Below are 61,217 nucleotides of genomic sequence, written 5' to 3'. Positions count from 1 at the left end.
TGTGGGCAGAGTTCGGGGCTGGCATCCAGGCTATAAAAGCGTAAGAAAGTGTGAGGTTCCTTTGCATAAAGACAGAAAAGCATAGGTATAGCTGGGTAATAAGAGGTCTGTAATGTCTGCATAAACAGAGTTTATTCAGTTGAACTTGTTTTGAGGACAGTCCTCTTGGCATAGAGTGGTGAAGGAAAAATAAGTGCATAGGCTAACCCGGCAGTTCGCATCGCACTGGTTGCCTCGACAAAAACCCAATAGGATTTTGGATAATCACTAAAAACACGAAGGGCCGGCCGCTTGAAGAGGATGGGGGCTTGGAACATGGACAAGATTTGGAGCAGAAGCACGCCTGGACCCTTGGATGAAGGGCAAACCATGGAGGATCAGGTGGTCATACTGGGGCCAGTGGAAATGGAAACCATACAGTTGGATCAAAGACCAGGGCCGTTCATTGGCCGTGACATGGGGCCAGCAAGGAAAACTCATCACAAACAGGAACCATGACTGGAAGGGTTGTCCAAAATAAAAGACCAGAAAGTTAAATCAAAACCTAAAACCAAACTTGACCAAAGCACAGAAATGAGAACTAATAAAAGATCAACCAAACTGAAGAGTCAAAATAGAGGAAGGAAGGAGCTGAATAAACATGAGCGTTTAGTGGTCGGCTAACCACACGTATGGGGCAAGAACACTGGAGGCTCTGGATCATCCAAATGGTCATTGGCAAACTTAAAACGAGCCTCGACCTGTGCTGGTTTAAGCAGGGGAACCTTCCGTGCCAAACCATGACTTAGTCTTAGTGTCTTACCCACAGTAACCTTGGAAACGGTGGTCCCAGCTCTTTGGTCTTGGCCATGTTATTGGATTCTTACTGATTGTATGGGCTGGACAGGTGTCTTTATGCAGCTAACGACCTCGAACAGGTGCATCTAATTTAGGATAATAAATGGAGTGGAGGTGGACATTTTAAAGGCAGACTAACGGGTCTTTGAGGGCCAGAATTCTAGCTGATAGACAGGTGTTCAAATACTTATTTGCAGCATGTATCATACCAATAAATAGTCAAAAAATCATACATTGTGATTTCTGAATGGATTTCTAACTCTTTTAGTTTTCCGATTATGTCTCTCAGAGTGTACATGCACCTACGATGACAATTTCAGACCCCTGAAGGGGGAGAATACTTATTTTCCTTACTGTACACGTGACCCATGCTGGAGAAATGAGTCAGGATGCCCACGGGACTGGAAAAACAAGTGAATATCTTGTCATTAACATTTAAACAGTTTTATTATCTAAAAGTGCCTTCATTTGCGTGTCTTCTGTAATGTTGAGTCAGAGGCGTTTGGATCCATTTGCAGTACTTTATTCACACATGCAATAAAGCAGGGAGAAGCAGACATGAACAGAAACAGGCTCAGATAAAGGGACAATCCAGTTCTCGTAATGAAACGCAGGCAAAGGTCAAGGCAGACAGCAAAGGTTTACAGATTCCAGATCTAAGTCCCAGATAATAACAGGAGACAGGGAAAACGCTTGGTAATGTCTGCAGAGCAAAACAAGACTTCGCAAAGCAACAATGAAACAGGTGATGGTGATGATGGTCAGATAAACCAGGCGGGGATGAAGATTGATAATGACCAGAGGGAGAGATGGGAGCGTGGCTGAGCGCTCCGTGACATTTTCTGAGAATACGTTTCATGTACGTCCATGTTGACAGTAGGTCTTAATATAAAGATTACAATAATGTATCATAATGTATCATGGGGAGAAAAAGTTTCCTATCGATATTTGGTTTTGGCTTGGTGTGTGCCAAATTTGCTGTTATTATCAGGGATTTTAGGGGATGGTTGTTAGGCGATTTTGTTTTAGACCCTTCAAAAAACATTTTTTTCTCAAAATTTACTTTGACTCTAACTGGTGTAGCTCAATTTTTATCTTTAGAGAATGTGAATAACAAGAATTAATTTTTTAAAAATGTACTCATTACAACTCATTTTGCCAGAATGGGTCACACACACACACACACATATACATTTACATATAATAGATATCTGTAGGGGAACTGCAAATATTTCATCAGTTTCCTCATTTCCCCCAAAATGTACTAACACTGGCATTTGTTTAAGAACATCACGATTGCATCAGACAGAGCGCATGAAGTACACATGAACATGATAACAGCTTTACTTGTTGTGATCAAATCACCCGAGATTGAAATGTTAGTGTACTGTTTCTAAATCAAGCCTACTATATGGTAAAATACACAATGCATTATCTGTCTAACAGCTTTGTCTGTTTTGTATGTTTGGTTTCATACAATTTGTCATGTGTCACAACAATATGTGCCTGTTTACGCTTCCGAAGCAAGATTTAGTGTATCATCGCCAGCAAACCCATGGCATGTGTTTCTATGAGTTGGTCTTTGTCTTCATGGTCATCGTCTTCTGTGGAGAGGTGAGTTTGATCGCACTCCGATTTGGAAATGTGGAATTTCCTCTTATTGACGAGGAAGGATTAGGGTTTCCCCCATAACCTGTCCATAAAACAGCAACACAGACGACTGTCAGCTGCGTATCCCTCCTTTCTCTTCTTCTGTCAGCTCAGCTCTTCACATTTAATCATCATGATCATCCATAGGCAGGTGAGAGCCGAAATTCATTATTGAATCTTTTCATTCTAGCGTAGAAAATGTGAATGGATGGAAACTTGATTAGTGACAACATAAAAACATGCAGAGATCTGTTGAGTTCAAAGATTCACATTTTATTTAGTTTCTGTAGATCAATATGTATTCATGTTAATGGATGTGTTATGTTGGTATGTTTTTCATGTATGTCTTATGTTGTGTATTCTGATGTATGATCTTTCCTAATAGCTTCTCTTTGATTTTGAGATGTGCATTGTCATACTTTCCATGAGATTGATCCTTAACTCTGCACTGGCTCTGAAAGGTAAATATGGGTTTATGCAACACCATAGAAAATATGTTTGTATAAATATATCTAGGACATTTTCCAAGGATTTAGGATTTAGTTGGTTATGGTTGGATATGACTGGTTCGTGCGAAAAATCCTGCCTTTTCTTGCGTGAATCGGTCTGAATGAGCAAAATGATGCCGTTATTGCGAGGACTAATTAAAAAGTAAATAAACAACTCAGCCATTTAGATATCTCCGCTTAGTGAAATCACAATCAAACATGAAATGGACTGAAAACATGACGACTGTGAGGGGTGTAGTGAGCGATCTGCTTGGTGAAATTAAAGGTGCCTCTCCATGTCTGGGACAGTGTTTATCGAGCTTGATGACCGGTGAAAAGAAGTTTTACAACCCTATTAAAGGTGCCATCTGTAAAAATTGAGGTTAAAATATCCCAAAAATGAGCTACACGCCTCAAAAGAATGAGAAGAAATAAGGTTGATGATGTCATTAAAAAAATGACAAGTTATAGTGCTGCCGAGATATTAACCTGAATTAGCTAAATTACTAGCCCCGGCCCGGCAGGTGTCGTAATACCAGTTTCGGCCATGGGAGGCAGTATGCGGGCGGGCAACGTTACCACCAGCCAAACTGCAGTACACGAGTGAGTCGCGCTGCTTGTGTGTACTTGAACCTGATGTCATGTCGTGTGGAAAATACAGCCCACTACTACATTTCAGTTCAGGGAAGAGTTAAAAAAAAATGATTGGTCGATATTATGCATGAGGAATACATTTTGGTATGTTGTGTTGTAACATACTGTATCTTTCAACAGTGTTCGTGTTCTTTTACCATTAGCTAGTAGAGATGATCGGTTCACGTGTGTTAGGGATCTGTCGTGTAAAGCGCCGAAACTTAATTTATTGTTTGAATTGCGTAATAAAATGAACAGAATCTGAGAGCTGACATCGGTCTCCGTGTCCTTTTCTGTGCATGACAATATTGATGTGTGGCGTGAGAGTGTGTGAAAAGTGTTGTGAGAGTTGGCCGCTCTGAAAGACGCTAGCTTGGTCCACATCAGGGAATGCTGTCTGTCAAATTAATTCAAACTAATGATAAAAGTGTAATATGAACAAAACGAATATCATAAAACTAGAAATAATAGCCTGGGCTTTAATTTTCCCATATCGCCGAAATGCACCGGCTTGTCTATGAGGTCTTTATAATTTAGTATTGAGATGTTGTTCATTTAGTCTCTAATCTCTGAAAATCTCCAAATGATCCACGTGAAACTGCGGTCTTCCAACCTTTTACTATCGTGTCAATTGATTTGATTAATAAGCGCTCGCCCGTATTGTTTGATGACATGAGAGTGCGCGTGGCCGTGGAGGTATTTCTGGAGGTATACTGCCCCCATCTGGTGTGGAATATGGTGTATGATTTGATTTTAAATGCCAGAGGGCACCTTTAAACGGAACAAATATTTTGTTTAATAGTCAAATTGTGCCTTTAGTTATTATTTTGGAATAAATGTAAAAATGCATAAAAGCATTAGATGAAACTTGATGAGATTTATAATCAGTTTTAATGAACAGAACATTAATTACATATATATATATATATAGGCTACATTAGGGCTGTCGATATTAACGTGCTAACTCATGCAATTAATGTAAAATCCTTAAAGGAATAGTTCACCCAAAATGAAAATTCTGTCATCATTTACTCACCCTGAAGTTGTTCCAATCTTGCATGAGTTTCTTTCTTCTAATGAACACAAAAGAAGGATTTGGGTAATCGAACAGTTGATGGTAGCACTTGACTTCCACAGTATTTAAGTCAATGGCTGCTGTTAACTGTCTTCAAAATATTTTATTTTGTGTTAAATTTGGCCATTTGTGTAAATGAAGACAGAATCTCAGTTTTTGGGTGAACTATCCCTTTAAGGCATTAAAATAATTGAACGCAAATAAATCGCAGAAGCAAGTGAAATTACACCATGAAGGTAATACAACCAGGCTGATTACCTCAGCGATGGCAAAGGGGACAGTGACTCGTGGCCAGTTGTGTGTGATCACCGTAAAACAAGATCTCTGTCACATTCTGGGATTGTTTGACACATTGCTCTGTGTGAAATATAGACTGAACAGAACGCCGCTCTATGGCCAGATGATACGTCAACTGCGCTTCTCGGCTGAATAAAGCAAACCAGTGTCTTGCTAGTAGTAAAGTTTAGATGGCTAAGGATTGGAATCAAGGTAAAGACGATTACAGTGACGTACAGGAGTCGTACAGTTATGTCATATAAATGGTCAGCAGCCATATCACCCTGTAGCCCCAGTCCGGTCGCCCACTGAAGCTAAGCAGGGCTGAGGCTGGTCAGTGTCTGATGGGTAAACTGTATTCTGCTGGAAGAGGTGTTAGTGAGGCCAGCAGGGGGCGCTGTTCACCCTGTTGTCTGTGTGGGTCCTAATGCCCAAGTATAGTGATGGGGACAATATACTGTCAAAGTGCACTGTCCTTCGGATGAGATGTTAAACCGAGGCCCTGACTCTCTGTGGGCGCCCAGTCTTGGGCACTCTTGCTGAAACACTAATACAGTATATTACCGGAGATGACTCTTGTGTGCTGCTCTACTTCACTCCCCTTGGTATTTGTTGCATACCAACAAAGTCACTGCTCATTTGTATAAGTGTTCTCAACTGTTCTTCGCCGGAAGTCGCCAGCACCTAACTGACAATGAACATGTGCACTTTATTCCTGCAATTCGCTGCCAGTGTGAACTGCAAAATATTTACATTTTTAGGGCAGTGGTTTTCAATCCACTAGTGTACAGTTTGTATGTGTATCTAATCTGACACATCTGATTCAGTTTATCTCACATAATTAGCTAATGGTCTCAGTCAGTTGTGTTAAATAAGTGTGGTGTTCCATCCAAGGGTGGAATCCATCACGGGGTGGTGATGGCGCAGTGGATGAGACACATGCCTTTGGTGTGAGAGACCCGGGTTCGAATCCACTGTGAGACACCAATGTGACCCTGAGCAAGACACTTAACCCCTAGTTGCTTCAGAGGCGTGCGACCTCTGACATATACAGCAATTGTAAGTCGCTTTGAATGAAAGCGACTTCATGAATAAATGCAAATGTGAATAGATGTAAATTGTCCCCAGGACCAATATGTAGAAACACTGTGTTAGAGAACTTTCCAGATATAGGCAATCCTTGTGAATCCAGGACCATGGTAAACTGAGACATCTGAAAACACTAGTATTGAATATCCTAATTGTGTTGTTGATACTATGCTTGCACCATTACTATAACAGTACTATTGTATGTTATTTAATAACTTCTTGTGATTGGTTCAGGTAGTTGTGTGGTTGTGGGTCCAGAGATCCCGGATTATCAAGTACAAGGCGAGGCGGTTATCATCAGATTCCCATTTCTTGAAGATGCGATTGATTACAGGGAATTGCGACTGGACAACAGCTCAACATTCCAGGTTGATCACACAAACCCGAGGAACCAGAGCAGTCTGAAGAGCTGCCGTGATCGGGTGAAGCAGAGCGGCCGTGGAGTCCTGCTCCTTCCATCTCACCCGTCGGACTCGGGAACATACAGCTACATCCTCAGGTCAGAGCTTATAGCTGTGCACTGTCTCCCAATTCTTCAAAATATAGATGAGTTACAGTGCAACAAAATATTACCATAATGTTCACTTGCAATAGTACTTTACAAACATACTTTATCATTTAAATTATACATTAATATATAATATTTAATTTTACAGAAGGCTAAATATAAATGTGTTATGGTAAAAAAAAACAGCTTTTGATTTTGGGGTGAAATATGAGTCCAGCATTCCCTAACTTTGTCAGTCTGATGTAGTTCACAACACTCATGCGCTTTAAGCATGGCTTATATTTATAGGAGCGATTTATTTTCTTAAATGGGTTGATGTGATTTATGTAGATAAAAACATGCTAATAAATATTTCAAATATAGACTAATACCATTAGGATTAGTACTAATACCTTTAATACCATTATTGGAGGTCCATGGCCCGCAGAATTTAGTTCCAACCCTGATTAAGCACACGACCAGCTAATCGAGGTCTTCCTAAAAATAGGACTTGGTTACAGACAGGTGTGTTTGATGAGGATTGGAACTAAACCCTCCAGGAATGTATTTGAATAGAAACTTGAAAATTAAAATAAATAAATAAATAATAATAATTATTATTTTGTTGAAAAGAACTCAATCTAGTATGGATGGAAGTTACACTAGGAGGGATGGCTTTAATCATTAAAGGAGTATTTCACCCATTTCAACATTAATCTTTATTGAAAGTGGATCATATATGTAGTTGAAATGTAAAAGAATTTTTGAATTTGGTGCCCTCTTGACCGAGAAAAGATAGAAAATAACTGAAGGGTGCATTTGTATGTAAGACAACAACTCACATTGCACAGCTCCACAAGCCACACCCACTAATCCGGAACAGCGCAAACAGAGAAATCACTCTTCCGTCTACAAGACTAATGTTAGCTGCCACCAGAGTTTGAAATTCATTTCATACAAAATTTCTAGTTAGTTGGCTGTGGCGAACAGGACGAGGGGCGTGAGTGGACGGCGCGAGGCTGGTGGCGTGAGTGATAATGAAAAACACCGGTGAGGCGCGCACCTCACGGAGGAGCGAAAGCATAAAATGAGGACCGACGATGGCAGATCGAGAGAGAAACAGGCATGATTTTATATTGTGTTTTGTTTCTGTTGTGTGTGGACAGCAGTCGTCAATGAGAGGCCGCTGGCTTATACTTTCGTTTTGTATTTGTTCATTTTACTATTAAAATGTTTAAATATTCGATGGTTCCCACCTCCTTCTTCCCAAAACAACAAAGCCCGTTACAATTACTCCTCGTTTGTATTTATGTCTATATGGTGAATACTGCATGATACCTGGATGTTCAGTGAGGCGAAACTAGGATGGCTCACATCACAACACAAATGTCTGCTTGTCTGATTCAGAGATTTCGTTCAGGAGAAATTGCCATTGTTGAAATTCTAACCTACATATACGGACTGCCAGACGGACTCTATCTGTGTTCGTAGTTCACAGTCCAGCTCCTCGACCGAGAGCACATGCACCAGCAGTCCGCCCAGCTCGAGCCAGTCCGGGCTCCTCGACCGAGAGCACATGCACCAGCAGTCCGCCCAGCCCGAGCCAGTCCGGGTCCTCGACCGAGAGCAGGGCACCAGCAGTCTGCCCAGCCCGAGCCAGTCCGGGTCCTCGACCGAGAGCAGGGCACCAGCAGTCTGCCCAGCTCGAGCCAGTCCGGGCTCCTCGACCGAGAGCACATGCACCAGCAGTCCGCCCAGCCCGAGCCAGTCCGGGTCCTCGACCGAGAGCACGGGCACCAGCAGTCTGCCCAGCCCGAGCGAGTCCGGCTCCTCGACCGAGAGCACATGCACCAGCAGTCCGCCCAGCTCGAGCCAGTCCGGGTCCTCGACCGAGAGCACGGGCACCAGCAGTCTGCCCAGCCCGAGCCAGTCCGGGCTCCTCGACCGAGAGCACGGGCACCAGCAGTCTGCCCAGCTCGAGCCAGTCCGGGCTCCTCGACCGAGAGCACGGGCACCAGCAGTCTGCCCAGCTCGAGCCAGTCCGGGCTCCTCGACCGAGAGCACGGGCACCAGCAGTCCGCCCAGCCCGAGCCAGTCCGGGCTCCTCGACCGAGAGCACGGGCACCAGCAGTCTGCCCAGCTCGAGCCAGTCCGGGTCCTCGACCGAGAGCACGGGCACCAGCAGTCTGCCCAGCTCGAGCCAGTCCGGGCTCCTCGACCGAGAGCACGGGCACCAGCAGTCCGCCCAGCCCGAGTCAGTCCGGCTCCTCGACCGAGAGCACAGGCACCAGCAGTCCGCCCAGCTCGAGTCAGTCCGGCTCCTCGACCGAGAGCACGGGCACCAGCAGTCCGCCCAGCTCGAGTCAGTCCGGGCTCCTCGACCGAGAGCACGGGCACCAGCAGTCCGCCCAGCTCGAGTCAGTCCGGCTCCTCGACCAAGAGCACGGGCACCAGCAGTCCGCCCAGCCCGAGCCAGTCCGGGTCCTCGACCGAGAGCACGGGCACCAGCAGTCTGCCCAGCCCGAGCCAGTCCGGGCTCCTCGACCGAGAGCACGGGCACCAGCAGTCCGCCCAGCTCGAGTCAGTCCGGCTCCTCGACCGAGAGCACGGGCACCAGCAGTCCGCCTCAGCTCGAGCCAGTCCGGGCTCCTCGACCGAGAGCACATGCACCAGCAGTCCGCCCAGCTCGAGTCAGTCCGGCTCCTCGACCAAGAGCACATGCACCAGCAGTCCGCCCAGCTCGAGTCAGTCCGGGCTCCTCGACCGAGAGCACGGGCACCAGCAGTCCGCCCAGCTCGAGTCAGTCCGGCTCCTCGACCAAGAGCACGGGCACCAGCAGTCCGCCCAGCCCGAGCCAGTCCGGGTCCTCGACCGAGAGCACGGGCACCAGCAGTCTGCCCAGCCCGAGCCAGTCCGGGCTCCTCGACCGAGAGCACGGGCACCAGCAGTCCGCCCAGCTCGAGTCAGTCCGGCTCCTCGACCGAGAGCACGGGCACCAGCAGTCCGCCCAGCTCGAGTCAGTCCGGCTCCTCGACCGAGAGCACGGGCACCAGCAGTCCGCCCAGCTCGAGCCAGTCCGGCTCCTCGACCGAGAGCACATGCACCAGCAGTCCGCCCAGCTCGAGTCAGTCCGGGCTCCTCGACCGAGAGCACATGCACCAGCAGTCCGCCCAGCTCGAGTCAGTCCGGCTCCTCGACCAAGAGCACATGCACCAGCAGTCCGCCTCAGCTCGAGCCAGTCCGGCTCCTCGACCGAGAGCACATGCACCAGCAGTCCGCCCAGCTCGAGCCAGTCCGGGTCCTCGACCGAGAGCACGGGCACCAGCAGTCTGCCCAGCCCGAGCCAGTCCGGGCTCCTCGACCGAGAGCACGGGCACCAGCAGTCCGCCCAGCTCGAGTCAGTCCGGCTCCTCGACCGAGAGCACGGGCACCAGCAGTCCGCCCAGCTCGAGCCAGTCCGGGCTCCTCGACCGAGAGCACGGGCACCAGCAGTCCGCCCAGCTCGAGTCAGTCCGGCTCCTCGACCAAGAGCACATGCACCAGCAGTCCGCCCAGCTCGAGTCAGTCCGGCTCCTCGACCGAGAGCACATGCACCAGCAGTCCGCCCAGCTCGAGCCAGTCCGGCTCCTCGACCAAGAGCACATGCACCAGCAGTCCGCCCAGCTCGAGTCAGTCCGGCTCCTCGACCGAGAGCACATGCACCAGCAGTCCGCCCAGCTCGAGTCAGTCCGGCTCCTCGACCAAGAGCACATGCACCAGCAGTCCGCCCAGCTCGAGTCAGTCCGGGCTCCTCGACCGAGAGCACGGGCACCAGCAGTCCGCCCAGCTCGAGTCAGTCCGGCTCCTCGACCAAGAGCACGGGCACCAGCAGTCCGCCCAGCCCGAGCCAGTCCGGGTCCTCGACCGAGAGCACGGGCACCAGCAGTCTGCCCAGCCCGAGCCAGTCCGGGCTCCTCGACCGAGAGCACGGGCACCAGCAGTCCGCCCAGCTCGAGTCAGTCCGGCTCCTCGACCGAGAGCACGGGCACCAGCAGTCCGCCCAGCTCGAGCCAGTCCGGGCTCCTCGACCGAGAGCACGGGCACCAGCAGTCCGCCCAGCTCGAGTCAGTCCGGCTCCTCGACCGAGAGCACGGGCACCAGCAGTCCGCCCAGCTCGAGCCAGTCCGGCTCCTCGACCGAGAGCACATGCACCAGCAGTCCGCCCAGCTCGAGTCAGTCCGGGCTCCTCGACCGAGAGCACATGCACCAGCAGTCCGCCCAGCTCGAGTCAGTCCGGCTCCTCGACCAAGAGCACATGCACCAGCAGTCCGCCTCAGCTCGAGCCAGTCCGGCTCCTCGACCGAGAGCACATGCACCAGCAGTCCGCCCAGCTCGAGCCAGTCCGGGTCCTCGACCGAGAGCACGGGCACCAGCAGTCTGCCCAGCCCGAGCCAGTCCGGGCTCCTCGACCGAGAGCACGGGCACCAGCAGTCCGCCCAGCTCGAGTCAGTCCGGCTCCTCGACCGAGAGCACGGGCACCAGCAGTCTGCCCAGCCCGAGCCAGTCCGGGCTCCTCGACCGAGAGCACGGGCACCAGCAGTCCGCCCAGCTCGAGCCAGTCCGGGCTCCTCGACCGAGAGCACGGGCACCAGCAGTCCGCCCAGCTCGAGTCAGTCCGGGCTCCTCGACCGAGAGCACGGGCACCAGCAGTCCGCCCAGCTCGAGTCAGTCCGGCTCCTCGACCGAGAGCACATGCACCAGCAGTCCGCCCAGCTCGAGTCAGTCCGGGCTCCTCGACCGAGAGCACGGGCACCAGCAGTCCGCCCAGCTCGAGTCAGTCCGGCTCCTCGACCTAGAGCACGGGCACCAGCAGTCCGCCCAGCCCGAGCCAGTCCGGGTCCTCGACCGAGAGCACGGGCACCAGCAGTCTGCCCAGCCCGAGCCAGTCCGGGCTCCTCGACCGAGAGCACGGGCACCAGCAGTCCGCCCAGCTCGAGTCAGTCCGGCTCCTCGACCGAGAGCACGGGCACCAGCAGTCCGCCCAGCTCGAGCCAGTCCGGGCTCCTCGACCGAGAGCACGGGCACCAGCAGTCCGCCCAGCTCGAGTCAGTCCGGCTCCTCGACCGAGAGCACGGGCACCAGCAGTCCGCCCAGCTCGAGCCAGTCCGGCTCCTCGACCGAGAGCACATGCACCAGCAGTCCGCCCAGCTCGAGTCAGTCCGGGCTCCTCGACCGAGAGCACATGCACCAGCAGTCCGCCCAGCTCGAGTCAGTCCGGCTCCTCGACCAAGAGCACATGCACCAGCAGTCCGCCTCAGCTCGAGCCAGTCCGGCTCCTCGACCGAGAGCACATGCACCAGCAGTCCGCCCAGCTCGAGCCAGTCCAGGTCCTCGACCGAGAGCACGGGCACCAGCAGTCTGCCCAGCCCGAGCCAGTCCGGGCTCCTCGACCGAGAGCACGGGCACCAGCAGTCCGCCCAGCTCGAGTCAGTCCGGCTCCTCGACCGAGAGCACGGGCACCAGCAGTCCGCCCAGCTCGAGCCAGTCCGGGCTCCTCGACCGAGAGCACGGGCACCAGCAGTCCGCCCAGCTCGAGTCAGTCCGGCTCCTCGACCGAGAGCACGGGCACCAGCAGTCCGCCCAGCTCGAGCCAGTCCGGCTCCTCGACCGAGAGCACATGCACCAGCAGTCCGCCCAGCTCGAGTCAGTCCGGGCTCCTCGACCGAGAGCACATGCACCAGCAGTCCGCCCAGCTCGAGTCAGTCCGGCTCCTCGACCAAGAGCACATGCACCAGCAGTCCGCCTCAGCTCGAGCCAGTCCGGCTCCTCGACCGAGAGCACATGCACCAGCAGTCCGCCCAGCTCGAGCCAGTCCAGGTCCTCGACCGAGAGCACGGGCACCAGCAGTCTGCCCAGCCCGAGCCAGTCCGGGCTCCTCGACCGAGAGCACGGGCACCAGCAGTCCGCCCAGCTCGAGTCAGTCCGGCTCCTCGACCGAGAGCACGGGCACCAGCAGTCCGCCCAGCTCGAGCCAGTCCGGGCTCCTCGACCGAGAGCACGGGCACCAGCAGTCCGCCCAGCTCGAGTCAGTCCGGCTCCTCGACCGAGAGCACGGGCACCAGCAGTCCGCCCAGCTCGAGCCAGTCCGGCTCCTCGACCGAGAGCACGGGCACCAGCAGTCCGCCCAGCTCGAGCCAGTCCGGCTCCTCGACCGAGAGCACGGGCACCAGCAGTCCGCCCAGCTCGAGCCAGTCCGGCTCCTCGACCGAGAGCACATGCACCAGCAGTCCGCCCAGCTCGAGCCAGTCCGGCTCCTCGACCTCGACAGGCAGCTGCCTCCTGTTCCTCCATCAGCCTCAGCTGCTCTAAACTATACTGCGGCTTGTAAAGATAGCCATGAACATCAGATTCGAGCAGCAGAATTTCAAAATCCTCTTCTTCCATATCATGTTTAGTTTCTTCCGTCATTGTCATAACTTCCTATCTCCACAGCACTTGTTATTTTAGCTTCCTAACAAGATGGCTGATATTGATTCAGTATCTGCAAGTGAAGCCACCCACTGATCTGTAATGATGCCTACACCTGACTGATCCCACACCCTTGAATAATAATGTTTGTAGTCTCTACACTTTTTAATGAAATGTGACTTCCTGCTTATTATGGTGCGAAATAAGGATTTTTTCGTCATAATAAGCAGGAAGTAAATCACTTAAATCATTATTTCTCCCATCTCAGGGGAAAATAAGGGAATAAACCATGACCATTCAAAAATATGGCTGGCTTTCTAATGATATAAAGCTTAATGCAAAATGGGTGAAGTGTCCCTTTAAATAAAAGGTTTGAGTTGACCTTTTTTTTTAGAAAGTGCCCAAACTTACATTTTTCCCCTCTTCAAAGGGGGTTCTGAACTTGACCCAAATTGTTACAGCACAATTTCCATTCTACCATGCCTTGCCAAAGTTCTGGAGAAGCTTGTACAAAAACAGTTAAATGATTTCCTGGATACAAATCATATATTATTTGACATGCAATCTGGTTTTCGGACGGGCCATGGGTGCATAACAGCCACCACAAAGGTCCTTGATGATGTAATCACAGCATTAGACAGCAAGCAGGTCTGTATTGCCACCTTTATAGACCTCGCCAAGGCCTTTGACTCTGTCGACCATAGGATCCTCTTACATAAGCTTTGGAGTATTGGTCTGTCCTCCTCTAGCTGTGACTGGTTTGCTAATTATCTCACCAACCGTGTCCAGCAATTGAAGGTTGACAACATAATGTCAGACCCACTTACTGTCTCTAAAGGTGTGCCTCAAGGCTCCATCCTGGGTCCAATCCTTTTTTCTATCTACATCAATGATATAGCCAGAGCTGTTGGTACCTCTCGGATTCATCTTTATGCAGATGATACCATTTTGTACTCAGTTGGTTCCTCTCCCAATTCTGCGGCTTCCAGTCTTAAACTTAGCTTCACCTATATAGAGCAGTTCTTTGACAGTCTCCATCTCCGTATTAACCGAAAACAGGTTGCAGAAACTCCACCTACAATCACCTGCATGAACGGTACGGTTCTGGAGTATGTCAAGGAATATAAATATCTTGGTATCTGGTTGGATTTATCCCTGTCATTCATTACACACATCAATAACCTTCAAACAAAAGTCAAAGCTAGACTAGCTTTTCTTTCCGTAATAAAGCCTCCTTTACCCATGCTTCCAAATGCACCCTCGTTAAGACGACAGTACTGCCAATCTTAGATTACGGCGACATTATCTACAAAATGGCACCAAACACAGCTCTTAAAAAACTTGACGCAATCTATCATTCAGCCATCCGTTTTGCCACTAATGCACCCTATCACACTCATCACTGCGACCTGTATAAACTGGTGGGTTGGCCCTCCCTTCATACCCGGCGGCTCCATCATTGGTTTCTCTTCATATATAAGACAATTCTGTGCAAGGCACCTCTCTATTTGTCATCCCTACTTCATGCCGCTCATAACACCTGTCACACAAGATCAAGTAATTTGATTAAATTTAGTATCCGCCCTACTTCTACTACCTTTGGACGTAATGCCTTCTGCTTTGCATCAGTACACGACTGGAACATACTACAAAATACAGGTCATGTTTGTAAATGAGAAGTGGTTCTCAAACATTTTATCTGGATAAATAAAGGTAAAAAAAAAAAAAAACTGGATTTGAAATAAAAATGAAATGTACTAATATGAAAACACTCTGATTTAAGCACTAAATCCAGCAGAAACTCCAGCACAATCGGCACATGTGCTGTATGTTATTGAATGGGTTTGCAATTAACTTTTTTAATACAGTTTTAAAACAGTTTGTATTATGAAATTTGTTTTTGTTAGTGTAAATATAGTTAGTAATGCATTTTTCACTTAGGAGTGACACATTCTGTCTCACCGGGAGTATTTCCATAACGATTTATGAGGTAGAGGAGCCAAACATGGTAATGACCTACAACGCACATGCAGGAGAAGATACAAAATTGATTTGTCCCCACTTGAAATATTTTAAATGGAAAGAAAATCCTATGTGGTACAAGGTAAGTAACTGTGGAAAACTAACTAACTGAAATGACAAAAATGTCTGTATTCCTCAAATGTCAATTGATTAAGTGACAGAGACTGATTTTCAGAGCACAGCTCTTCCTGTTGGCAGAGGACAGTATACGATGGAGAGAGGCATAATCCTGTCCATCATGAACATCTCTGTGAAAGATGAGGGCTTCTACACCTGTAGGCTAAATGTGATTTTCAACAATACCATATACAATGTGAGCAGGACCTGGAGAGTTCATGTGTCCGGTAAATACATTCCATTTGTCATAAGGATGGTTGTGTCACTACCACTGTTTTATGACCAGCACGTTACATTTCTTGCTTTCAAAAACCTGCCAGACAGTAAAGCAAATTATCTCTCTGTCTTACTTTTTTTTTTAGCTCCAGAATCTGAAAGTTTTGTACCAGAAACCGTCACCTCTAACAATCTCAATGCTTTCACATGCAAGTATTAGAGATTTTTTTAAATGATCAGTATTTCACCAACATACCGATGTAACTAGTTGATTCTACTTAATCTAATTAATTTATTATTTATTTAATTGTTATTAATTCAACAATGTTTTCACACAGCATCAAGTTATTCATTCCCTTATATCATCTTTCCTGTAAATGGATCCTTCATTGAAAGTCATTTGGGTGAGTCCACACTACTAACAATATTGATTTATGTGTTTATTGTTAGATATTTAGAAAATGTATATTCAGGTCACACATTGCATGACACTGTCCATAATATAGTATGACAGTACTGCATAATTCTAATGAAATGAACTGTACTTAATACGAAATGAAGCTTCGAAAGGACAGCAGACAATTTTATTTAAATGTACACACCGTTTAGAGACATTTTTACACTATAAGAACAGACAATGAAAAACGTATTCAAATAAATCCACTGCAGTTACTGATTATAGAAGTGTACTGTGAACTCAGAGATAAGCGTGAGCTGGATTCAAATGCAAATAAGGTTTAATAATCAAATAACAAAATTACAAACAACAGTCCACGAGAAACCTAACAGAATAGATCCACAAGGAACTGACCTGAGGAGTCCACCGGCAAACAGCTGTAGAGTGACGATACCTGACAATGAGCACAGGCAACACGGGATGATATACACACAAACTAATAGACTAACAAGACACACACTGGACAAAATCAGGGAACTTACCAAATAAGAAAAATCTATTTAAATATGACACAAGGGACAGAAAACACTTCACCATAAGATGTAATAAGATGACACTGAAGAAATTAGCAAAAAGTAATCATGTGTTAATATAAGGTCATGTGTTAATGTAATCCTTAAGTAAAATGAACATCACTGTGCACACCTGTGTTGGAGATATCTCTGGTTCTGACCATCACTGTGCACACCTGTGTTGGAGATATCGTTGGTTCTGACCATCACTGTGCACACCTGTGTTGGAGATATCGTTGGTTCTGACCATCACTGTGCACACCTGTGTTGGAGATATCGTTGGCCCTAAGTATCACTGTGCACACCTGTGTTGGAGATATCTCTGGTTCTGACCATCACTGTGCACACCTGTGTTGGAGATATCGTTGGCCCTGAACATCACTGTGCTCACCTGTGTTGGAGATATCGTTGGCCCTAAGCATTACTGTGCACACCTGTGTTGGAGATATCGTTGGCCCTAAGCATCACTGTGCACACCTGTGTTGGAGATATCGTTGGTCCTGAACATCACTGTGCACACCTGTGTTGGAGATATCGTTGGTTCTGACCATCACTGTGCACACCTGTGTTGGAGATATCGTTGGCCCTAAGCATCACTGTGCACACCTGTGTTGGAGATATCGTTGGCCCTAAGCATCACTGTGCACACCTGTGTTGGAGATATCGTTGGTCCTGAACATCACTGTGCACACCTGTGTTGGAGATATCGTTGGTTCTGACCATCACTGTGCACACCTGTGTTGGAGATATCGTTGGTTCTGACCATCACTGTGCACACCTGTGTTGGAGATATCGTTGGTTCTGAACATCACTGTGCTGACCTGTGTTGGAGATATCGTTGGCCCTAAGCATCACTGTGCTCACCTGTGTTGGAGATATCGTTGGCCCTAAGCATCACTGTGCACACCTGTGTTGGAGATATCGCTGGTTCTGACCATCACTGTGCTCACCTGTGTTGGAGATATCGCTGGTTCTGACCATCACTGTGCACACCTGTGTTGGAGATATCTCTGGTTCTGACCATCACTGTGCTCACCTGTGTTGGAGATATCTCTGGTTCTGACCATCACTGTGCACACCTGTGTTGGAGATATCGTTGGCCCTGAACATCACTGTGCTGACCTGTGTTGGAGATATCGTTGGCCCTGAACATCACTGTGCACACCTGTGTTGGAGATATCTCTGGTTCTGACCATCACTGTGCACACCTGTGTTGGAGATATCGTTGGCCCTAAGCATCACTGTGCACACCTGTGTTGGAGATATCGCTGGTTCTGACCATCACTGTGCTCACCTGTGTTGGAGATATCGCTGGTTCTGACCATCACTGTGCACACCTGTGTTGGAGATATCTCTGGTTCTGACCATCACTGTGCTCACCTGTGTTGGAGATATCTCTGGTTCTGACCATCACTGTGCACACCTGTGTTGGAGATATCGTTGGCCCTGAACATCACTGTGCTGACCTGTGTTGGAGATATCGTTGGCCCTGAACATCACTGTGCACACCTGTGTTGGAGATATCTCTGGTTCTGACCATCACTGTGCACACCTGTGTTGGAGATATCGTTGGCCCTAAGCATCACTGTGCACACCTGTGTTGGAGATATCTCTGGTTCTGACCATCACTGTGCACACCTGTGTTGGAGATATCGTTGGCCCTAAGCATCACTGTGCACACCTGTGTTGGAGATATCGCTGGTTCTGACCATCACTGTGCACACCTGTGTTGGAGATATCTCTGGTTCTGACCATCACTGTGCTCACCTGTGTTGGAGATATCTCTGGTTCTGACCATCACTGTGCTCACCTGTGTTGGAGATATCGCTGGTTCTGACCATCACTGTGCTCACCTGTGTTGGAGATATCTCTGGTTCTGACCATCACTGTGCTCACCTGTGTTGGAGATATCGCTGGTTCTGACCATCACTGTGCACACCTGTGTTGGAGATATCGTTGGTTCTGAACATCACTGTGCTGACCTGTGTTGGAGATATCGTTGGCCCTAAGCATCACTGTGCTCACCTGTGTTGGAGATATCGTTGGTTCTGACCATCACTGTGCACACCTGTGTTGGAGATATCGTTGGCCCTAAGCATCACTGTGCACACCTGTGTTGGAGATATTGTTGGCCCTAAGCATCACTGTGCTCACCTGTGTTGGAAATATCGTTGGTTCTGACCATCACTGTGCACACCTGTGTTGGAGATATTGTTGGCCCTAAGCATCACTGTGCTCACCTGTGTTGGAGATATCGTTGGTCCTGAACATCACTGTGCACACCTGTGTTGGAGATATCGTTGGTTCTGACCATCACTGTGCACACCTGTGTTGGAGATATCGTTGGCCCTAAGCATCACTGTGCTCACCTGTGTTGGAGATATCGTTGGTCCTGAACATCACTGTGCACACCTGTGTTGGAGATATCGTTGGTTCTGACCATCACTGTGCACACCTGTGTTGGAGATATCGTTGGTCCTGAACATCACTGTGCTGACCTGTGTTGGAGATATCGTTGGTCTTGAACATCACTGTGCACACCTGTGTTGGAGATATCGTTGGTTCTGACCATCACTGTGCACACCTGTGTTGGAGATATCGTTGGTCCTGAACATCACTGTGCACACCTGTGTTGGAGATATCGTTGGTCCTGAACATCACTGTGCTGACCTGTGTTGGAGATATCGTTGGTCCTGAACATCACTGTGCACACCTGTGTTGGAGATATCGTTGGTTCTGACCATCACTGTGCACACCTGTGTTGGAGATATCGTTGGTTCTGACCATCACTGTGCACACCTGTGTTGGAGATATCGTTGGTCCTGAACATCACTGTGCACACCTGTGTTGGAGATATCGTTGGTCCTGAACATCACTGTGCTGACCTGTGTTGGAGATATCGTTGGTTCTGACCATCACTGTGCACACCTGTGTTGGAGATATCGTTGGTTCTGACCATCACTGTGCACACCTGTGTTGGAGATATCGTTGGTCCTGAACATCACTGTGCTGACCTGTGTTGGAGATATCGTTGGTCCTGAACATCACTGTGCACACCTGTGTTGGAAATATCGTTGGTTCTGACCATCACTGTGCACACCTGTGTTGGAGATATCGTTGGTTCTGACCATCACTGTGCACACCTGTGTTGGAGATATCGTTGGTCCTGACCATCACTGTGCACACCTGTGTTGGAGATATCGTTGGTCCTGAACATCACTGTGCTGACCTGTGTTGGAGATATCGTTGGTTCTGACCATCACTGTGCACACCTGTGTTGGAGATATCGTTGGTTCTGACCATCACTGTGCACACCTGTGTTGGAGATATCGTTGGTTCTGACCATCACTGTGCACACCTGTGTTGGAGATATCGTTGGTCCTGACCATCACTGTGCACACCTGTGTTGGAGATATCGTTGGTCCTGAACATCACTGTGCACACCTGTGTTGGAGATATCGTTGGTTCTGACCATCACTGTGCACACCTGTGTTGGAGATATCGTTGGTCCTGAACATCACTGTGCTGACCTGTGTTGGAGATATCGTTGGTTCTGACCATCACTGTGCACACCTGTGTTGGAGATATCGTTGGTCCTGAACATCACTGTGCTGACCTGTGTTGGAGATATCGTTGGTTCTGACCATCACTGTGCACACCTGTGTTGGAGATATCGTTGGCCCTAAGCATCACTGTGCACACCTGTGTTGGAGATATCGTTGGTTCTGACCATCACTGTGCACACCTGTGTTGGAGATATCGTTGGTTCTGACCATCACTGTGCACACCTGTGTTGGAGATATCGTTGGTTCTGACCATCACTGTGCTCACCTGTGTTGGAGATATCGTTGGTTCTGACCATCACTGTGCTGACCTGTGTTGGAGATATCGTTGGCCCTAAGCATCACTGTGCACACCTGTGTTGGAGATATCGTTGGTTCTGACCATCACTGTGCACACCTGTGTTGGAAATATCGTTGGTTCTGACCATCACTGTGCACACCTGTGTTGGAGATATTGTTGGCCCTAAGCATCACTGTGCTCACCTGTGTTGGAGATATCGTTGGTCCTGAACATCACTGTGCTCACCTGTGTTGGAGATATCGTTGGTCCTGAACATCACTGTGCACACCTGTGTTGGAGATATCGTTGGTTCTGACCATCACTGTGCACACCTGTGTTGGAGATATCGTTGGCCCTAAGCATCACTGTGCTCACCTGTGTTGGAGATATCGTTGGTCCTGAACATCACTGTGCACACCAGTGTTGGAGATATCGTTGGTTCTGACCATCACTGTGCACACCTGTGTTGGAGATATCGTTGGTCCTGAACATCACTGTGCTGACCTGTGTTGGAGATATCGTTGGTTCTGACCATCACTGTGCACACCTGTGTTGGAGATATCGTTGGTTCTGACCATCACTGTGCTGACCTGTGTTGGAGATATCGTTGGTCCTGAACATCACTGTGCACACCTGTGTTGGAGATATCGTTGGTCCTGAACATCACTGTGCTGACCTGTGTTGGAGATATCGTTGGTCCTGAACATCACTGTGCACACCTGTGTTGGAGATATCGTTGGTTCTGACCATCACTGTGCACACCTGTGTTGGAGATATCGTTGGTCCTGAACATCACTGTGCACACCTGTGTTGGAGATATCGTTGGTCCTGAACATCACTGTGCTGATCTGTGTTGGAGATATCGTTGGTTCTGACCATCACTGTGCACACCTGTGTTGGAGATATCGTTGGTTCTGACCATCACTGTGCTGACCTGTGTTGGAGATATCGTTGGTCCTGAACATCACTGTGCACACCTGTGTTGGAGATATCGTTGGTTCTGACGATCACTGTGCTGACCTGTGTTGGAGATATCGTTGGTTCTGACCATCACTGTGCACACCTGTGTTGGAGATATCGTTGGTTCTGACCATCACTGTGCACACCTGTGTTGGAGATATCGTTGGTCCTGAACATCACTGTGCTGACCTGTGTTGGAGATATCGTTGGTCCTGAACATCACTGTGCACACCTGTGTTGGAGATATCGTTGGTTCTGACCATCACTGTGCACACCTGTGTTGGAGATATCGTTGGTCCTGACCATCACTGTGCACACCTGTGTTGGAGATATCGTTGGTCCTGAACATCACTGTGCTGACATGTGTTGGAGATATCGTTGGTTCTGACCATCACTGTGCACACCTGTGTTGGAGATATCGTTGGTTCTGACCATCACTGTGCACACCTGTGTTGGAGATATCGTTGGTTCTGACCATCACTGTGCACACCTGTGTTGGAGATATCGTTGGTCCTGAACATCACTGTGCTGACCTGTGTTGGAGATATCGTTGGTTCTGACCATCACTGTGCACACCTGTGTTGGAGATATCGTTGGTCCTGAACATCACTGTGCACACCTGTGTTGGAGATATCGTTGGTCCTGAACATCACTGTGCACACCTGTGTTGGAGATATCGTTGGTTCTGACCATCACTGTGCACACCTGTGTTGGAGATATCGTTGGTTCTGACCATCACTGTGCACACCTGTGTTGGAGATATGGTTCTGACCATCACTGTGCACACCTGTGTTGGAGATATCGTTGGCCCTAAGCATCACTGTGCACACCTGTGTTGGAGATATCGTTGGTCCTGAACATCACTGTGCACACCTGTGTTGGAGATATCGTTGGTTCTGACCATCACTGTGCACACCTGTGTTGGAGATATCGTTGGTTCTGACCATCACTGTGCTCACCTGTGTTGGAGATATCGTTGGTTCTGACCATCACTGTGCTGACCTGTGTTGGAGATATCGTTGGTCCTGAACATCACTGTGCACACCTGTGTTGGAGATATCGTTGGTCCTGACCATCACTGTGCACACCTGTGTTGGAGATATCGTTGGTTCTGACCATCACTGTGCACACCTGTGTTGGAGATATCGTTGGTTCTGACCATCACTGTGCTGACCTGTGTTGGAGATATCGTTGGCCCTAAGCATCACTGTGCACACCTGTGTTGGAGATATCTCTGGTTCTGACCATCACTGTGCACACCTGTGTTGGAGATATCGTTGGCCCTAAGCATCACTGTGCACACCTGTGTTGGAGATATCGTTGGTTCTGACCATCACTGTGCACACCTGTGTTGGAGATATCGTTGGTTCTGACCATCACTGTGCACACCTGTGTTGGAGATATCGTTGGTTCTGACCATCACTGTGCTCACCTGTGTTGGAGATATCGTTGGTTCTGACCATCACTGTGCTGACCTGTGTTGGAGATATCGTTGGCCCTAAGCATCACTGTGCACACCTGTGTTGGAGATATCGTTGGTTCTGACCATCACTGTGCTGACCTGTGTTGGAGATATCGTTGGCCCTAAGCATCACTGTGCACACCTGTGTTGGAGATATCGTTGGTTCTGACCATCACTGTGCTGACCTGTGTTGGAGATATCGTTGGCCCTAAGCATCACTGTGCACACCTGTGTTGGAGATATCGTTGGTTCTGACCATCACTGTGCACACCTGTGTTGGAGATATCGTTGGCCCTAAGTATCACTGTGCACACCTGTGTTGGAGATATCGTTGGTTCTGACCATCACTGTGCACACCTGTGTTGGAGATATCGTTGGCCCTAAGCATCACTGTGCACACCTGTGTTGGAGATATCGTTGGCCCTAAGCATCACTGTGCACACCTGTGTTGGAGATATCGTTGGTTCTGAACATCACTGTGCGGACCTGTGTTGGAGATATCGTTGGCCCTAAGCATCACTGTGCACACCTGTGTTGGAGATATCGTTGGTCCTGAACATCACTGTGCTCACCTGTGTTGGAGATATCGTTGGTCCTGACCATCACTGTGCTGACCTGTGTTGGAGATGCAGTAATCCGACTCTCTGCCACAAAGAAAAATGTATAGACTCTGACGTGTCTGTAAGCACTTTTCCATGTCAAAGACTGTTTTTAGAAAAGTGAATGTTGGCATGGATTTTAGCGCACACACACACTGATCAAATCTGTGTGTACATAAGTTTATAAATGAGGCCCTTGGTTTGTCTGGCTTGGTGGTGGACTACTACTAGTTATTAATAAATAGACATAAAGCAAACATTGATTCATATCGCACATTCGATTTCATTCAATAATGATTACATATAAGTTCTGTATTTTTGTATGCAGAAGTTCTCTCACAAGATTTCTAAATTGCAATTTATGTACACAAGTTCAGTTGTTGACAAATCTGTATTATTCTAAATGAGGTAGCATATGTTTAGTAGCTAATTGCATAAACACCCAAACCTCCTTCAGAAAGAAATTTAATATTTTAAAATCATTAAAAATTAATGAATCATTCATTCAAAAACCTTAAACCTTCCCAACATTAGTTACTGTTACATAGTGATTCTCAGACAGCTACACAGCAAACTTCAATTGTATCTTTCAACTGTTCTCTTTCAGGCTCACGTTTGGTGATCCATTGCAAGGTGTTCATTGGAAACCAGGCCGCTCAGTCCACAGATGTGACATGGCTGGTTAATGGTCTGCCAGCTGAAAACTCTTACCTGGGTGGACGTGCATTTCAGACTGAAATAAGGTAACATTGATCCCTAATTAATAAATAATCATATATAATTGAAGGGGATCTTAAGCTCATGTCATTTTCACTCAGTTTCCTCCTCTAGTTATGGCCCTTAGTAAAGTCAAATGAATGGTTATAGTTTTTTTTTAGTTTTTCAGTTCCTTAATATAATTTACATATTTAAATATATCATCACATTTAATTGGTAATGTATTATCACATTTAAGTGGTAATGTATTACTGTTGACAGTTAAATGAGACAAAAGACGTCTCAAGCATCAACCGCAATAAGATAATTTTGAATTCAATTCAGTATTAGTCAATATTTAATTTTTTGTTTGTTTTGCACATTTGGTGGCTTGTTAATTGTTAATATTTATATAATAATATATTTAGAAAGTTTAAAATTTTAAATGTACATTCATTCATTTAGCAGATGCTTTTAAATAGAAACTCTTGCTAATTATTTGAGATATTGCATTTCATTTTCATCGTTTCACACACCTGTTCAAAATTATATTTAGGGATCTCCAACAGGCTTCACAGCAGGTGTGTTGCTGAGTGAGTAGAACCTGTTAAAAGTCCTATAGCAGCTAAATGTGAAACAGTATATACGGTTTATTATAGAGTCACACCGCAATACATTGGACAAAAAGAGGGAAGTTAGTTCAACAGAAACTTTCATTAAATTCTCACTACTACACTGAATTTAGCAAATTCAAATTCAAATTCAAAAATTGCTTTATTGGCATGACTGTACATCATACAATATTGCCAAAGCTTGGAATACATAGAATAATTATAAAGACATCAACATAGTAAAATAATATAGCATTTTAAATTGATTGTACAAATTAACAGTGTAAAATAAATAAAATGGAACAGTTTATGAACATTAAAAAAATTCTGTGAAGAATTTAGAAAAACAATGCGTATGAGTGTGTGGTGTACAGGGGTGTGTGTGTGTGTTGGCGCATCACTGATTGGTCGTCGACTCTCTCTTTTTGTGACATGCATCAATGTATCTGGCTGCTAGTGTGATACAATCTCTTTTTTCACCTAATAGATGTAATTGTGTTTTGTTATTTAATTGCATGAATTTAGGGTAAAGTATTTCAAATTTTGTGTAAAAAGTCCCTCTAATGTCCTCATAGTTGGGGCAGCTGGTCGGTCTCCACTTCTCCCTGCTCACAGTACGGGCAGACGCGTCTCTCTCTGGGCCGCCAGTTCTGTGTGTGTCGGCCCGTCTCTACAGTCAGTGTGTGATTGCTCAGTCTGTACCTCGTCATCCTTCTTCTCAGTTTGCAGTCTTTCACTGTACTCGGGTATTCTGCGGTGGTGTAGTCTCTATTTAGGGCCAAATAACATTCAAGTTTACTTTGTTTCTCTGTAGTTTTAGTCCAGTAGGTCAGGTAATTCTCTCGTTGTGCTTGTATGATGTGTTTGGGCCGGATTGTGTGTGTGTCCTGAGGCGGAGTAAGGTTAGTGGTGTCAGTGTGTGTGTGGAGCCGCAGGACCAGCTGAAGGAGCCGGCTCTTCTCAGGGTTCATCTCATAGGTTTTAAGGGCTTTAAAATGATAAGCATTTTAGCATTAAATTTAGCAATCACAATTTAGCAATTTAGCATCACACAGAGATTATGTGTTTTCAGTATCACAGGAAACCATCTTGAGGTGCAGCTGGTTATCCTTGAGCTTCAGCCAGAGGACAATGGGACCGAGTTGAAGTGTATATGTCAAAACCAAGATCAGAAACAGGAAGTTGTCGCTCAAATTAAACTAGAAGGTGAGTACCCTTTGGTCAGTTGCATGCTTCTCTTTTTAAAACTGCTTGTTTGAAAGTTATGTATGTACAAAGCTCCTAAAGGGACCTTTGCAAAATAAAATAAAGACTTTCACATGCTCATGAGAAATGTTTTTCGTTCACCATGATCTTCATTTGAACAATCTCAATATCAAGTTAAAAATCCCCAAAATTATTTATTTTAAGGCCAGAATACACTAGAAAAACACTACGCTCAGTGTTTTTATTCATGTGTGATTAGAACTGCCGGTAACACTTTATTTTGGTGGTCCGTTTAGAATATTCTTCTGACTATAAGTAACTTTGCAACTACATGTCAAATAACTCTCATTAGAGAATTAGTAGACTGCCTGCTTAAATGGCACCTATTATGGAAAATTCACTTTTACATGGTGTTTGAACATAAATGTGTGTCGGCAGTGTGTGAGCAAAACCACCCTAGAATGATAAAAATCCACCCAGTGTTTTTTTTCAATCTCCATAAATCATGTGCACTGTCTCAGAACGAGCTGTTCTAAGATTCAGCGCTTTGTGACGTAGAAAGTGAGAAAGGGGTTTGATTGACAGTGTGGTTGTGGCATAGACCCCGCCCTCGGTGATCTGTACATCATCCTCCATTGTTTCAACGACAGCCGGTAATGTCTTTTGGAATCATACGTATTCTGTCGTGGACTCGTGGGTTAATCCTGTTGTTGTGGCTTAAAAATTAATCCTCAAGTGTGGATTGTCGTCTACTGTTTGCGATCCAACGTCACCTCTAGTAAGTGTATTTTATGATTTTTGAGCAAATAGTCTTTTCAGTCTATCAGCCAATTCAACAACAAATTATGCGTCTAAAGTTGTTGTCGTCGTAGGATGTCTGTGTATATAATTTAAACATTGTTTGTATAGTGTGTAACCACACGTTTATAAATATATATTTGAAGATATTGTATTAAAAACTGCATATATGTTGTTGTTCTGTAAGTTAGCCATCTTCTCACATTTGCCACAGAAGCACCTGTATGACGCCACAGGTCCCCGTCCCTCGCATAAATGTAATTTCGCTTGTACGTAGCAAACTTTATCACAGAATGTGTATGTAGTTTCAAAAAAATGCGCCAGCATTAGTGTTTGTGTGTGTCTGTCTGTGTGTGTGTGTGTGTGTTGCACATCCATACTTGCAAAAAGACGCGATAACAACAACTCTATAATTACATAAATGTATCAAATAACCATACCGAGACGTACTGGTCCATTCTCATGTGTTTATTCTGCCTGAGTCTCTTAGTACTATTTAACAGCGCGTCTCTCGCTCTCCCCTTCTGCTTACCGACTGCCATAGGTATCAAGTTACGCCCTCATCCAAAGGCAGGGCGGGCAGATGCAGCTCATTTGCATTAAGGTGGCAGACACCCATAACAGCTCATTTTTAATCAGGTCCCAAAATGACATTTTCAAATGGTTATAATAAATTAACTGTGGGATATTTTGAGCTGAAACTTCACAAATACATTCTGGGGACACCCGAGACCAATATTACATCTTGTAAAAAGGGGCATAATAGGTGCCCTTTAAAACAGACAGTCTAATGACTACCATATTTTCCGCACTATAAGGTGCACTTAAAAGCCTTTAATTTTCTCAAAAAATGACAGTGCGCCTTATAATCCGGAGCGTCTTATATATGGATCAATTGGTTAACAACGCTCCATGTTATTAAATTCGCCCGCGGACTCGCGCTCCTGTCCGGAGGTCACACACCGGACGAGAAGCTCAGCGCCACGTCGCGCAGCGTCACATCTTTAAAATTCCAACACATTATTCTCTGAGTGTACACACACTGGCGGCACCATTCGCCGTCTGTCCGCGGCGCCCAGCAACGGCTCAGGACCGTATTCAAAACCCTGCAGCGACACAGGGTTAACCCTAACCCTAACTGGGTCGTCTAATTCAAAACAGCCAGCTGTTGCTGTCAGCGAGCCGTCGCACATTGAATACTCATATGAATGTAAGTTACGTGCCCGCATGCTTAGCGTACTAAATAAACGCCCCGCCTCCGGCGCCGCACACTCGCTACATTCCCTTTAGCCTTTAGCACATCTAGTGGATGCATAACACAAACCCAGTCAAACGTTTGGCGCCTTATAATCCGGTGCGCCCTATGTATGAAAAATGTTCTAGAATAGGTCATTCATTGAAGGTGCGCCTTATAATCCGGTGCGCTTTATAGTGCGGAAAATACGGTATCAGTATTTTTGCAAGTGCATGTCATCTTATTCTAACTCTAAACCAACCAGTCTACTAATACTCTACTAACACCCTAAGGTGAGCTAGTAGACATGTAGGTGCAACATTACTTATAGTCAACAGAATGTGTTTAAGGGACCATCAAAATAAAGTGAAACCGAACTGCCTTATGGACAATTTAAAGGTTTGTGTACAACTGATGTTTTGGAGTTGATTTAACTGAATTGATTAGTTTAGAGTTTGTTGTTAATATGTATGTTAGAAATGTATTGTAAAGTCAAATTTATGTGTCTAACGCTGTAACTGTTACCCTGTTACAGGGGTGAAATTGTTCATCCTGACCTCAAGAGGGCAACAAAGAGATGGAATGGTTTTAAGGCTGGCATAGAGGTAGCATAGAGGAAGAGAGGAGAGAATATTTAATCGGATTATGGACTTTTTCAATGAAAGAAGTATTCAGGTGAAGATAGGAGCAGAATTATCAAGTGAATATACGGTAGAGAATGAGACACCTAAGGAGAGTGTAAAAAGTCCAACTTTATTTTCCATTATGATAAATGATGTATTTGTAAACATTTCAACTGATATGGGTAGATCGTTGTTTGTAGATGATGGAGCATTGTGGAAAAGAGGAGGAAATGTGGAATATGTCATTAAAAATGCAAGATGGAATTAATCAAGTCGAGAAGTGCATGGGGGACAGAATGGGGATTTAAATTTTCTGTGGAAAAAACAAAATTTCTAGGTGGCGTCTAAATACGTCTCTCCTAGAGGACAAGCATTTCAATACATTAATTAGAAGGGAGTGGGCATCCTTTCTGGAGATGAATGACTCTCCAGAGATCTCCCCATCTATACTCTGGGACACTGGTAAGACTGTCATCAGAGGTACAATCATATCATATTCTACACACAAGAAAAAGCAGCAAAAGGAATTGGAAAATACACTAGAACAGAAGATCAAACATTTGACAAACCAATTATCTCTCAACCGTTTAGATGATATACAAACCGAATTAAAAAATTCACAAAGACAATTGGACAGTATGATTCAAAGGAAGACCCAATTCTGCATCCAGCACTTGTGGGCACATTTACATGCTAATTGGTCCTGTCAACCTGTCAATTTCCTATGGACATCAATCACAAAGACACTCTCTACCATTTGGACTGTAGAGTCCCTCTCTCCCCCATACTTTGTTTTCTGGGAGACACTACTTCTATACCCATTCCACAGAAATTTAAAAATCCATTACTTGTCTCCCTAACCATCGCTAAGAAAATAGTCTTTCAAAACTGGAAATCTAGAAACTCTTGCAATATTATTATTACAGAAGAGCTCAAAGAATAACAAAACTTCAGCCTTCAAAGACATCTGGAAGACAACCTTTCATTACCTTTCTCCAACCTCAGCAATAACTGTGCCATTTACACTCCTTACAACAATGTCGGCAGTCAACATCTGAATCCCCCCTCTTCCTCATATACACACAACCCCTTTCTCTCTGCCTCTCTCTTTTTCTACTTCTCTCTCTCTCTCTCTCTCTCTCTCTCTCTCTCTCTCTCTCTCTTTCTCTCTCTCTCTCTCTCTCTCTCTCTCTCTCTCTTTCTCTCTCTCTCAAATTCAAATTCAAATGAGCTTTATTGGCATGACTTATACAGTATTGCCAAAGCATTGGCCATTACATAGGCAATGAACAAATAATCAGTAAATGAATCAGTAAACAAATGCATGAAATACATGCATATATATCAGAAAACAAACAAACAAAATAAATAAATAAATAAACAAATAAACAAACAAAAAAAAAAGTTTTTTTTTTTTTTTTTTTTTTTTTTTTAACCAACTTTCAGACTTTAGTTTTGTCCACTGGCTGACTCTCGTAGTTTGTGGCAGGCTGTTACATAGTCTGCTGCTGTTGTGATTGAGCTGGAGTTTTCTCCCAAAATATGAATTAATTTTTCTGAATTTGGCAATGCCATAAAATTTGGATCTAGTTGTTGGAATCTAGAGAAATACTCTGATCTAATGCTGTGATAATGATCACAGTGAATGAGGAAGTGTTCTTCTGTCTCCACCTCTCTCTGAGAGCACAGTGAACACAGTCTAAGCTCTCGCGGCTGCCATCTCTGCCGGTGCCGTCCTCTCTCTACGGCCAGACTGTGGTCACTCAGCCTGTATCTGGTCAGGGTCTTTCTCACTTTATGCTCTTTCACACAGCTCAGGTATTCTGCTGGTTTATAATCTCTTTTGAGGTTTAAATAGAGTTCCATCTTCTTTTGTGATTTAGTAGCATCTTTCCAATAGTTAATGTAATTTAGTTTTTGTAGTTGTATAATTTGGTTGGGCCAGCAGACAGTGCTGTGCGGGTCAGGCTGTAGTTTGAGCATCAGCTGTGAGAGTGCGCTCCGGGGCCGGTTCTGCTCCTGACACCGCAGGGCTTCGGCCTGGTATGAGCTCGGGTCACTGTGCTTTAGATGCTGGTAGAACTTTATAGCTCTTTTCTGGATGCTGATCAACAGGGGGTATTGTCCTAATTCAGCTCTGCATGAGTTGTTTGGTGTCGCTCTGTTCACTTTTAGGATGTTTTTGCAAATTTGGGTATGCAGAGTTTCAATTTCTTCTTTTTCCCATTTTGAGAAGTCTTGAGTTTTTAGAGGTCCCCATATCTCGCTGCCATAAAGAGCAATGGGTTCAATTATTGCTTTTAGGATTTTTAGCCAGGTTCGAATTGGAATTTCATGTCTAATTGTATTTTTAATCATGTAGAAGACTCTCATTGCCTTTGCCTTCAGCTCATTCACAGCCAGATTAAAGTTCCCTGTTGAACTCAGTTTCAGACCCAGATATGTGTAGTCATGGGTGTGTTGGAGGACTTGGTTTCCTGCTCTGAATATGTATTTATTTTCCCTACACCTGGATCTATTTTGAAAGATCATTACTTTAGTTTTTGCAAAGTTAATTTTGAGAGCCCACGTTTGGCTGAATGTCTCTACGACGTTGAGGAGCTGCTGTAGTCCCTCTTGTGTTTTAGACAGGAGGACTAAATCATCTGCAAAGAGGAGACATTTAACTTCTGATTGGGTCAGGGTTGGGCCGGGGGCAGTGGAATTATTTAATGCTTTGGCTAGTTCGTTTATATATATGTTAAATAGAGTGGGGCTCAATGGGCAACCTTGTCTGACTCCTCTTTGTTGGGAGAAAAATTCTGTTCTTTTATTCCCTATTTTTACAGCACATGTGTTGTTTTTATACATAGTGTTGATCAAATCAAATGTTTTCCCTCCAATCCCATTTTCCAGTAGTTTTAGGAAGAGTCCTTCGTGCCAGATCGAATCGAAAGCCTTCTCAAAGTCAATAAAGCAAGCGAAGATTTTGGATTTATTTTGGTATACATGTTTATCAATGATCGTGTGAAGTGTGTAAATGTGGTCAGATGTTCTGTGTTTGGGCAGAAATCCAATTTGACTTTTGTCCAGAATTTTGTGGGTTTTGAGAAATGTTTGCAGTCTTATATTAATAATCGAACAGAATATTTTCCCCAGGTTGCTATTGACGCATATGCCTCTGTAGTTGTTTGGCTCATATTTGTCTCCTTGTTTAAATATTGGTGTTATTAGGCCTTGGTTCCAGGTGTCGGGGAAATATCCTACTCTCAAAATAATGTTGAATAATTTGACAATTGCAGTTCTGAATTTTTCGTTGGTGTATTTGATCATTTCATTTAATATCCCATCTATGCCACATGCCTTGTTTGGTTTTAAAGCATGTAGTCTTTCTGTAAGCTCTTTTATTGTGATTGGGAAATCTAGGGGGTTCTGATTGTCTTTAATTTTTTCTTTCAGGATTTCTAATTTGGTTTTTAATTCATTTCGAGCAGGATTTGTTTCAGTTGTTTTGTACAGATTTTCAAAGTGTGTCCTCCAAATGTCCCCATTTTGAATGGCCAATTCTTCCTGTTGTGGTCTATAGAGCGAATTCCAGTTGTTCCAGAAGTTACTGGTGTGTATTGACTCTTCTATTACTTGAAATAATTGTTCTGTGTGCTGTTCCTTTTTGACTCTAAGAGTTTGTTTGTACAGTCTAAGGGCTTCGTGATACTGATGGCGGAGTTCTTCATTGTCAGGATCTCTGTGTTTTTGATTTGAAAGATTGCGTACAGTTGATCGGATATTTTTGCACTCGCTGTCAAACCACATTTCTTTGTTGTTTTTTGTTTTCCTTTTTGATGATTTATTTTTCAAATTGCATTTGGATGCTGATTGGTGGAATATTTTGGAAATGTCACTAAGTGCCAGATTTATGCCTAATTTATTTTGTGAATATGTGTTTGTTATGAATTTGTCTAATAATAAGTTGATCGTTTTACTTTCTAGTGCATTTTGATAATTTTCTGTGCTGTTCTTTGTCCACTTGTAGGGTGGTTGCAGCTTCAGTAAGTGGGAGGGCTGTCGGTGTGATTCATTGGGATGAGTTTGTCTTATATATAGTGTAATTTTACTGTGGTCTGACAGAGGTGTTTGAGGACTGACTGTGAATGCCCTGAGATGCACTGGGTCAATGTCTGTAATGAAGTAGTCTACAGTACTGTTGCCCAAGAAAGAGTTAAAGGTGTAGGACCCAAAAGAGTCTCCCCGTATACGACCGTTCACTATATACAGGCCCAGTGATCGACACAGCTCTAGTAAGATTTTCCCACTTTTGTTTGTTAATTTGTCATAATTGTGTCTTAGGTGGTATGAGGGCAGATGGAGGCTGGTGTTTGTGACATATTTGTTTCCCTTAACAAAGTCTGGTTCATTTCCAGTTCTAGCATTTAGATCGCCACATATTAACACACTCCCTTTAGTTTGATAATGGCTGATCTCCTCCTGCAGGATGGAGAAGGTTTCTTCATTGTAATAGGGGGACTCGGCTGGGGGAATGTACATAGCACACAAGAATATATGACGGTCTGTGGAGACAATGTCTTTTTGGATTTTTAACCAAATGTTATTTTTTCCGATTTGTATATCTGTGATTGAGGTTATGAGGTGTGCTCTATACCAAATCAGCATTCCCCCTGACTCTCTGCCCTGAGTCACCCCTTTTAATTTTGTGGATGGTAAAACTATTTCTCTAAATCCAATTGGGCAGCCAGTGGACAAATCTCTAACATTCCATGTTTCCTGTAGGATTATTATATCCGAATCCATAATTTCTTTTTTAAAGTCTGAATGTTGGCTCTTGATACCAAAAACGGAGGACCTCAGTCCTTGAATGTTCCAACATGTGACTTTCAGGGAATATGAGCTCATTAAATAATCACATTAGTTATTTCAAAACAAGACAGACATCAGTATATGGAATTGATAAATCAAGAAGAATATTACATAAAAATATTATGAAATTAAGTTAAATGTGTCAAATAGATATTCAAAGATATCATATTCATATTATATATGTATACATACACATGGCCATACACACACACATACACATACATAAAGTAATATCAGGTTTCTAAAAATCGGATAAAATGAGTATAAAGTAAACACATATATATATATACATACATACACACATACATAGAAACACCCACGCATACACACGCACACATGTATACACATATATACACATACACACACACACATATATATAAACACACACGCATACACATCCATACACTACTTTTTTTTAAGAATAATGCATGTTTCTAAAAATCTGATTTAAAATAAGTAGAAATAAAACGCACTCTCACACATACACACTCATACATACATTTCTTTTTTTTTTTTTTTTTTTCTAACCCATGAGATGTGAGCACAGCAGGGTCAGCATGTGCTGGATGTTAGTGAGGTCTCTGGATGGAGATGAGTCCGTCTGGCTGTGGGCTGTGCTGGGGCTCGGGGATCTGCCGGCTGCTTCAGCGTAGCTCCGTCTGTCCGGCTGTTGCTGCTGCTGATGATGATCATGTGGATGAGAAGGCGAGGGGGCTTCAGGCCTGGTCATGCGGTGTTTTCCAGGGGGGAACACAGAGCCTGTCGTGGGGTTCCTCCGGTCAGAGCTGAAGTGGTGGAGGGGGTGGTGTTTAGGGGGGTGTCCTTGCAGTAACTCTATGGGGTGTCCGTGAAGTCGCTGCGGTGCGCTGGAGCTGCGGTTGAGTGCGATGTCCTTCAGGGTTTTGGCAAACACAGGGACTGCCCTTCTGTGGAGGTGGACGTGGTCGTACAGGCTGCTGAGATTCAGAGTGGGGTGCTGAGCCAGGTGTACATTGGGCTTTAGGGCACAGTCTCTGGAAATTCTAGCATTTACATGCCTGATGGTGTCTGGGTGGAAGTCCGAGCGCAGTAGTAGGGTGGACAGGATGATTTTGGAGTTGGGGAAGTTGGAGGATGCCTTCTCAGTCACGTTTATGAGAGCTGTGGCTACTCTCTCTCGCTGAGCTCGGAGGTCGTTGGTGCCGGTGTGGATGATGATGTGACTGGGGGAACCCAGCTCTTCTTCACACAAGAGCTCCAGGGCCTTCTGTGTGTTTGGGCACCATATTTTTTTGACATTTTTTCTGGGGAAAAGTCTCTTTTCATCGATAAACTTGCCGTTGGAGTCCATGAGGAGTATAATCTGCGGCTGTGTCTGACTGTGGGAGTCTGCTGGAGGAGGGCTGCTGGTGCTGGTCTCTGTGTTCGCTGGAGGACGAGTCTCCTCTGAGCACTGCTGTTCTCCTCTCTGTGTCGGCTGCTTCTCCACAGCTGACCGGTGTATGGTGTGGGACTCTCTGTCCTCTCTCAGCTTTCTCAACTCTTCCCTCATTTCAGATATCTGATTGCTGTACTCTTCTCCCTGTTTTTTCATTTCTTGAGTTTCTTTCTTAAGGATTTCTATTTCTTTCCTGTAATCCGCTTCTTTCTCTGTTGGATCAGTCTCCTTCACTACTTCACTTTTATGCACCTCCTCTCTCAGCTGCACCAGCTCCAGCTCCATCTCCCTGAACTTCTCCTTCATGTCGTTGATGATGCTGTGTAGAAGGGAGATCTCCTCACTGTCGTCTCTGGACTGCTCAGCTGTGGACTGATGGCTGGAGGTCGAGGGGTCATCTGCACGTTTCTGTGTATTAGGACTGGTCTTGTTCAGCTGAGCTTTTACTTTAATTTGCAGGAAATCCTCTTCAAATTGTTTCAGCTTCCCCTGAATCATTACAGTCCCGTTTTTATAAAGGTTTGCTGTTATTGTGACATCTGAATCTGGATCCTCTTCTTCTTTAATCTGTAGTTTCCATCCATTACTGATGCCCTTTCTAATCACTGAGGGGTAATGATGTCTGATTGCAGAGTGCCAGGCTTCGGGGTCTTCTGTGTAGAATATGATGTTACTGACCTCTCCATTCCTGTACAAGTCGGAGTACAGGGTTTCTGGGTTGTCCTTGAGGAGCTTTTCTTTATGTTTTTTCTTAAGGATCTCATTGGTAGCTTTGGATGGGTATGTTACAGGGATTGATTCCGTCATTTTTCAAATATTCTGACAGTTGCTGGCAGTTTGTTGTTGTTTTATGAATATTTATATCTACTGGAGTTAGCCCTTATATTGTAGATTAATTAAATCAGTTTTTGGGCAAATCTTTCTCCAAAACAGGTGGTTGATTGTAGATATTTTGTGTACTCACTCGGAGATTCTCTTTTCCTCTCTCTCGTGGCAGTTGTGAGGCCTTTTAGCCTTCTGTCAGCCTTCTGTCTGTTGGTTGTCAGCTAGTTGTCTTCTGCTGAATTTTCTTGATCAGTTCAATGTCCTTTTGTTAAAATGTTGCAGATGGTCTTATTTTATAAATGTTTATAAAAATTGATTGTCTGTCTTGTCTTAAAACAACATTTAAAAAGCAAAAAATCAGGAGCTCATTTTCATGCTGCTGCTGCTGAACGGAACTCTCTCTCTCTCTCTCTCTCTCTCTCTTTCTCTCTCTCTCTCTCTCTCTCTCTGTTATCTCTCATTCATACTCTCTCACACACACACACACACACACACACTTACACACACTAATCACCACCAACCCTTTCAGTAGATTTTCCCAACCGACTTGGTAATACTGTATCTTTATATTTGCCTGTCCGTATGTATTTATCTGCCTTTTCGTTTTACAATTGGTCTGTTATTGTCCAAGCATTAATTTCCTTGTTTTTACATTAGTGACCATCTGTCTATTGTCTGCATTTGGTTTTTGTTGTGTCTACCTGTCTATCGTCTGTATATGTCCGTCCTCCTCCCTGCCCTTCTACGTCCAGTCTAATACTGTCATTCAAAGCATTTTGGTTGGATGTGGGTTTATCTGAAATAATCACTGTTTGTACTTAGTACATAATTTGTAATAAAAATAAAGTTGTCCTCAAAAAAAAAAAAAAACACTTAAGAAATGCAAGGAATCAAGCATTTATGATTTGCTACAGTATGTATTGGATTTGATGTTTGGGCCTGTTCTTGAAAGAAATATATATTATTGCTATACATCTTTATTCTTTATGTAAATGTTTCAAAAATAGACGTTTTTTATTTAAAAACTTAAAGTATAAACTGTAGTAGCGGCTTCTGACCGTAAAGTTAGGAAGGGCAGATTCTTTGTTTTAGCACTAAGTTATGATAAAGATTTTGCAAGCTTTATATTATAATCGCTGAACAAATGCAATATTTAATCTAATATTTTATTTTACACTATTTAGATGTGTTTAAATTTCTGTCTCTCTCTCTCTCTGTAGACTCAGAGTCGTTGTGGTTGGTGGTAGCTGCTACATCCTCCTGTTTTATACTTGTGGTGTGTATTTTCGCATATCATTTGTGCCAAAAGCCACAGAAACGAGGGCACTATATTCCGGGCCGACAGGACAGCACCATTTGAAGATGGCTACCACCTCAGATCTTTAACAGTGCAAATATTTTTGTCATGTTTTGTTTATCTTGATGTTCTCTATTGAATTGGTCTTTTGAAATTACTTTATTTTGCTCTCTCTGTTCTTGGCTCAAAGTTCCCTCCTTTTTTAATGTTTTTTTGTTGTTGTTCCTAGTGTACATACACCCTCCTGTGTCTTTAGTTCTTGTTAAGTTTTGTCCTGTATGCAATTTAGTAACCCCCCCCCCCCAAAAAAAAACAAAAACAAAAAACAAAACAAACAAAAAAAAAAAACCCTCAAGTTTTCTTGCACTTGGGTCCTTACAACCTCTACCTGTTCAGCTATCATTGCAAAATGTTTGCAGATTTTTTTTTTGAAAACACTTGAGAGAAGCAATATAATAAAATACAAAATTATTAAATTAGATGTCAATTCTTGTTTTGTTTTTTAACTTAAAAAAACGTAAAACTTAAAAGTTAAAGGGATAATTCACTAATTAGCATTAAAGGGCACCTATTATGAAAAATTCACTTTTACGTGATGTTTGAACATAAATGTGTGTTGGCAGTGTGTGTGCAAAACCACCCTAGAATGATAAAAATCCACCCAGTGTTTTTTTTTACAATCTCAATAAATCATATTCACTGTCTCAGAACGAGCTGTTCTAAGATTCAGCTCTTTGTGACGTAGAAAGTGAGAAAGGGGTTTGATTGACAGTGTGGCTGTGGCATAGACCCCGCCCTCGGTGATCTGCACACCATCCTCCATTGTTTCAACGACAGCCGGTAATGTCTCCTAGAATCAAAAGTGTTCTGTCGTGGGATGGGATGTAATTATGACATACATAGTAGTTTTCACTTATTTCCGACATCAGAGCCACTAAAAACATAGTGGATGTATTGTATTTTGAATAGAATAGAATAGAATAAAATAGAATAGAATAGAATATAACTTTATTATCATTGTAGTTATACAACAAAATTTTTTGGTAGCTCACAGAGGACAGCAGCCATAAGAGACATAACACACATGACATTATAAAAGTATAAAATATGAAATAAAAGAATAAATCTTAATAAGTTAAAAGAGACACTTAGTGTAATAAATAAACAAGATAAATATAATAATTTAGTGTCAACACTAGTGTCCAGTAAGAATATTTTGTGCATTAGCAGCGAACAAGAGAGGGAGAAAAGAGGAAGTTTCACTCTTTATATGTTGGAGGGATGGCACAGGCACAGGCTCCAGCTCAAGTCAAGTCAAGTCAGTCAAGTCAAGTCAAGTCTCGGCCTGTTCTCCACTCAATAAAAATTTGGTGCAAATGCCAACATAGCCTTATGCCAACATAGTATGGATGGCTCAACACCACAATTTTGGCTTCGGTACGATACCAGAACCTAATACCTCGGTATCGATACTAAATCGATACCACAGTCGGAAAAAAAAGATTCTAAATTTAAGTGAATTGAAACAATTTTATTAAACACTGCTTGAAACTCTCAACTACCATATGTGCAAAGAAAAGTATCAAAAAAACAAAAACGTATAAAAATTTAAAAAATAAATAAATTCAGTCAAGGAACATGCTGTAGGTAAAATTTTGATTTTGGGAAAAAAACAACTGATATTATACTATTAAAATAGGTTAACATCTATAATACTAGATTAACATAATAATAGAATAATGAAATTACGTAAACCATTAGCTCTCATGCGTCAAAAGAGAATTATCAACATTTATAGTATTTATTCATCTTGGTTTGGGGACTGTTTGTGTTTGGGTTCAGATTATGCATATAATGCATTGCAAAAGGAAATGTTAAGATGCTAACCATGTATTAGTATATTACATTTTTAGGTAATTTTATTACTGATTGATCTAGATTAATCAATGCCATATTGTTAAGCCAGGTTCCTTAATGAATGTAGACAAATGTAGCTTAATTGTAGACTAATATTATTAATATTCATATTACTACCATTTCTCTCTCTCTCTCTCTCTCTATGGGTCGCCACAGCGGCAGTAATGCCATTCATTTTACTATCACTTTTATTCTTTATTAATTCAAATTAAATGAATATGTTTGTTTGAAATTGCAAAAACGATGAGATCATGAGACCTAAACTTACGCTTAGGTCATACGCAATGAACAGATCGTTCATGAATCACCTATCTGGGACTAATGCAGCAGAATGTCGAAACGAAATATGGTGGATTGTTGTTATTATTATGATAATAATAATATGATAATAAGAGCGCGCCAGGAGCGTTCACAGCCGAGGAGACCTTCTTGTCATGGCCGTAAAAGACAGAGAAGTGAAGTTGTATAGGGGTAAGTTATGTCCTTATAGATATGTGTATTGCCACTATATAATAGGCCAAACAGGTCTGATCCGTCATTACTACAATTAGACTGAAAAATGTGGGTAGCCTAAATGTGTAAGCTTGAAGTGTTAATATGTTTTCTTGTTATAATGTATGATTTGCATAAATTAAAACAGCTGCATCTGTGTTGATGAGAGAATCAAAGTGTATACGCGTTTTTCCACAAGCTACATAATGGCCAAGCATGCGCCCTTAAAATAGCATTATTAACAACGTGCAAAGCGCCACTGACTTTAGACTAGTTTTTTATGCATTATATGGCATGTTGGTCTTTGTTTGTTGTTGCTGGTATATGTTGTAAATAGAGGGGCGGCAAAAATTTTTTTCGCCTGCAGCGGCAGAAGTGCACGCGCCGCTCCTGGCTGTAAACACTTGATGCGAAATACCGGAGTGAACATGGCTGTAAATGACTTTTGCTTCAGTTTGAAAACCCCGGAATGTTCTCCATAACAGAGCGAAATGCATCCCGTGTCTTGTTTCCCATTTCTGCGGTCGTTTCGGTTTTCGATTTCTCTAACCTACAATGTACACTCGGCACTTAGCGCCTACGTCACGTCTCTCAGCCCACCCTCTGTTCGTTGTTTCGAAAAGTCTCGGTCCGTTCTCCACTCGATAAAAATTTGGCTAGAAACGTTGATTTTTCCAAGATATTTGCGATTTTCTCCCGAGCTTGTGTCGCCATTTCAGAGCACGTTCAAATGCATGCTTGGAAAAGGGTCGTAAAGAAATTCCCTCCAAAGGAAACAATAACTTTTTGGCTCACAATCATCCAGAGGGTCTGACATCTTCACACTTTAAAAACCAATGACCAAAAGATCACGCTCTCTTAGTCATTTTTTCTTCTGGCTGTAGGAAAGTCTATCCCTTTAACTGCACTTTCATGTTTCAGCACTAGAGGCCACATGTCTTTCACTTTACTGATAACGTCCCCTTTAAGATCATGCACTTCATACCAAATTTTTATATTTTTACAATTTTTACAGCCAAATTTTTATCGTGTGGAGAACGGACCGAGACCTTTCGAAAGAGACCCCCCCCCCCCCCCAACATCGTGGGCCTTCGGAGGCCCAAGATACAGGCCCCCAAAGCCCCTCTGGAATTGAAAAACACAAATATCTCAGCGAAAACTGAACATATCCGACAAAAACTATGGGGGTCAAAAACTACCTGCCCCCCCAGAAAATCTATGAGCAGTCGGTCATCAGACAGGCACAAAAAATAGTTTCTGACCCGAACCACATCCTCCACCCAGAATTTCAGCTCTTACCCTCTGGCAGAAGATTCAGAGTTCCTAAATGTAGGTTAAATCGTTATAAAAACTCTTTTGTACCTATGTCCATTAAGCTTATTAACTTGAACATGTAGTGTTTTGAGGGTGTGTGCAATATGTTGGTTATTGAGTTGTGTGTTATAGGTCATTTGGACGATTTGTAGGCCATAGAGGAGGTGCAATATACAGTATTAATTGTGTATTCTACAATATGCGCAATATGTTGATTGTATATTCTGCAGGCCAGATGGATTGTGCAATACAGTACTATAGGGTGCGTAGTATGCCAACTACGTATTTTTTGTAAATGAGCCTAAGGGAGAGTGCAATATGTTAACTGTAATTTGTATGTGTTCTATGGAGTATGTAATATGTAGGGCCATATAGAGAGTGTGCAATATAGAGAGTGTGCAATATCTGTTTGTTTTCTTTTTTTGTTGTGAATTGTCTTTTTTTGCTGTCTTGTAAAGCTACGGAATGGACAGTGTCCATCACAAATTTCCCTTCGGGGACAATAAAGTATATATCAGATATCAGATATCAGATCAGATACACCGCACGCGCTGGGTCACGATGAGCATGTAAACTTCAAAGCTGTGTGCGTTCGTGCAGAAAAGTGAGTTTATTTCTTATTTCATGTAGAAATGTGCACTATAATAATGTTGTTTATATTATTATAATGGTATATTAATCTTGCAAGTTGTATGTGCACAAGATAATGTTATTCGATACTCTGTCAGAAATGTTATTCAATGTCAGAAAGCTAACGTGCTAGTTCCTCAGACAATGTTATAATGTGTTGTCATATTAACATTTAAAATGTTAATCTGTTGCCATTTTACAGTTATTTGACATGATACACTATTATAATTGTGGAATTGCTTGTAAATTGTTGATTGTTGATACTGTTCAGTATGAAAATATCTGTAGCAATTTAACAATGGCTGTAATATCATTTTGTCTAATTTGTACTATTATCCTTTGTTTCAGACCACACACACATATACAAACATCCATGTACATGTTATTTATGTGCCCAGCATATTAAAGTTTTGGATGTAACACTCCGAGCCCTTACTCTCTCACCGGAGTCACCAGTCTTTAAGGCCTATCTGAACAATCTCTGTTCCATCTCTACACTGGCCTTCACTGCTGCCAATGTCTGTGGGGACCCCCTATCGGGCCCATAGTGGCATGCCTTCACTCTTCTAACAGAGTCAGACTGTGTTTTCTTCAATCCTACTCAGAAGAAACTGCAACTTTACCAACCCTGAATGGGCAACCAACTCTTCCGACTTCCTCACTGTTTGGTTAGGCTCTGTGTGGCCTCTCCAGCCCAGGGCCGGCAGGTCACAATCTGCATGGCTAACCCTAACCCTAACACATGTGCTCATGGACAGAGAGGAAACCTTCAACCAGAACAGAGTCGAACTACCCATGCAATTCATCATATCTGCTTCATCCAATGGAGAAGAAAACGATTGCAATTTCAACATTTGACACTCACAGAATCATCAACAACTTAAATGTTCAACAACTTCAAGAATTGTGTCCAATGCAAAAGCTATGCAGGCAAACATTTAATGAGACACTCTGAAAATAAGGTGATGGTTCTTTAGTTCTAATTCCTGCTTCCGGTTTCATTCTGTCACTTTATACATCTACCCAATATCTGTGTAATTGTTTGTATGTTACTCATGTGTTTGTGACTTTGTTGACAAAACTTGTGCACAATATGTATTTGGTTCTGTTTCTCTGCTTACAAACAAAGTTTATTTTAAGATCTTGATCTTGTCACATGCTCTATGCGCTGCACATGCCAAGAAAGAAGTATTTTTCTGTGGCCATGAAAGATAGGCCTAACCCTTTTCTTAGAATAAATGAATATTCAAAAGAGTTTGTTTGGACGAACTGATTAATTGATTGTAATATTAGTTTAGATACATGACGTTAATCCAATTAACTGACCTAAATGTTAATAATCATAAGTTATGATTGATTATTATTATTCCCCCTTGAGCCAACTCTTTACACATGAGCTGTAAGGTAAATAAATAAATCTATAAAGTAACTAAATATAAGTTATCTATTTGTCCATTAGTACTGTTGAGAAATTGAGGAACATTTATTTAGGATAAAATGTGAATTAACACATCTGCAACAACCTCAAATGGTAAATGTAGTTTATGTATGTGTCTATATATATATATATATATATATATATATATCTTGAACAACTCTAAATGTATTGGTTATACTACAATCACAAAATAAAGTGGTGCTGGATTCTTCAAGACCACAAAAAGCAAGTTTCATCAATATCAAGATATTTACAGATAGAAGAAATAAATCTGTCACTCATATTTAGTTGCTGTGCTTGTAATAATGTTGTAGGTCACATGATAACATCAACATGGCAGATGTCTAGATCACGTCATCAGGCCATATAATACCTACTCTTTTAGCAATCGTTATTGAAATTAAGTACCTAATCAGTGAGTATGTAGTTTTGAACGTAGCCACAGTCCAGCCATATCACTCAAAACTACAATTCCCAGAATTCCTCCTGCTCATCACCTGCACTCACTCAGCCATCATCCTCACCTGCACCTGATAAACACACTCATCTCCACACTATTTAAGCACACCCCAGTCACACACTTTGGTTTAAGACTGGTCTTGTACTGTGGATTACATACCTGAGTGGTTTAACTTTTGAGGTTTCTCCAAGATCCTGTCTCCTATTCCCTCTGTTTTTCAACGATTGTGGGAACGTTGGAGGTAAAGACATTGTTTATTCATTTACTCTCACAGCAACCAAAAGGTATGTGTGTGTGTGGAAATACTTACCACTTGAGGTCATCCCCTCTTTCTTCACCTGCAAACCCAAAAACTGAAGCATTATTCTTGGGTTGCTCATTGTTAGTTGTCTAAACTCGCCTGTTTTGGACACTGTGTTAGAAAGCATTAGATCATGGGTGTGTATTGATCTGGTGTAACTTTGCTGTTTAAATCCTGTGCTTTTTTGTTTTTGTGTAAAGTGCTGGACTGTCTTATTTGGTCATTCTTGCATCTTTGCATGATAAAATTGCAACATTGTGCAAATGTTTTGACAAAATACAAACAAAAGCATGAAAGTGTTAATGTAAGACAACTTGCCTTGTTTTTAGCCCTCTTTCACATTCCTTGATCCTGCTCTGATAAACATGATAATACTTGCGTTATTTAAAGTTTTTAATTTCCCAAATGTAATATTTTAGTCAGTTTCGCTGTCCTTCCTGTGTATTAATGGGGTGTTTTCATGGTTGTTTTAGTAGAGCTGCTGTTTTAATTTTCAATTTTTTTTTTCAATTTTCCAAATATGCCCTAAGTTGCTTTAATGAATTTACTTTGTTTGATTTTATTCCAGTGAGGTCCTCACACAATCTTGATTGATTGGAATGAGTACTGGATGTGTGCGTGATCTGTCTGATGATTTGTGTTTTTGCAGGTGCTGTTTAGGGATATAAATGCATCTGAGTGAGTCAGAGTTCAGATACAGAGGGTCGCCACACATGTAGTGACCGGTGAAATTCAGGTGAGATCAATTCATCAATGTGCACCCTAAAAAACTAAAAAATGACATGTTCACTTATGACCGCTTGTTAATGTCAATTTGTTTACTTGCCTATTTTGCCAACATAATCAATTTAAACTTTGCAGTTTGCGGTTTAAATGCTTGTCTTTTATGAGTGTTTCTCAGGACCTCCACATGCTCTTAAATGGAGTATTAGCAGATCCTCTGCATATTTTCTGAAGCCCTCCTTGTGTGGAGACGAGGGACTTATTCTTGTTTCTACGTGCTTTTCTCTGCACTTACTGTTCTCTTAAACCTTTCCTTTTGCACCTCACACTGTTTTAACCCTAATATTAGGAAAACAAACTTATTTGGATGCAATTAATCATGATTTATCGTTTCACAGCCCTATTATATGAATTGACTTGATTTATTACATTGCCTGTTGTACTTCCTAATTTATGTATAGAAGATGATTAGAACATCGCTTAAACTAATTGTAAAAAAAGCATGCATTGACCGTGCTTTCATTTGAATGCATTGTATTTTTATGGCTTGTATTTTTATGGGCTGAAATCCCACATGTCCAACTTCTTAAACAAATGTTACTGTTGAGAGTGTGTACTTGTATACGAATGCCATGCTCCTTCTCAGCAAGCCAGCACTGCTAATCTACACTACATTAATGAATTTTTTTTATTTATACTTTGTCTGTCTATTGGTACAATGGCCAATTGTATGTCCCAGGTCAGGACGGGCCAATCTGATTGCACCCACCCCTGAGACCCGTACCACCCTTGGGGAGTCGGACAGAGAACCGAGCAAGGAGGACAGATGACAAGATTTGGGTAAAACAATATTTTTATTGAAGATAAATTTAACTAGGGGGAATGCAGGGTCGGGGTACTCTGATGGCAACTCAACTGGGAATCAGTCAGGTGATTACGCTGCACTTAATTCCTCTTGCAGGCCGGTGATCATGAAGCTTGCTGCAGGAGGGTTTCAGGCTGGAGGTGCTCACTACAAGACAGTCAGGTGAGTATACAGACACGTGGTGGCTCTTGAAGGGCGGTTGGACACAGAGATTGTGGCGTGAGTTCCAGGCTGGAGGTCTTCACTGCAAACCAGTCAGGTGAGTATACAATCACGGAGTCATTTTCTCTCGAAAGGTTAGCAGACACAAAGCTTACAGCGGGGGTCTCCACTGCAAAGCAGACAGGTGAGTATACACGTACGTAACCCTCTTCTTTATGTGACGGACAGAAATTACGGCTGGAGGTTTCACTGCAAAGCAGTCAGGTGAGTATACAGGCTCGTAATTCTTGTAAAGGTTTGTGTTTGTAGCTCAGTTGAATTGATTCATCAATCGTTGATTTCTGTTCTTTACCACTCATTTATTAACAAGCTTTCTCATTTATTAACTTTCTATTTTTATAACATGTGAACTTATCCTCAATACTATTCCTTATAAAAAACAATTAGATTGCTTTATCGTTACTTGGATCCAATTTTCCGAATCTTGGCTACTAGCCTTTAGCCCGCTAGCATTTCACGCGTGGCCTCTTGCCTATCGGCCGTCTCATTTTACACCCGTTTCACTGAAAGGATACGGATTATACCTGGCATTTCAGTCCTAAATTAGTAGTGCTAGTTGTAGTATCATTACTGAGTTACTGTTCATCTGGCGAACACATCAGATGCATGTCTAACGTTACCTCTGAGTGCAGGTGAGGACACATTCGAGCTGTTCTCGGTGAATCAGGAGCTGGAATACGTCAAGAAACGGATCCGTGGTCTGCTGGAGAAGCAAGCTAAGCTGACATCACGCGCTGATGCTCACAAGTCAGTGGTTAGTAACCCTTTGACTTCGACTTCGTCTACTCCGTGCGTTTCTCTGCCCAGGAGGACGCGATCATCTCTGGCTTCATTCATTCCGGCACTGACACAACACCATGGATCACACAGCGGAAAACACAAGCCAGGACCAGAGCTAGAACCTCTCCGCCGCCCCTCCCGGTCTTCGAGATATGCACCCGGAACCGCTTCTCCCCTCTTCGCAAGTCGGAACGCGACGCCGCCGTGATCATCTGCACGTCCATGGTCCGTCATGTCCGTGTTACCTCGGGTAAGGGTAAGGTGCACACTCACTGCTTTCCTGGTGCTCATGTTCTTGATGTCGCTGCACAGGTTCCCGAGATCCTGAACGGTGACGAGCACGTCAGAACTGTTGTTCTGCACGCGGGAGTGAACGACATCAGGCTGCGGCAGACGGAGGTTCTGAAGAAGGACTACAGGAGTCTGATCGAGACTGTACACAGCACATCGCCTGAAGCAACGATCATCGTGTCTGGACCGCTTTCCACGTACAGACAAGGACCGAAAAGGTTCAGTAGACTATCTGCATTAAATGAATGGTTAATGTTATTGTGTAATGGACAGAAACTGCTCTTTGTAAATAATTGGAATCTGTTCTGGGAGAGACCGAGGCTGTATTGTGCGGATGGACTTAACCACAGCAGAATCGGAGCGGCTGTTCTGTCGGACAACATCTCCAAGACGTTACACACCAGATGACTAGTAAGTCCAAGTCGCTCCTTTGAAAGGAGTGTTTCTCCTCGTTCCATCTCTTGGACTGTCTCTGCCTGTAAGGCTATTTTTTGCCATCCTAATACACGAGAATCACCCCATGTATATGCTTGTGTAAAAATCTTGCTGGATTGTTCCTGGGCTTTTTCTGCCATAGCTTAGCCTCTTTGGTATAGACTTATTAGTCTTTTCTTCACTCTTCAACTTATTTCTTATGTGCACATCTAACCCGTTCTGCGTCTTATTTAAATAATATTTTCTAGATTATTTTTTTTCGACTGAGTTTCACTAGTCATCTTCTAATTGGTGTTTTATCATCTTATTTTTTTAAAAAAAGAATATATTTCTAGTCCTTAAGCATATCCACGCACACGGTATTTAGCAGGCGCTGAACTGTTCAATTACTGGCCAGAATTGAACAGTTAAAGCCCCACGTTGGGCGCCATGTTTTATGGAGTGTGTGCTTTAATCTTAACATCTTTTAACCTTATTATTTATTATCCTCAGGTTAGGTCGAGTAAGTCAAATCTGCCCTAAATCATAATCATTTGAATGGTATTTACAATTGTTCAGATGACTTCTCTGTGGTCAGTTCTTGCTTAAGGTTTATTAACATTGTTAGATGATTACTTGTATTTAGCATTAGTTATTTATTAATGTAAATATTCCAGAAATAAAAGTTGGGCTCAAACTTAAATTCTTTATGCTGCAAAACTCTGGAATCTACTCCTGTGTAAGGGAAATCATTATGGACATCAGCTATGCTAATTATTTCCCATCTCTTTTCTGCTGTTATCTCGGGTCGCTTGACCCGAGAAAATGGCGTTCGTCAACTCCAGTTTGTCAGAGCTGTCGTGCTGCAAGCGGGAGCCAACGACATCAGGCTGTGGTTGACGGAGGTTGTGAAGGACTACGGGAGCCTGATCGAGAGCAGCACATCACCTGAAGCAACAATCATCGTGTCTGGACCACTTCCCAAGTAAACATCACGTGTCGACGCTCACAAGTCAGTGGTTAGTTACCCACTTCATCTACTCAATGCGTTTCTCTGCCCAAGAAGTCGCGATCATCTCTGTCTTCATTCACTCCGGCACGACACAACACCATGGATCACACAGTGTAAGACACGAGCCAGGACCAGAGTTAGAACCTCTCCGCCGCCCCTCCCGGTCTTCGAGATCTCCACCTGGAACCACTTCTCCCCTCTTTGCGAGTCGGAACGCGACGCCGCCATGATCATCGGCACGTCCATGGTCTGTCATTTCCGTGCTGACTCAGGTAAGGGTAAGGTGCGCACTCACTGATTTCCTGGTGCTCATGTTCTTGATGTCGCTGCACAGGTTCCCGAGATCCTGAATGATGATGAGTGCGTCGGAGCTGTTGTGCTGCAAGTGGGAGCGAACAACATTAGGCTGAGGTTCTGAAGAAGGACTACAGGAGCCTGATCGAGAGGGTATGCAACACATCACCTGAAGCAACAATCATCGTGTCTGGACCGCTTCCCACGCACAGACAAGGATGGGAAAGGTTCAGTAGATTATTTGCATTAATTGAATGATTAATGTTGTGTAATGAACAGAAACTGCACTTTGTAAATAATTGGAATCTGTTCTGGGACAGACCTAGGCTGTATTGTGCTGATTGCTTAACCCCAGCAGAATCGGAGCGACTGTTCTGTCGGACAACATCTCCAAGACGTTACACACCACATGACTAGTAAGTAAAAGTCCAAATCACAATCTTTGTTGTCCAAACTTAATTGATATGCTTATTGTGGAACATTTATATTAAAACGGTGTCTATTCCTCGTTTAGTGACGCCTGTCGAGAGACGACTAGACGCCTGTGGGCTGTGAGCTGCTGGATCGGCGGTCAGAGCTTGTAACATCATGCGCCGATACTCACAAATCGGTTATTATTTACTCTTTGACTCCGACTTCATTTACTCCATGCGTTTCTCTGCCCAGGAGGGTGTGATCATCTCTGGCTTCATTCACTCTGGCACCGACACAACACCATGGATCACACAGCGGAAGACACGAGCCAGGACCAGAGCTAGAACCTCTCCGTCGCCCCTCCCGGTCTTCGAGATCTTGACCCGGAACCACTTCTCCCCTCTTCGCGAGTCGGAACGCGACGACGCCGTGATCATCTGCACGTCCATGGTCCGTCATGTCCGTGCTACCTCAGGTAATGGTAAGGTGCGCACTCACTGCTTTTCTTGGTGCTCATGTTCTTGATGTTGCTGCACAGGTTCCCGAGATCCTGAACGGTGATGAGCGCGTCAGAGCTGTTGTGCTGAACGTGGGAGCGAACGACATCAGGCTAAGGTTCTGAAGAAGGACTACAGGAGCCTGATCGAGATGATTACACACAACATATCGCCTGAAGCAACGATCATCATGTCTGGCCCGCTCCCACGTACAGACAAGGACAGGAAAGGTTCAGTAGACTATCTGCATTACATGAATGGTTAATGTTATTGTGTCATGGACAGAAACTGCTCTTTGTAAATAATTGGAATCTGTTCTGGGAGAGACAGGCTGTATCATGCTGATTGACTTCACCCCAGCAGAATTGGAGCGGCTGTACTGTCGGACAACATCTCCAAGACGTTACACACCAGATGACTAGTAAGTCAAAGTCCAAATCACAGTCTTTGTTGTCCAAACTTAATTGATATGTATAGTTTGGAACATTATATTGAAACTGTCTATTCCTCATTTAGTGATGCCTGTGGAGAGACGGCTGTGAGCTGCTGGATCGGCGGTGTTCTGAATCAGAATTGGAGCGGCTGTTCTGTCGGACAACATCTCCAAGATGTTACACACCAGATGAGTAGTAAGTCAAAGTCGCTCCTTTGAAGGAGTTTCTCCTGGTTCCATCTCTTGGACTGATGTCTCTGCCTCTAAGGCTATCTTTTGCCATCCTGATACACGAGAATCACCCCATGTATATGCTTGTATAGAAGTCTTGCTGGAATTTTCCTGGGCTTTTGCTGCCATAGCTTAGCCTCTTTGGTATAGACTTATTAGTCTTTCCTTCACTCTTTAAATTATTTCTTATGTGCACATCTAACCCTTTCTGGGTCTTTAAATAATCTCTTCTAGATTTTTTTTTTTGTTCGACTAAGTTTCACTAGTCGTATTCTATTTGATTTATCTTTTTTTTTTTTCAAAAAAAAAAAAAATTTCTAGTCCTTTAGCATGTCCACGCACACGCTATTTAGCAGGCACTTAACTGTTCAATTACTGGCCAGAATTGAACAGTTAAAGCCCCACGTTGGGCGCCATGTTTTACGGTGCGTGTGCTTTAATCTTAACACCTTTAACCTTATTTATTATCATCAGGTTAGGTTGAGTAAGGCAAATCTGCCCTAATTCATAAGCATTCAAATGGTACTTACAATTTTTTTTTCAGATGACTTCTCTGTGGTCAGTTCTTGCTTAAGGTTTATTAACACTGCTAGACTGTTACTTGTAATTAGCATTAGTTACTTATTAATGTAAATGTTCCAGAAATAAAAGTTAGGTTAAACCTTAAATTCTTTACACACAAACTCTGGAATAGCTTTCCTGATATGGTTCGATGCTCTGACTCGCTGTCACATTTAAAACTAGACTAAAGACTCATCTCTTTAGCCAAGCATTCACAAACTTCTTACCTTTTATTCCTCTTTTGAATTGGATTGAATGCAGTTTATGGTATAAAACTTGAAGCGTCTGTAGGTTACTTGTATAGGTTGCATAGTATTTACAGTCATTACTTTCCTGTGTGTATTGCGTGAATGATGGGTGGCTGGGCAGATATTATGTTTTTGCGGTAGGTGGCATGCCATACGGAACCGTTGCCAATGAAACGCATTACCACAACAGTGTGGCTCGACAGCCTTCGTCAAACGGGTTGGCGCGTATGGTTCGGTTGTGGGGAGTTTGAGATTTTGTTTTTTAACATATACTCCTGTGTTATGGAAATCTTTATGAACATCAGCTATGCTAATTATTTCCCATCTGTTTTTTGCTGTTATCTCGGGACGCTTGTCCCGAGAAAAATGGAGTTCGTCAACTCCAGTTTGTCGGAGCTGTTGTACTGCACACGGAAGCGAATGACATCAGGCTGAGGTTCTGAAGGACTACAGGAGCCTGATCGAGACGATATGAAACACATCGCCTCAAGCAACGATCATCGTGTCTGGAGCTCTTCCCACGTACAGACAAGGATGGGAAAGGTTCAGTAGATCATTTGCACTAAATAAATGGTTAATGTCATTGTGTAATGAACAGAAACTGCTCTTTGTAAATAACTGGAATCTGTTCTATGAGAGACCTATCCTGTGTCGTGCTGATGGACTTCACCCCAGCAGAATCTGAGCGGCTGTTCTGTCGGACAACATCTCCAAGACGTTACACACCTAATGACTAGTAAATCAAAGTCCAAATTACAGTTTTTGTTGTCCAAAATTAATTGATATGCTTAGTGTGGAACATTATATTGAAACTGTCGATTCCTCGTTTAGTGACTCCTGTGGAGAGAAGACTCGACACCTGTGGAGAGATGACTCGATGCCTGTGGGCTGCTGGATTGTCGGTCGGTGCTTGAAACATCACGTGCCTCCAAGACGTTACAAACCTAAAGACTAGTAAGTCAAATTCCAAATCACATTTTTTTTGTTGCCAAATTAATTGATATGCTTAGTGTGGAATATTATATTGAAACTGTCTTTTCCTCGTTTAGTGACGCCTGTGGAGAGACGATTCTGCCTGTGTGCTGCTGGATCGGCGGTCAGCACTTGAAACATCACGTGCCAATGCTCACAAGTCAGTGGTTAGTTACTCTTTGACTCTGAGTTCATCTACTCCATGCGTTTCTCTGCCCAGGAGGACGCGATCATCTCTGGCTTCATTCACTTTGGCACCGACACAACACCATGGATCACACAGTGTAAGACACGAACCAGGACCAGAGCTAGAACCTCTCCGCCGCCCCTCCCGGTCTTCGAGATCTCGACCCGGAACGACTTCTCCCCTCTTCGCGAGTCGGAACGCGACGACGGCGTGATCATCTGCACGTCCATGGTCCGTCATGTCCGTGCTACCTCAGGTAAGGGTAAGGTGCGCACTCACTGCTTTCCTGGTGCTCATATTCTTGATTTCGCTGCACAGGTTCCCGAGATCCTGAACGGTGATGAGCGCGTCGGAGCTGTTGTGCTGAACGTGGGAGCGAACGACATCAGGCTGAGGTTCTGAAGAAGGACTACAGGAGCCTGATCGAGATTATTACACACAACACATCGCCTGAAGCAACGATCATCATGTCTGGCCCGCTCCCACATACAGACAAGGACAGGAAAGGTTAAGTAGATTATTTGCACTAAATGAATGCTTTATGTCATTGTGTAATGAACAGAAACTGCTCTTTGTAAATAATTGGAATCTGTTCTAGGAGAGACTTAGGCTGTATCGTGCTGATGGCGTTCACCCCAGCAGAATTGGAGCGGCTGTTCTGTCGGACATCTCCAAGACGTTACACACCTAATGACTAGTAAGTCAAAGTCCAAATCACAGTTTTTGTTGTCCAAACTTAATTGATATGCTTAGTGTGGAATATTATATTGAAACTGTGTCTGTTCCTTGTTTAGTGACGCCTGTGGAGAGACGATTCTGCCTGTGAGCTGCTGGATCGGGGGTCAGCGCTTGAAGCATCACATGCCGATGCTCACAAGTCAGTGGTTCGTTACTCCTTGATTCTGACTTCGTCTACTCCATGCGTTTCTCTGCCCAGGAAGACGCGATCATCTCTGGCTTCATTCACTCCGGCACGGACACAACACCATGGATCACACAGCGGAAGACAAGAGCCAGGACCAGAGCTAGAACCTCTCCGCCGCCCCTCCCGGTCTTCGAGATCTCGACCCGGAACCGCTTCTCCCGTCTTCACGAGTCTGAATGCGACGACGCCATGATCATCGGCACGTCCATGGTCCGTCATGTCCTTGCTACCTCAGGTAAGGGTAAGGTGCGCACTCACTGCTTTCCTGGTGCTCATGTTCTTGATGTCGCTACACAGGTTCCCGAGATCCTGAACGGTGATCAGCCGGTCGGAGCTGTTGTGCTGAACGTGGGAGCGAACGACATCAGGCTGAGTATCTGAAGGACTACAGGAGCCTGTTTGAGACGGTATGCAACACATCGCCTGAAGCATCGATCATCATGTCTGGACCGCTTCCCATGTACAGAAAAGGTTCAGTAGATTATTTGCACTAAATGAATGGTTAATGTCATTGTGTAATGAAGAGAAGCTGCTCTTTGTAAATAATTGTAATCTGTTCTAGGAGAGATCTAGGGTGTATCGTAGTGATGGCCTTCACCCCAGCAGAATCGGAGTGGCTGTTCTGTCGGACATCTCCAAGACGTTACACACCAGATGACTAGTAAGTGAAAGGAGTGTTTCTCTTGGACTGTCTCTGCCTGTAAGGCTATCTTTTGCCATCCTAATACATGAGAATCACCCTATGTATATGCTTGTATAAAAGTGTTGCTTTTTTTTCCTGGGCTTTTGCTGCCACAGCTTAGCCTCTTTTGTATAGACTTATTAGTCTTTCCTTTACTCTTAACTTATTTGTTATGTGCACATCTAACCCTTTCTGGGTCTTCTTTAAATCTTTTCTAGATTTTTTTTTCCAACTAAGTTTCACTAGTCGTCTTCTAATTGATTTTATCTTTTTTCTTTTTTTTTAAAAAAGAAAATAAATTTCTAGTCCTTAAGCATATCCACGCACACGGTATTTAGCAGGCGCTGAACTGTTCAATTACTGGCCAGAATTGAACAGTTAAAGCCCCACGTTGGGCGCCATGTTTTATGAAGTGTGTGCTTTAATCTTAACACATTTAACCTTATTATTTATTATCCTCAGGTTAGGTCGAGTAAGTCAAATCTGCCCTAAATCATAATCATTTGAATGGTATTTACAATTGTTCAGATGACTTCTCTGTGGTCAGTTCTTGCTTAAGGTTTATTAACATTGTTAGATGATTACTTGTATTTAGCATTAGTTATTTATTAATGTAAATATTCCAGAAATAAAAGTTGGGCTCAAACTTAAATTCTTTATGCTGCAAAACTCTGGAATCTACTCCTGTGTAAGGGAAATCATTATGGACATCAGCTATGCTAATTATTTCCCATCTCTTTTCTGCTGTTATCTCGGGTCGCTTGACCCGAGAAAATGGCGTTCGTCAACTCCAGTTTGTCAGAGCTGTCGTGCTGCAAGCGGGAGCCAACGACATCAGTCTGTGGTTGACGGAGGTTGTGAAGGACTACGGGAGCCTGATCGAGAGCAGCACATCACCTGAAGCAACAATCATCGTGTCTGGACCACTTCCCAAGTAAACATCACGTGTCGACGCTCACAAGTCAGTGGTTAGTTACCCACTTCATCTACTCAATGCGTTTCTCTGCCCAAGAAGTCGCGATCATCTCTGTCTTCATTCACTCTGGCACGACACAACACCATGGATCACACAGTGTAAGACACGAGCCAGGACCAGAGTTAGAACCTCTCCGCCGCCCCTCCCGGTCTTCGAGATCTCCACCTGGAACCACTTCTCCCCTCTTTGCGAGTCGGAACGCGACGCCGCCATGATCATCGGCACGTCCATGGTCTGTCATTTCCGTGCTGACTCAGGTAAGGGTAAGGTGCGCACTCACTGATTTCCTGGTGCTCATGTTCTTGATGTCGCTGCACAGGTTCCTGAGATCCTGAATGATGATGAGTGCGTCGGAGCTGTTGTGCTGCAAGTGGGAGCGAACAACATTAGGCTGAGGTTCTGAAGAAGGACTACAGGAGCCTGATCGAGACGGTATGCAACACATCACCTGAAGCAACAATCATCGTGTCTGGACCGCTTCCCACGCACAGACAAGGATGGGAAAGGTTCAGTAGATTATTTGCATTAATTGAATGATTAATGTTGTGTAATGAACAGAAACTGCACTTTGTAAATAATTGGAATCTGTTCTGGGACAGACCTAGGCTGTATTGTGCTGATTGCTTCACCCCAGCAGAATCGGAGCGACTGTTCTGTCGGACAACATCTCCAAGACGTTACACACCACATGACTAGTAAGTAAAAGTCCAAATCACAATCTTTGTTGTCCAAACTTAATTGATATGCTTATTGTGGAACATTTATATTAAAACTGTGTCTATTCCTTGTTTAGTGACGCCTGTCGAGAGACGACTTGACGCCTGTGGGCTGTGAGCTGCTGGATCGGCGGTCAGAGCTTGTAACATCATGCGCCGATACTCACAAGTCGGTTATTATTTACTCTTTGACTCCGACTTCATTTACTCCATGCGTTTCTCTGCCCAGGAGGGCGTGATCATCTCTGGCTTCATTCACTCTGGCACCGACACAACACCATGGATCACACAGCGGAAGACACGAGCCAGGACCAGAGCTAGAACCTCTCCGTCGCCCCTCCCGGTCTTCGAGATCTTGACCCGGAACCACTTCTCCCCTCTTCGCGAGTCGGAACGCGACGACGCCGTGATCATCTGCACGTCCATGGTCCGTCATTTCCGTGCTACCTCAGGTAAGGGTAAGGTGCGCACTCACTGCTTTCCTGGTGCTCATGTTCTTGATGTCGCTGCACAGGTTCCCGAGATCCTGAACGGTGATGAGCGCGTCAGAGCTGTTGTGCTGAACGTGGGAGCGAACGACATCAGGCTAAGGTTCTGAAGAAGGACTACAGGAGCCTGATCGAGATGATTACACACAACATATCGCCTGAAGCAACGATCATCATGTCTGGCCCGCTCCCACGTACAGACAAGGACAGGAAAGGTTCAGTAGACTATCTGCATTACATGAATGGTTAATGTTATTGTGTCATGGACAGAAACTGCTCTTTGTAAATAATTGGAATCTGTTCTGGGAGAGACAGGCTGTATCATGCTGATTGACTTCACCCCAGCAGAATTGGAGCGGCTGTTCTGTCGGACAACATCTCCAAGACGTTACACACCAGATGACTAGTAAGTCAAAGTCCAAATCACAGTCTTTGTTGTCCAAACTTAATTGATATGTATAGTTTGGAACATTATATTGAAACTGTCTATTCCTCATTTAGTGATGCCTGTGGAGAGACGGCTGTGAGCTGCTGGATCGGCGGTGTTCTGAATCAGAATTGGAGCGGCTGTTCTGTCGGACAACATCTCCAAGATGTTACACACCAGATGAGTAGTAAGTCAAAGTCGCTCCTTTGAAGGAGTTTCTCCTGGTTCCATCTCTTGGACTTATGTCTCTGCCTCTAAGGCTATCTTTTGCCATCCTGATACACGAGAATCACCCCATGTATATGCTTGTATAAAAGTCTTGCTGGAATTTTCCTGGGCTTTTGCTGCCATAGCTTAGCCTCTTTGGTATAGACTTATTAGTCTTTCCTTCACTCTTTAAATTATTTTTTATGTGCACATCTAACCCTTTCTGGGTCTTTAAATAATCTCTTCTAGATTTTTTTTTTGTTCGACTAAGTTTCACTAGTCGTATTCTATTTGATTTATCTTTTTTTTTTTCAAAAAAAAAAAATTTCTAGTCCTTTAGCATGTCCACGCACACGCTATTTAGCAGGCACTTAACTGTTCAATTACTGGCCAGAATTGAACAGTTAAAGCCCCACGTTGGGCGCCATGTTTTACGGTGCGTGTGCTTTAATCTTAACACCTTTAACCTTATTTATTATCATCAGGTTAGGTTGAGTAAGGCAAATCTGCCCTAATTCATAAGCATTCAAATGGTACTTACAATTTTTTTTTCAGATGACTTCTCTGTGGTCAGTTCTTGCTTAAGGTTTATTAACACTGCTAGACTGTTACTTGTAATTAGCATTAGTTACTTATTAATGTAAATGTTCCAGAAATAAAAGTTAGGTTAAACCTTAAATTCTTTACACACAAACTCTGGAATAGCTTTCCTGATATGGTTCGATGCTCTGACTCGCTGTCACATTTAAAACTAGACTAAAGACTCATCTCTTTAGCCAAGCATTCACAAACTTCTTACCTTTTATTCCTCTTTTGAATTGGATTGAATGCAGTTTATGGTATAAAACTTGAAGAGTCTGTAGATTACTTGTATAGGTTGCATAGTATTTACAGTCATTACTTTCCTGTGTGTATTGCGTGAATGATGGGTGGCTGGGCAGATATTATGTTTTTGCGGTAGGTGGCATGCCATACGGAACCGTTGCCAATGAAACGCATTACCACGACAGTGTGGCTCGACAGCCTTCGTCAAACGGGTTGGCGCGTATGGTTCGGTTGTGGGGAGTTTGAGATTTTGTTTTTTAACATATACTCCTGTGTTATGGAAATCTTTATGAACATCAGCTATGCTAATTATTTCCCATCTGTTTTTTGCTGTTATCTCGGGACGCTTGTCCCGAGAAAAATGGAGTTCGTCAACTCCAGTTTGTCGGAGCTGTTGTACTGCTCACGGAAGCGAATGACATCAGGCTGAGGTTCTGAAGGACTACAGGAGCCTGATCGAGACGATATGAAACACATCGCCTCAAGCAACGATCATCGTGTCTGGAGCGCTTCCCACGTACAGACAAGGATGGGAAAGGTTCAGTAGATCATTTGCACTAAATAAATGGTTAATGTCATTGTGTAATGAACAGAAACTGCTCTTTGTAAATAACTGGAATCTGTTCTATGAGAGACCTATCCTGTGTCGTGCTGATGGACTTCACCCCAGCAGAATCTGAGCGGCTGTTCTGTCGGACAACATCTCCAAGACGTTACACACCTAATGACTAGTAAATCAAAGTCCAAATTACAGTTTTTGTTGTCCAAAATTAATTGATATGCTTAGTGTGGAACATTATATTGAAACTGTCGATTCCTCGTTTAGTGACTCCTGTGGAGAGAAGACTCGACACCTGTGGAGAGATGACTCGATGCCTGTGGGCTGCTGGATTGTCGGTCGGTGCTTGAAACATCACGTGCCTCCAAGACGTTACAAACCTAAAGACTAGTAAGTCAAATTCCAAATCACATTTTTTTGTTGCCAAATTAATTGATATGCTTAGTGTGGAATATCATATTGAAACTGTCTATTCCTCGTTTAGTGACGCCTGTGGAGAGACGATTCTGCCTGTGTGCTGCTGGATTGGCGGTCGGCACTTGAAACATCACGTGCCAATGCTCACAAGTCAGTGGTGAGAACAGAACAGAAACTGCTCTTTGTAAATAATTGGAATCTGTTCTAGGAGAGACTTAGGCTGTAACGTGCTGATGGCGTTCACCCCAGCAGAATTGGAGCGGCTGTTCTGTCGGACATCTCCAAGACGTTACACACCTAATGACTAGTAAGTCAAAGTCCAAATCACAGTTTTTGTTGTCCAAACTTAATTGATATGCTTAGTGTGGAATATTATATTGAAACTGTGTCTGTTCCTCGTTTAGTGACTCCTGTGGAGAGACGATTCTGCCTGTGAGCTGCTGGATCGGGGGTCAGCGCTTGAAGCATCACATGCCGATGCTCACAAGTCAGTGGTTCGTTACTCCTTGATTCTGACTTCGTCTACTCCATGCGTTTCTCTGCCCAGGAAGACGCGATCATCTCTGGCTTCATTCACTCCGGCACGGACACAACACCATGGATCACACAGCGGAAGACAAGAGCCAGGACCAGAGCTAGAACCTCTCCGCCGCCCCTCCCGGTCTTCGAGATCTCGACCCGGAACCGCTTCTCCCGTCTTCACGAGTCTGAATGCGACGACGCCATGATCATCGGCACGTCCATGGTCCGTCATGTCCTTGCTACCTCAGGTAAGGGTAAGGTGCGCACTCACTGCTTTCCTGGTGCTCATGTTCTTGATGTCGCTACACAGGTTCCCGAGATCCTGAATGGTGATCAGCCGGTCGGAGCTGTTGTGCTGAACGTGGGAGCGAACGACATCAGGCTGAGTATCTGAAGGACTACAGGAGCCTGTTTGAGACGGTATGCAACACATCGCCTGAAGCATCGATCATCATGTCTGGACCGCTTCCCATGTACAGAAAAGGTTCAGTAGATTATTTGCACTAAATGAATGGTTAATGTCATTGTGTAATGAAGAGAAGCTGCTCTTTGTAAATAATTGTAATCTGTTCTAGGAGAGATCTAGGGTGTATCGTAGTGATGGCCTTCACCCCAGCAGAATCGGAGTGGCTGTTCTGTCGGACATCTCCAAGACGTTACACACCAGATGACTAGTAAGTGAAAGGAGTGTTTCTCTTGGACTGTCTCTGCCTGTAAGGCTATCTTTTGCCATCCTAATACATGAGAATCACCCTATGTATATGCTTGTATAAAAGTGTTGCTTTTTTTTCCTGGGCTTTTGCTGCCACAGCTTAGCCTCTTTTGTATAGACTTATTAGTCTTTCCTTTACTCTTAACTTATTTGTTATGTGCACATCTAACCCTTTCTGGGTCTTCTTTAAATCTTTTCTAGATTTTTTTTTCCAACTAAGTTTCACTAGTCGTCTTCTAATTGATTTTATCTTTTTTCTTTTTTTTTAAAAAAGAAAATAAATTTCTAGTCCTTAAGCATATCCACGCACACGGTATTTAGCAGGCGCTGAACTGTTCAATTACTGGCCAGAATTGAACAGTTAAAGCCCCACGTTGGGCGCCATGTTTTATGGAGTGTGTGCTTTAATCTTAACACATTTAACCTTATTATTTATTATCCTCAGGTTAGGTCGAGTAAGTCAAATCTGCCCTAAATCATAATCATTTGAATGGTATTTACAATTGTTCAGATGACTTCTCTGTGGTCAGTTCTTGCATAAGGTTTATTAACATTGTTAGATGATTACTTGTATTTAGCATTAGTTATTTATTAATGTAAATATTCCAGAAATAAAAGTTGGGCTCAAACTTAAATTCTTTATGCTGCAAAACTCTGGAATCTACTCCTGTGTAAGGGAAATCATTATGGACATCAGCTATGCTAATTATTTCCCATCTCTTTTCTGCTGTTATCTCGGGTCGCTTGACCCGAGAAAATGGCGTTCGTCAACTCCAGTTTGTCAGAGCTGTCGTGCTGCAAGCGGGAGCCAACGACATCAGTCTGTGGTTGACGGAGGTTGTGAAGGACTACGGGAGCCTGATCGAGAGCAGCACATCACCTGAAGCAACAATCATCGTGTCTGGACCACTTCCCAAGTAAACATCACGTGTCGACGCTCACAAGTCAGTGGTTAGTTACCCACTTCATCTACTCAATGCATTTCTCTGCCCAAGAAGTCGCGATCATCTCTGTCTTCATTCACTCTGGCACGACACAACACCATGGATCACACAGTGTAAGACACGAGCCAGGACCAGAGTTAGAACCTCTCCGCCGCCCCTCCCGGTCTTCGAGATCTCCACCTGGAACCACTTCTCCCCTCTTTGCGAGTCGGAACGCGACGCCGCCATGATCATCGGCACGTCCATGGTCTGTCATTTCCGTGCTGACTCAGGTAAGGGTAAGGTGCGCACTCACTGATTTCCTGGTGCTCATGTTCTTGATGTCGCTGCACAGGTTCCTGAGATCCTGAATGATGATGAGTGCGTCGGAGCTGTTGTGCTGCAAGTGGGAGCGAACAACATTAGGCTGAGGTTCTGAAGAAGGACTACAGGAGCCTGATCGAGACGGTATGCAACACATCACCTGAAGCAACAATCATCGTGTCTGGACCGCTTCCCACGCACAGACAAGGATGGGAAAGGTTCAGTAGATTATTTGCATTAATTGAATGATTAATGTTGTGTAATGAACAGAAACTGCACTTTGTAAATAATTGGAATCTGTTCTGGGACAGACCTAGGCTGTATTGTGCTGATTGCTTCACCCCAGCAGAATCGGAGCGACTGTTCTGTCGGACAACATCTCCAAGACGTTACACACCACATGACTAGTAAGTAAAAGTCCAAATCACAATCTTTGTTGTCCAAACTTAATTGATATGCTTATTGTGGAACATTTATATTAAAACTGTGTCTATTCCTTGTTTAGTGACGCCTGTCGAGAGACGACTTGACGCCTGTGGGCTGTGAGCTGCTGGATCGGCGGTCAGAGCTTGTAACATCATGCGCCGATACTCACAAGTCGGTTATTATTTACTCTTTGACTCCGACTTCATTTACTCCATGCGTTTCTCTGCCCAGGAGGGCGTGATCATCTCTGGCTTCATTCACTCTGGCACCGACACAACACCATGGATCACACAGCGGAAGACACGAGCCAGGACCAGAGCTAGAACCTCTCCGTCGCCCCTCCCGGTCTTCGAGATCTTGACCCGGAACCACTTCTCCCCTCTTCGCGAGTCGGAACGCGACGACGCCGTGATCATCTGCACGTCCATGGTCCGTCATTTCCGTGCTACCTCAGGTAAGGGTAAGGTGCGCACTCACTGCTTTCCTGGTGCTCATGTTCTTGATGTCGCTGCACAGGTTCCCGAGATCCTGAACGGTGATGAGCGCGTCAGAGCTGTTGTGCTGAACGTGGGAGCGAACGACATCAGGCTAAGGTTCTGAAGAAGGACTACAGGAGCCTGATCGAGATGATTACACACAACATATCGCCTGAAGCAACGAT

General features: G+C 44.0%; 1 protein-coding gene across 1 annotated transcript; it reads left to right on the top strand.

Annotated features, from left to right (window-relative positions):
* Positions 1–2,520: 2,520 nt before the first annotated feature.
* Positions 2,521–42,338, top strand: LOC120461966 (interleukin-1 receptor type 2). The gene is made up of 10 exons (XM_089132870.1): positions 2,521–2,638; positions 2,873–2,948; positions 6,283–6,547; positions 14,924–15,086; positions 15,180–15,348; positions 15,484–15,546; positions 15,676–15,741; positions 23,778–23,913; positions 25,550–25,683; positions 36,655–42,338. Exons 1-10 carry the CDS (start codon positions 2,621–2,623, stop codon positions 36,792–36,794), a joined length of 1,230 nt encoding a protein of 409 aa, XP_088988996.1. The 5' UTR covers positions 2,521–2,620; the 3' UTR covers positions 36,795–42,338.
* Positions 42,339–61,217: the final 18,879 nt, after the last annotated feature.

This window comes from Pimephales promelas, chromosome 7 (assembly GCF_988280905.1).
Source record: "Pimephales promelas chromosome 7, fPimPro1.hap1.1, whole genome shotgun sequence".
In the NCBI taxonomy this organism is placed as follows: Eukaryota; Metazoa; Chordata; class Actinopteri; order Cypriniformes; family Leuciscidae; genus Pimephales; species Pimephales promelas.
This window is presented reverse-complemented; position numbering and strand designations above follow the sequence as displayed.

Bases quoted from the DNA above. Each gene is read 5' to 3' on its own strand.
- LOC120461966 (XM_089132870.1), top strand. The intron at 2,949-6,282 runs GTAAATATGGGT...TGATTGGTTCAG, and splicing joins CTCTGCACTGGCTCTGAAAG to GTAGTTGTGTGGTTGTGGGT. The intron at 25,684-36,654 runs GTGAGTACCCTT...CTCTCTCTGTAG, and splicing joins CGCTCAAATTAAACTAGAAG to ACTCAGAGTCGTTGTGGTTG.